General features: G+C 25.3%; 8 protein-coding genes across 17 annotated transcripts in view; 3 read left to right on the top strand and 5 right to left on the bottom strand.

Annotated features, from left to right (window-relative positions):
- Positions 1–7,872, bottom strand: part of LOC126906063 (uncharacterized) — a 12,095-nt gene extending 4,223 nt beyond the window's left edge. For 4 of the 5 annotated variants that reach the window (XM_050686307.1, XM_050686308.1, XM_050686311.1 and 1 more), the window contains exons 1-6: positions 7,740–7,872; positions 7,600–7,666; positions 6,403–6,459; positions 5,199–5,309; positions 5,105–5,134; positions 3,134–3,301 (exon numbers count right to left, since the gene is read on the bottom strand). In XM_050686307.1, coding sequence (XP_050542264.1) covers positions 3,134–3,301; positions 5,105–5,134; positions 5,199–5,309; positions 6,403–6,459; positions 7,600–7,666; positions 7,740–7,742 — 436 coding nt within the window. In that variant the 5' untranslated portion in view covers positions 7,743–7,872. The remainder of the gene's footprint in view (positions 1–3,133; positions 3,302–5,104; positions 5,135–5,198; positions 5,310–6,402; positions 6,460–7,599; positions 7,667–7,739) is intronic. The other variant, XM_050686310.1, reaches the window with a different exon arrangement.
- A 7,423-nt stretch (positions 7,873–15,295) lies between these two features.
- Positions 15,296–34,895, bottom strand: LOC126903798 (amphiphysin). Of its 2 annotated transcripts, XM_050682285.1 has the most exons (9): positions 34,472–34,891; positions 18,722–18,857; positions 18,394–18,584; positions 17,998–18,273; positions 17,781–17,908; positions 17,679–17,713; positions 17,366–17,578; positions 16,916–17,058; positions 15,296–16,851 (listed from the first exon to the last, which is right to left on the bottom strand). In XM_050682285.1, exons 1-9 carry the CDS (start codon positions 34,580–34,582, stop codon positions 16,771–16,773), a joined length of 1,314 nt encoding a protein of 437 aa, XP_050538242.1. In that variant the 5' UTR covers positions 34,583–34,891; the 3' UTR covers positions 15,296–16,770. The 2 variants fall into 2 exon arrangements, with proteins under 2 accessions (XP_050538242.1, XP_050538243.1); XM_050682286.1 differs by lacking the exon at positions 17,366–17,578 and having other exon boundaries at positions 34,472–34,895.
- A 2,514-nt stretch (positions 34,896–37,409) lies between these two features.
- LOC126904595 (homeobox protein Wariai-like) lies at positions 37,410–41,531 on the bottom strand. Its single transcript, XM_050683741.1, has 7 exons — positions 41,242–41,531; positions 40,982–41,188; positions 40,749–40,916; positions 39,732–39,846; positions 39,534–39,674; positions 39,356–39,463; positions 37,410–38,284 (listed from the first exon to the last, which is right to left on the bottom strand). The coding sequence occupies exons 1-7, from the start codon at positions 41,353–41,355 to the stop codon at positions 37,851–37,853; spliced, it is 1,287 nt and encodes a 428-aa protein (XP_050539698.1). The 5' UTR covers positions 41,356–41,531; the 3' UTR covers positions 37,410–37,850.
- A 145-nt stretch (positions 41,532–41,676) lies between these two features.
- LOC126904281 (MICOS complex subunit MIC13 homolog QIL1) lies at positions 41,677–44,159 on the top strand. Of its 3 annotated transcripts, XR_007703704.1 has the most exons (5): positions 41,677–41,833; positions 41,962–42,118; positions 42,456–42,635; positions 42,966–43,036; positions 43,233–44,159. XR_007703704.1 is itself a non-coding variant. In XM_050683191.1 (4 exons), the coding sequence occupies exons 1-3, from the start codon at positions 41,808–41,810 to the stop codon at positions 42,630–42,632; spliced, it is 360 nt and encodes a 119-aa protein (XP_050539148.1). In that variant the 5' UTR covers positions 41,677–41,807; the 3' UTR covers positions 42,633–42,635; positions 42,966–43,131. The 3 variants fall into 3 exon arrangements, 2 of the variants coding, with proteins under 2 accessions (XP_050539148.1, XP_050539147.1); XM_050683191.1 differs by lacking the exon at positions 43,233–44,159 and having other exon boundaries at positions 42,966–43,131; XM_050683190.1 differs by lacking the exons at positions 42,966–43,036; positions 43,233–44,159 and having other exon boundaries at positions 42,456–42,780.
- On the bottom strand, positions 44,105–47,738 carry LOC126904280 (proliferation-associated protein 2G4). The gene is made up of 8 exons (XM_050683189.1): positions 47,506–47,738; positions 46,098–46,226; positions 45,906–46,011; positions 45,685–45,847; positions 45,168–45,466; positions 44,883–45,031; positions 44,681–44,808; positions 44,105–44,523 (listed from the first exon to the last, which is right to left on the bottom strand). Exons 1-8 carry the CDS (start codon positions 47,597–47,599, stop codon positions 44,374–44,376), a joined length of 1,218 nt encoding a protein of 405 aa, XP_050539146.1. The 5' UTR covers positions 47,600–47,738; the 3' UTR covers positions 44,105–44,373.
- Positions 47,739–51,515: 3,777 nt separating this feature from the next.
- Positions 51,516–63,222, top strand: LOC126904381 (E3 ubiquitin-protein ligase RFWD3-like). Of its 2 annotated transcripts, XM_050683381.1 has the most exons (10): positions 51,516–51,766; positions 51,827–51,967; positions 52,707–52,807; positions 53,917–54,067; positions 55,344–55,489; positions 55,622–55,762; positions 58,540–58,776; positions 59,032–59,260; positions 60,347–60,784; positions 62,786–63,222. In XM_050683381.1, exons 2-10 carry the CDS (start codon positions 51,844–51,846, stop codon positions 63,040–63,042), a joined length of 1,824 nt encoding a protein of 607 aa, XP_050539338.1. In that variant the 5' UTR covers positions 51,516–51,766; positions 51,827–51,843; the 3' UTR covers positions 63,043–63,222. The 2 variants fall into 2 exon arrangements, with proteins under 2 accessions (XP_050539338.1, XP_050539339.1); XM_050683382.1 differs by lacking the exon at positions 51,516–51,766 and having other exon boundaries at positions 51,773–51,964.
- An 860-nt stretch (positions 63,223–64,082) lies between these two features.
- On the bottom strand, positions 64,083–67,745 carry LOC126903672 (transmembrane protein 19). 2 transcript variants are annotated; one of them, XM_050682036.1, is made up of 8 exons: positions 67,566–67,745; positions 66,602–66,819; positions 65,854–65,958; positions 65,648–65,785; positions 65,445–65,594; positions 65,241–65,345; positions 64,852–65,067; positions 64,083–64,548 (listed from the first exon to the last, which is right to left on the bottom strand). In XM_050682036.1, the coding sequence occupies exons 2-8, from the start codon at positions 66,756–66,758 to the stop codon at positions 64,391–64,393; spliced, it is 1,029 nt and encodes a 342-aa protein (XP_050537993.1). In that variant the 5' UTR covers positions 66,759–66,819; positions 67,566–67,745; the 3' UTR covers positions 64,083–64,390. The 2 variants fall into 2 exon arrangements, with proteins under 2 accessions (XP_050537993.1, XP_050537994.1); XM_050682037.1 differs by lacking the exon at positions 67,566–67,745 and having other exon boundaries at positions 66,574–66,714.
- A 471-nt stretch (positions 67,746–68,216) lies between these two features.
- Positions 68,217–71,145, top strand: LOC126903671 (integrin-linked protein kinase). Its single transcript, XM_050682035.1, has 9 exons — positions 68,217–68,430; positions 68,515–68,680; positions 68,736–68,928; positions 69,004–69,084; positions 69,234–69,429; positions 69,790–70,033; positions 70,106–70,205; positions 70,609–70,739; positions 70,918–71,145. Exons 1-9 carry the CDS (start codon positions 68,342–68,344, stop codon positions 71,062–71,064), a joined length of 1,347 nt encoding a protein of 448 aa, XP_050537992.1. The 5' UTR covers positions 68,217–68,341; the 3' UTR covers positions 71,065–71,145.
- The last annotated feature ends 944 nt before the right edge of the window (positions 71,146–72,089 follow it).

Below are 72,089 nucleotides of genomic sequence, written 5' to 3'. Positions count from 1 at the left end.
AGAAGCTCTTCAAAGTGTATCTTAAATTTAAGGGGTGACGGGGGGCCCTTATATACTAATAGCCGGCGAAGCTGCATAAAACATAATAGTTATAAAATAATACATAACATTAAAAAATAACGTCGATTTGCCGTGCTGGGTGGGCAAGGGGGTGAGTAAAGCAAAGAGGCTAGAGATCAGCTATCACACTATATAATTTAAACAACGGTGTTTGTGACAACTGGTCCACTAGATCTTTGCTAAAGGCGTCTTTACCAAACACATTGTTTACAAGCGGTGGCATTACGTGTTATTATTGTAAACAAACTTTTACTATTTATCGTTGTCCGTTGTTATTAAAACTTACAGTGATCGAACGTATTAACAAATTTAAGAAAATCATTGTAGTATTTAAGAGCACGTTCAGATGAAAAAATATAATAGTTTATTGCACGAATTTTTAAAGAAAAATAATGCGGGTAATTCGGATAATTCAGTAAGTATTATTGACAGTAATGTTTTAAAAAACACAGCGTTACAATAGCCAACATTAATAAACGCGCGCACACTTATCAAAGCAATTACAACAGTAGTAGTACTGCTAGCTACTTCCTTAGCACATGCGTATAATAATAATAAATATAGTTAAAAAAACTAAAAAAACACGCTTTTAAAGTACATCGAACTAAAAAGTTAAAAATAATTTTTAAAATAATTATGAACAAAAAATACTAGTATTATTGTGATAAAAGCGTCGGGCGCTCAATATACGAAAAATATGGCACAAAGCACCCACGCTTTTATCACAATAATACTAGTATTTTTTGTTCATAATTATTTTAAAAATTATTTTTAACTTTTTAGTTCGATGTACTTTAAAAGCGTGTTTTTTTAGTTTTTTAAACTATATTTATTTTTTACTTTTTAGTTTCATGTTATGATAGTAGTTACTATCAATATCATGGTTGTTACGGGTAACGGGAAATCAGGGTTCGATTCTGGGGAGGGAGTCTGAGAAACGGCTACCACATCCAAGGAAAGCAGCAGGCGCGTAAATTACTCACTCCCGGAACGTGGAGGTAGTGACGAAAAATGACGATACGGAAATCATCCCTCGTAATCGGAATGAATACTTTATATCTCTTAATTAGAATAAATCGTGTTAATATATTAATTTTAATAGTAATTAGAATATATATATTTATACAAATAATGCGACTTAACTACGTAAAAGTATCATGCACTAAGTATAGCTGTGTTTTATGGCCGGGCGGGTCGGACTAACGTTATACCCGAGGTATAAACGGCGGTAGGAATATATATATATATACGTAAGGCGCATTAGACGCGGGCGTTATTGGTCAGTCAAAATAAAAATTTGTTTACATATATATAATATTGATGACAAGCACGCGTGTACGGGTACGATAACTAAAAATAAATTTTTATAGGAATAGTGTACCGTCGTATTGTGAGCGAGGCGTGGGGAGGGGTGAATGCGTATAACAGTCTAGTCTAGACAACGGAATATGCGATAACGCGTGGCGTTTGGAGAGTTACAAACTTACAAACAACAAACAACAAACAACAACAAACATACACGTGAAACTAATAAAAGCGTGTTAAAAAAGAACCAGTAGTGTGCCGAGTATTGCTAGACTCCGATTCATAAAACAATTTTATTACCAAATCAATGGCCCATTATTTGAATTTAAACGTGGATCCATCACTACACTCCCGAATCGAGACAACAGACAGCTGATAAGGACTGAACCAGGCGAAAGTGCTCCGAAGCGGCCAAAAATGCAAAAATCAGCTGGCAAAATTATGCGTCGGTATTTTGAGATGCGCATGGAGTTATATTCATTTATTATCACAAACATGGTAAACAATCAATAGCGATTACTACATTATGATATTGAAGTATTTGAAAGCCAAAATTTCGAAAAAAGACCGCTATGGCGATAAAAAAAATCTTGTTCCACTAAGTCAATACATCGTGTCACAAATCATTAATAACGATGGAAAAATGTATGATTTGGGCTTTAAATTGCTGTCGCGCCAACCGTATAGTCCAAATCTGGCCCCCAGCGACTACTACCTCTTTGCGAATCTCAAGCAGATGCTCGAGGGAAAATGATATGAATGAAGAAGTCATCGCCGAAACTGAGATTTATTTTAAGGGCAGAGATAAAACGTTCTATTCGAAAGGTATAGAAATGTTAGAATGTCGCTGAAATACATGTATTTCTCTAAAAGGAAAGTATGTCGATGAATAAAGTTAAATTTTGCGAAAAAATGTATTTTATTTGTTAATCTCATGTCTCTCCAAAGAACCTGTTATAAGAGTTATAAAAAATTATACTTTAAAACCATTAATTAGGGTGACTTCGCTAGTGAATGTACAGTTAAGAATTTTTCATCTTTTAAAGTTTTTTTATAAATTTTTATTAATTTTGTTGCCATATTCATAAAGGTAACATTATTATCTTAGAATATTTGTTCCCTCAAACATTTTTTATAATAGTAAAACTTAAAAATATTACTATTTAGTAAAAGGGCCTTTAACAAAGACCTAATGGAACAGTTGTCATAAACTCCGTGAAGCACATTATATCCGCGAATCTTTAATATATGTAATATATATATATATATGTATGTATAATATTTTTTATATAATTATAATTTTCGTATCATTCATTGGAAGTGCGGTTGGTCTACTTAGGTGACTCCCATCATCCGCTCATTTTGTGATCGTAAACAGGCTTTAGGCAAAACGGCGATCTAGCGCGATGCAGAATTAGTCGTTCTACGGTTTGGATGCATCGTACGGATCAATTGCATAACTTATAGTATTCATTCACTGATGTATGCTGTTAAAAATAAATTAGAAGTTTTCTTCTAAACCTTTTAGTAACATTATATATTCTAAAATGAATACGCATTACCTATTTATTTATTTAATCTTCCAACAATTACACTAAGAGCTTTTAAAAATTTTAAGTTTTCCTTTATCCAATGATTGAATAATAGATTTATACATAAGAAAAATTATTACACTTATGTACAATCCTATTATTGGACAGAATTGGACTTTTAAATAAAAATCTAGATAAATACAATTATAAGCATATGGTTAATATGAATATATTACGTATTAATTGTTCATTCAGTCCTTTGAATTTCTCTATTGTAGCTCTACAATATGGACAGATAGAAGAATCAACTTCTAACTGGTTTGCACAAAGATTACCAAATTTATGATTACATGGTTTTAACGTTACTGTTGATAATTCATCACGACAGAGTATACATTCTTTATCTACAAAAAAAAAAAAAAATTATTCAATAGTTTATCACAATTAAACTTATTTAATAGTTTAACAGTATCAAAGTGCAGTTATTTTTGTAGGGTAGCTAGAACATCGACTAAAATATAAAAGGTTGCATCAATTATTTCTAGTTTCTCAAGAAGTTTGGCTGGCTAAATATTTCACAGAAAATAGCTTTTTATGTCATTATATTTATCGTCAAGGCCAGAATTGGAGGTTATGGATTCAAAGTCCCACAAGAAGAGAGACTCCATTTAAAAGTTGGTGACTTTATTATAATATTCGATGCGTAGTAAATTATTAATTTGGGATGATGTCTGTTATTTCTGTTTATCAATGAATATTGTTTACTCATTGGACTCCTATCAGCAGTTGGCCCAATGAAATTATCAGTAGAGAAAAATGTAAAGAGTTGCCATTAAATTATGATTTATAATTTAAATATTAAATTGAGCACCCCACTTACATCAAATTATGATTAAAACATATACAACTTAGGTAACATATAATATTACATAACGAACTGATCGCGTCTCTTAGAATTTCGCACTATTACTTTACCGCTTGACAAAAAAAATTATGGCAATCCGTTGATTCTATGTGTTAGGAAAACGACTAGAATCTTGTCCACAAACAAAAACAGTCTATACATTATTTACAAAGAAGTATGAGTGGATAAGTCATATGTATGAAGAAACTCTTTCACTTAAGAGTGGATGGAAAACGAAGTCGAATAACCACTATAGCATATGTAACATAATTTATATGTTTTACTATTTAAGTAGCGCACTTTGTTTGGTGTGAAACTTAACGACAGAAGCGTTTTTTGGCATGTTTACGCCCTCTATAGCAAAGTGTAGAAAGCTTCTTAAAGTAAACTCTGACAACGAGTCAACCTCTATTGAAGCTATGTGAATTTATATAATACTCACAAGCCACAGTTACTAAAACCGCCACCCATCTATCCCTGCACACGTCTCTAACTTCATAGTTCTATGGGAAGATGGCGTGAAAACAACGAGATACCATCTTCGATGAGTACTAGGTCAAACAACATTATTGTTTGAATAACTTAAAGTGATATTAGCATAAGTCGAAACAGTGCTCATGATCACTGTATGCGATGTTAACTGACGATCCATTCGATTAACAACCAATTACGCCAGATAATTTAATTGGGAGTCCATTAACATAATTTCCAGGACCCAACTACACAGAAACTATGGCATGGAAACCGAGATAGTAAATGGTACAAAATATGACGCAACAGTTGTGGCAATAATGGAAATCAAAATATCTACACCAGTAGATATTTTAAACAACAAAATAGACAAAGCCATAAAAAACATCTATGTCTTGGTGAACTGATGCTAATAAAATAAGACAACCAAGCCCCATTTAAATGGAAACTAGAATGCATAGCGGAAGTTTATAGGTGAACTGATGGAAGGATTTGAGTAGCAATAGTTCTAGTCCATCTATCCTTAACACGACTTAGTAGATTGTGAGTTGTTGAAATGCCGTAGAGTTCAACAAAGACGGAATATCGGTGAACATAAAAGCAGGTAGTTCGAACCGGTCGACCTAAGTCCAATGTTCATAATTATTCGATAAACCTTATTTATTTTTAACTTTTCAAAAATAAATCAAATACTTTTTTAAAAATATTTTTGATTACAGGAAAATAAATTATTTTTACTCCCACCTTCATCACTATTGAAGCTTCTGCTGCATTTTAATACTCATAATATCAAGTACGTAGTTGAAAAATGTTTTCTCAATATTACTATTACCTGACAATGAACGTAAAAAAGACAATTCTTCTAATTAAATATAATATAAATATTATTTGAAGCAAATAATATTTTTTTTTAATTTAAACTTTACCTTGGTCATTTTTTTCGTCTTCTCTTTTATCAATATTTTCATCATTTATTTCTTCACTTTTTGGGTCATAAGTTTTTGATCGGAAGCATTGACACGTAAACACGTGTTTACCTTAAAAACCATCATTCATAAGTCTTAATATGATATTTCGGTGAAATATGAATGATTTATTTTTCAACTATTTTTAATTACAATTAAAAAACAACTCAGCTCAGTTATATAAATAGTATTTATCATAAAAAAATTGTATTAATCTATATATTTTTCAAAAAATTATAGCATTTTTTTTCCATAATAAAGTATACTGTATTAGCTTTAATTTAGGATATATATAAAAGTTTCAGACTTTTCGGAACATTTTCAAAACTTAAGTTTATAAAGTTAACTTTTTGTGAAAAAGTTGCTATTTTGATTCCCCTCTTGTGGGCAGGTAAAGAGTCAAATTTTGAAAAATATTATATCAAATAAAAGGAAATACTTAAGGTTTCAACATAAAAAAATTATGTTGATTTGTTCATTTTTAAAAAAGTTATAAAAGTTTTAAGAAAAAAAATTGAAAAATAATGACGAAATTTACTGATTTTAATAATTGTAATTTTTTTTGGAGATTTCCCTCATGTACGGGGAACAAAGGAATTTTTTTCAATTTTTGAGGGTAATGTCTTCGACTAAATACGATTTGTGATATTTTGGCGTATCGTTGAAAGAAATCGGTTCGGTGAAAGCTGAAAAAAAGTGGTAACAGACACAAAAAAAAAACCAAAAAAACACATCATAGTAAAACCAATACCATCTCAGTTCCGCATCGGAACTAATATATACTCAATGAATAAGAAATCTATTTATTTTATCTATATTTCTTGGGTACGCAGCTAGTTTAAACGACATAATATTATGAATTGTAATTAGAACTTCAATTAATTATGTTTAATAATCATTACTTAAAAATGGGCTTGTTTACAAAAAATTATAAATATTAAAATTATTTTAAATTTTAGTAATATCGTAAGACTGAAAAATTAATTAGACTCTCGATACTATATATTTAACAATTTATTTTACATCCTACTGCATTATTACGTATAATTCTATAATGTTTGGCTCACTAATAACAAATAAAAAGTATTTATATTTCATTTTATCATACTGATAATGACTGATAAATAAACTTTTTAAAAATTAAATTAATATGATTTTTACTAACCTTTCTCGATGCTTTTATCAATAACTTTTCGAAAATTATTCTTACGTACGCTATTTACTGATAAAAATATATAAACAGTATAAACGTAATGAAATAAATAATACAACAATTCATGGAAGTTTTAACACTTTCTTATCAAGTATTAAACTTTATTATTTTAATTTTAGGGTTAAATTTTGTTCATTTATTAACTTATAAAAACACAACATTTTCAATTATATTTGTTATTAACTTTAATTATAAAATATTTATTTCACTTGTAATATTATAATTTAATAACTCTAGATCAACTGATATTAATTAATAGTATATACGATTTTTATTGAATTTCTCTTTAAAAAACGAAATAATCAATAATATCGGAATTTCAATTAATCTATACAGAGTGATCAAATTCTGTTAAGACATCTATTTTCTTGGAAACTATTGAAAATTTCAAATTTTTGTAAAGAGAAAAATTATTTGGTTCAAAAAACTACAATAAAATGTGTGAAAACATTTTATTTTCATCCTTTCAGTGTTAAAAAATCATATTTTTAATTTTATTAAACGTAATACCTTATTTATAATTAAAAATTAAAATTATATTAAAAATATTAATTTAAAACTAAAAAATATTAAAATTTATTTCGAAAACAATGTTCCTGAAATACATGTCCACGATTTTTTAGTATTTTTATTTTTGTGACTTTTTAAATTAAATATTTTTTAGTTTAAATCTAGTATTTTTAATATAATATTATTATTAATAATATTAGCCAAAAGTGATCAATTTTTATTGTACCCCTATTTATAGCTTAATAATGCGATAGAAGAAAAAATTACGAACAATATTTTTTTTATCTGATCAATCTTTGTTTCAATTTATTGTTTATCTATTAAAACATGTTAAAATGATTTTAATTCGATATTTTATTTTTATTTCAGTTCTTTTAAATCAGTAATGTTCAATGTCCTATATTGTCATAATAACCATTTTTTATTGACTAAGATATGGCAAATAAGATGACGAAATAAAATATTCTACAGACCTAATATTTTTTCAAAAATTAAAAATTGTTTATAAGTTTTAAGAAAATAAAAGTATCTTACAATAATTTGATCATTCTGTATATCATAATTTATTTCGTTTGACGGTTTTATATTACAACTCTTTTACAAAAAATTATATTTATATTTAGACAAAATTAAAATTACCATTAGTAAAAATTAACAGAATAATCACTACAACAAATGCCGGAGAACACAAAGGTTGAATAGAAATCTATAAATAAACAAAATAATTTTTGTTATATTAAAAATATTTGTATGTATCAATAATTTCATTTACGATTTACCATATTCCTGCAATTATTAGTATTATATTTTACAATTACTAAAAGTAAAAACTAACCAATAATTATAATTAAAAACTCCAAATGTTTAATACGTAAAAGCAAAATGTATTATATAATACATTTTTGAATGGTGTTAATTTCTAATAAAAATAAAAAGAACCAATAATGGTTCGTTCAAACATACAAATGTTTTATTTGCAAATATTTTTCATTTGGTTCTTATACAGGATTATTACTCATAAAAATTACACTAGACGATAAAAATGAGCTATAAAACACATACTTTTAACATAAAATGAATGTAATAAATTATTACTAATAACACATTTATATCTAAAGATTTAAACAGTTATTTTATATTTTTAAATGAGAAGTCTTGAACATAACAATTCTATCTACAAAAAAATTTGCTTAAACTAAACTGTGCTAGCATCTTTGTTATTAAGCAGTCATCGGACAGCTTCCCTGGCCAACAGACACGTCCTTGTGGGGTGTAATCCCTATACATGTTTTTAATAGATAAAATTATAATGTGTGTACCTTTAATAAGCATACATATAATTTATTTTTTCTAAATTATGATAGTAATTATTACTTTCTATATTATACATTTTATTATATTTTATATTATATATTTTTTTAAATAAGATAATATACATCTATAATATATGAGGGATTACAAATACAGGTAGCTAATTGTTTTTTTATGACGTCGCTATTCGCAGATATGCAGCATTTATTGTAAATTATAATTATCAACAGATATACTTAAAGTGTGGTTATATGACATACTATAGTGAATAAACATTTATTATTACACAAACTGGCATTGCAGAAAACATCTGCCAATAAAAACTTAAACATTCTATTAAATTCAAAATATGTTCCCGTTTAAAAAACACAATTGATACTCTTACAAGGCATAAATAATAAACTGAAAAGGTATTACATAGTTCAAAGAATATATATCTTTAGCATATAAGCACTTTATATGCTTGTATATCTGAATATTAAAAAAAATATTAGACTAAAACTATATAGGAGTTTAACTAAAACAACTTTTATGTGAAAATTGTTTTTCTATGATGTATTGTCTATAAAACAAATCAAATTAATAGTTTCAACGGTTAAAAAAAGAATTATTATGTTTAGACTGTGAAAGATAAGATCGACTAACAATAAGTTTTTAGATTATAGATAAATTTACTTATAATATATACTTTTTTGAATTTCGGGTACTGCAGCATTATTAGCATTCCTGCTATACTATTGCATAACTAATGGAAATGTGCAGTACTAAATAACTTTTGACGCTTAAAAAGGTAATTAATATTAACCAGTTTTTTAATTATTTAAAAAATAGATTAAATAATTAAATATACAAGCATACATTTGATTAAAAAACAAATAAAATTCTTAGTAATAAAAAACTACTAAATTTCTTCAAGAGTCATTTTGGATTTACTAGATAAATAATAGTTGTTTATTATTGAAATTTAATAGTTATACTACTGAATCTACTAGTTCACTACTTAGCCTAAATAGTAAAAATATTATAAATGTATAGTAATGCATGTATAATATAAAAATGTATTAGCTGGCTACTATAATTTTCCAGTAAAACAATTAGAATTATATGTAGTAAATTGATGGTAAATCTAAAGAAAATTTTCAGTAGTTCTTAATAAAATTTTATTATTACTAATATTAGAATTAGTAAAAATAGTTATGCATATGACTAATAAAATGACAAAGAAGTTTCACATGAAACTTTCAGAGTTATTCAACTGATATTAAGTTTGGAATAAAATAAAAAAATTAACCAAAAAAATGTATTTTCAATAAAAATTAATTAAATTTATTATTAATTTTCTTATTCTATTGTCATAAAAATTACAATAGGCTCATGATAACTAATATAACTATAATTTGAGTTTTTGATTGGATGTTAATGAAGATATCTTTTAAATTTTGCATCTATTGTTGTTTTTAAAATGTTTTTGTACTCAATCAAATATACTTTAAATTAAATTATATAATGTATTTTAAATAACATTACTTTAATTTTCAAAAATACAGTGCTAAATTATAACAGATAATATAAATATTACGGACTACTATAATACTATGTATTATAATTTATTAATTAAAGTATATATAGATAATATTTATTTTTATTTACACTAATATACATTATTCAGTAATTTTATTATATTATGTTATACATAAATAAATTTAGAAAACATTTATAATTATTATAAATATATTTTTAATTATTCTTAATTATTTTTATAAGTTAATTTATATTATCCATAATTATTTATATAAATTATTCATTTACTTGAAAAAATAATTCAGAATAATTCAAAATAAATATAATTAATACTTTCTGTATTTATATTTTGCATAATATAATAAATTATATTTAATCATAATTTTTATGAATAAGAATAACAATATAATTAATACATATTTTTATAATTCAATTATATTTATTTTATTTAATATCTGTATTAATATAAATATAATTGAACACTATAAAATTATGTATAATTTTTATTTTAATTTATATAATTATTAAAATAAATAGTTGTAATTAAATTGTAATATAAAATATATGTAGCACTTTATTTTTGATAATCACAGTATTGTTGTTTAACTGCATTAATTAATTTAATTTAACATGCATGCATGTTAATAAAACGTACAATTAATTATGCATTTGTCTTTTTTTTTATATATACGCTTTTATTAATCCATTAAGAGCCATAGCAGCCTCCCCAAAAGAGGAGGTTTCTTAACCATAACGCGTATCCAATGAATATATAGTTGAGACCGCACAGGCTTATTAGATTATTCGCGTAAATACACTTGCGCACACAAGTTATGTTTAGGTGTAATCGACACCGCAGTCAAGTCGCGAAAACAATCCAGAGAATATATATATTTAACAAAGGTAAGAACATGCACGTACGCAACAAAACCAAAAAAAAAAAGTACGTCGGAAACGGAACAGAACGCAATCTCGGTAATCCATATTCGGCGGCGGCCTTATCTCAGTGTCAAGGGCGGGGAGACAACCGATTGTCATATTAGTAGCTGGACGGCTGATATCGAGAGAGACGCGGGTGAGCGCCAGCCTAGAGCAAAAGGCGGTGCCGTGTCAACCATTTATACTCCGGGACGGGTGGTTAGTCCGTCGCCGAAGAGTGGGTTGCTGACTCCAATTACAAAATGATCTTTCGTTTGGCAAATGAAGCCGCTCGTGACCGAGTTTCGAACATGAGACAGTGCGCGTCAAGCACAACCTTGACGCATTTTTTTAGAATTTATTTAATTAAATTATTTTAAATAAAAAATGAAGTGCACAACTAGTAAATTAAAACAACAAATTATAAATTTACAGGTATTAATATTAAATTCTTAATATTAAAAAGTAATATATATATATATATATATTAAAATTAATAATCAAGTCGTATGAAACAGTAATTTAAAATATTTATTTATATTATAACAATAAATAAGAAAAAGTGTAAGAAATAGTTATGAACGATCTCCTAATCACAATCAGAAAAATCGCTGATGATGTTGGAATTTAGATTGGCTCATGCTTTAAAATTTTTTCGAATATTTTAGGTATGAAACGCGTGGCAGCAAAATTTGTTCTAAAATTGAAAATTGAAGAACACAGTGTTCTTTGATTTTAATGACATAGTGCATCATGATTTCTTGCTACGAGGTCAATAAGGAATACTACCTACAAGTTCACAGGCGTTTGCGGATTTGTGGTAAAATAATTCATAGCTTTTGTACCACGATAATGCACCTGTTCACACTTCATTGCTTGTTTGTGAATTTTTGGCTTAAAAAAATTCTGTAACGATGTCACAGCCTCCATATTCGCCAGACATGGCTCTGTGTGATTTTTTTATATTTCCAAAAATGAAGAGAACCTTAAAGGGTCGTCGTTTTACAAACATAGATAACATTAAAAGCGCATCGCTAAATGAACTGAAGGCTCTCCTAAATATCGAATATGAGAAGTGTTTTGATGATTAGAAAAATGGTTGGCAAAAGTGCATAATATCTATTGGGACTTCTTTGAAAGCGAACATATTAATGTAGACGAATAAATATTTTTTTCGAAAATTCCCGTTGTTTTCTGAACACGCTTTGTAATCTGTTCGTGTCAGTCGACTGTGATAACTAATTAATTTATGAATAAAGAATAATATTTTATTTTAAATAGTTTTAGTTGTGAATAAAAAATAAAAATTATTCTGAATAATTTAACTTATGAATAAATTGATTATTCTGAATAAATTAGTTAAATAATTTGTGAATAATATCAAATTTTGGTGTAACAAAATTATGATAAAAATATAATATACATAACAAAGCAAATAATTATAACAACAATATCAATAATTTACATAATTTACATAATAGTAACAATAATCGTGATAAAAATAATAATTAATTTTAATTTTAGTTTCTATTTTGTAATTCATAATTTAAATTTGATTTTAATACAACTTTATACTCAAATAAATCATCTGATAACCTATTTGACTTTGGTAAATTTGTCATCGTCGCAAAAGAGAAAAGTCTCTCTACTGGAGCTGAAGACGCCACAGGAGTATTGTACCAAAGAAAAATTTTTTTGATAGTAGGATATGAGTTTAAACATTCAAGACGTTGACGTGGATCCTCAAAATACTTTAACACCTTGAACATACATTTAAAACCATAGTTAAATTAATTATAATTAAAACATTTAATTTCATAAACATACTTCAATCTCAGTAGACGTCGATGTATCTGTTCTGTCGTTTTGTGTTGCTGGACCAAAGTCATAAAAGTCAGAGTGATCGTCTTCAATTTCAAAATTTTCTTCACAAGTTTTTGTTTTAGATTCAGCTGTTACTGCTTTTTTAAATATTGATAAAAGTTTATCACGAGAAGATGACGTATGAATACAATTTAACCACTTATTTTGAACTTGGAGTGAGAAAAAGCTGCAATAGCTGCATTATCAGCTTCGACTGTATTAAAACTTAAAATATTAGAAAATCTTTTTTCGATGCTATCAAGGAGACTTTTTCGAATTAATTTATAATACATCAATTTTTCACTGTCAACAATCATTAATTTTTATTGCAAGCATAATAGTGTAGGAATAACCATACCGTAAAATACACTTTTATCTCCTTGTAATATGTCCAATGCTTGTGATAAAGGCTTAACACAAAACAAAAATTCTTCAATGTAATTATGGTCAGAAGCAGTAAATGAACACTGCTTTAAATTAAGTGCTCTAGTAAATTCACTAGATTTTTCTTTTATTTTTTGAATTTGAGTTAACGAGTCAAATAGTGAATTCCATCTCGTCTCACCGGGTCTTGATAGAGTACGTCCTAAAATTGACTGAATTATCTCTGCTGATTTTGGTCGACTTGCCGCATTCCATAATGTATTACACTTTTGCATGACTTAAGTATGCATTTCATGGAGATGTAGTGATGATTTGATGGATTTCATTAAATCACTGGTAGCACAAAGGCTTAATGTATGAGCACAACATCGAATATGCCTAGAAAGAATAATGTGAGGTTCATTTTCTAAATCTTCACTTTGAAAACTATTAACACTTGAATCGCTATCGCTTTCATCAGTATCATGACTATCGCTCAGTTTTCTAAAATGTGCCATTTTTACACCAAATACATCAAATGCTTTAACCATTCTTCTTCTTCAGTATTCAATCCTGAGATTGGTTTGTAGCAATTCTCCACTCTTCCCTGTTACTTGCTTTCCTCTTTGTCTCTTCGTAAGAAGTACATCCTTGGTCCTCTATTATTTGTTGCATATATTCCATTCGTGGTCTTCCCCTAGCATTTTTTCCTTCCACGCAGCCTTCTATAATCAATCCTAGCAACCCACCATGTCTCAATACATGTCCAATCCATTCATTTCTCCTTTTCTTGATACTGCTCCATAAAGTTCTTCTCTCGGACATTCTTTCTAATACTTCCTCGTTTGTTACCATGCCCGTCCAACTTATTTTGAGCATTCTTCTGAAACACCACATCTCGAAAGCTTCTATTCTTCTTCGCTCTTCTTTGGCAATCGTCCACGTCTCACTGCCATACAGCATTATACTCCATACGTATGTCTTCAGGAGATATATTCTGGTACGTATGCTAATATTTTTTGAAGTAAAAAGTCCTCTCTTTTTGTTAAATGCTATCTTAGCTTGGCATATTCGCTTTACTCATCTTAGGAAATAGTTTGACTCTGGCCCTCCAATAGTTGCACACTTTGAGATGAACTTGACCTGCTTTCATCATTATAAACTAAAATTGTGTCACTGCCACTCGTAATACTCAAATCATCCATAACTGTATTATTTTTACGCACTTATAGAAAAACGAAAATAACTATATAGTTAACTGTCGATACTATACTAAATTAAATTTCAGTACATCTTCAGCTACATCAAGTTATGTCAAACATTGTTTTTAATTAATAATAAAAATGTTATTAAAGCAGTAAAACGCAGGTAAATAACATGTCGATATCTAGTGCTAAACCATTTAGATTAGCCTCATAGAAATTATTTATGATTTTTGGTTTTGACATTTTTTACTGCAGATAATATAACAATAAGAAAGAAATACTAGTTTCAATTTTCAGTTAAGTTGTAATTTTAAATTACCTACGAATCATTTGAGATAAACACGACTATGAAGAATAATGAATAACGAATAATTGAATAATGAATAACCGAATGATGAATAAAAAATGTAGAATAACTGGTTGAATAATGAATAACGAATTATTGTAAAAATTAAAATGATGAATAAAAATAATCTAGAATAATCAAATGAAAAATAAACGAATAAAGAATAATTTTTTATTCAAATAATCAATCGAATAATTTTTTATTCGAATAATGCCCAACTCTGGTTAGGGGTTTGTTTAATAGTTGAACATAGTAATAAATGTTCTTACAGGAGGGACTATTGCCCTCCTCTGAAGCCTATTCTACAGATGTTCAGTAAGTAAGGAAACAGGCCAATTGTTATAAACAATGAGAACAATAGTAGCCCATTTCCTTACTTACTGAACTGCTAATATAAAAATGACCATATTAGTTAAGTAAAAATAAATAAGACAATTATTCAAATTCATAAAATATTCCATTTTTTTATTTGTATAGTTTATTATATAGCACAGCTTATTATGCACTGAAATTTAAATTATACTTATACATTATAAATTACTGTAAAATTGTCAATTAAAATAAAGTAAACTGAAGAATTTTTACATTTACTTTAATATAAAAATATAAGTAAAAATTAAATGCAGTTATACACAAATAAGTTACTGATGATAGCATAAATGTAAGTAAAATTTTGTAGTATAACGAGAAATTTTTTTGAAAAATTTAACTTAGCAATTGATGAAAATTGTATCTTTTAATACAATTAAAGTATAACAAATAGGGGTATTGTATTGGAATTTTTGAAAATTTTCAAGATTTATACCTATTTAAATTTATCATGAAAAACTATACTGCAAAAAAAGAATATAATAGTTACATATTAGGAATAGACAATGTATAGATATTACTTCACTTAACTCATAACTATTGGTTTTAACCATGAAAATAGAAAAATAAATATCTTGCATAAAAACAAGACAAATAATAAATCATAACAGACATTTACTCAAAGTTAAATGTGCAAGCTTTGGAAAATAGTTATCTTATGACTGTGGGGACATTGAAAGTACAACTTAACATTAAATATAAAAATTAATTTAAAGTTATATTTTGTTATACTTGTTAAGTTAAATTAGACAATTTATATCTAATTTCATGACATTGTAGTGATTGTATTTTTAATTTTTGTTCAATATTATTTTTATAGCAACTATAAAAAAAAATACATAATATCATAGGAAATCTAAGGATTTCCAATATCAAACACAAATAACTTATTATAACATTAAATGTAATAAGCTGCTTGTTATTGTGTTAAATTAAGTCTTTAAATTCATTACAAATTATTTGTTAGCTTATTTTGCATCTCAATACTAAGTATGATAACTTGTTAGCTCGTCAACAAAAAATTAAAATAACATTTACAGACCAACCATATTATTAAAATAATTCATAATGTATCATAAAATATTAATTTGTTATAAAATTACACTAAATTTTAACTATAATTATTTACAACATATTACTGACTACAAGAATAAGTATAGGGACGGGTAAATAATACAAGTTAATATTAAAATGATTGATAATCTTTACATACTAATCACTTACTAAATAAAGAAAAACATTTAACACACAAATACAACAACATAACAACACATGAAAAATAAAAGTAGCAAATCTAAAATACGAGTAAAAATTATAGTTGATAAACTTCATAATTAACCTTAAAAGATAAAAATGAATTGTTAGGTGTATTTGTTATTTTAATATTCTATATGTTTTATTATTAACAAAAATAATAAATATAAAAGACATTATTTCAAAAGATAAAAAAATTTAGAAGAATAAAAATACTTAAAGGCACTTGTTACAATAAATTTGTGAGAACATTATACTAGGTTTAATAGCTAAGCAAAAAGTAAATATTAAAAATCAAACCTAATAAATTCGTAACAATATCTCAATCAGTCAAATTAATACTTAGCAACATCAATACAATTTTACATTTTATGCTATTCATATAATATATAATATGACTTAAAATCATAAAAAAATATATATATTTATTATATTCAAAATGAATAGTAATGGTATTGTAAATAATATAAATGTTTTAAATGCCATAAAAGTCATTAGAATTGTTTTTTATACACAGTTCAAAGTGTGTAGGCATTAACTTTTGTTAAAGTTTATAAACAAAAATGTATAGAAATAAAATGAAATTATTATAGACCAAAAACTGAGCTTCATAATATTTGGTATTGCTGCAATCCATTTGAGCCTGAAGTAATGTGATTTTCACAAAGGTCTTGTAAAATTCGCAGGGAATAATTTTTTTTCACCAGTACTCTCTTTAATACCAATCAACCAGCCTTCTTCCTATAAATATAAAATCAATGAAATCATGTTTCAAATAATACCACTAGAAGTTAGAAAATCATACTTGAGTATCTGGATCGTCATATGGTACTACACTAATAATTTCACCTTTTTCAAATGACAATTCATCTGTATCCTCTGCATCATACTTATATGTTGCTACTACTCTGTATAAAACACCAGCTGGTAAATTATCAGTTGTGGCACCTAAAAATAAATTTAACATAGTTAAATCATGATAAATGATATTTACTACCAAAAATTCTATGAAAAAATGTATGACTTTTTTTTAATTAAATTTTGAGTAACTTATATGGTTAGGAATAAAAAACTGAAAGCATATTGTGAACACTATCGCAACAATTTTATTTTAAAAAATATTCAGTTAAAAGAGTTCCTCTGTTTAGATTAAATATTCCTTCGCAATTGCATATTTTGGACTTTGAATGAATGTCTTACCTTTTTTTTTTAAATAAAGATCAATTGATCCAAGGTCAAAAAATTTCAAAAATACCTGGAGGGATTTCTATATCAGCAGTTAAATTTTTAGTACTGCCATTTTCATGTCTAGCAGGAGCAACTCCGTTGGTTTGAGGACTATTGCCATTTACCAACTTTTCTTCATTTACGTTTTTGGATATTACTTCATTGATGCTATCAGGTGTTTTAATCACAGCAGTTTCTGGTGGAGAAGGAGATAAACTTGGGGATTTTGGAGCATCCTCATCTACAGAAAGCATTAGTAATCACACAAAAACATAGATAAGTTAGTAAAACAACATAGTTAGAACAAACAAAACTTATTAAATAACTGAATAAATATTCACCATTTACTGAGTTTGGAGATGCAGGAGACTGTAAACTGTAATAAAAATATAAACAAAATATCATAAACTAAAGAAAAAAATATCAAAAAATTTTTAACTTACGTTGATGATACATTATTAGATATGTTATTGGCTGTTTTGTTGTTTCGTACAAAGTAGTTCAACATTTTTGATTGGTGTTGGTAATCATTTGCTAACTTATCTACAATTGACTCCATTTCTGAAAACACCTGTAAAATTCCCAAATATTATTCCCAAAAATTGAATAGTAGAATTTTATATTTAATTTTTTTAATATTATTTTAATTTATTAACATACTTTTGATGATTCACAGTGAAATAGTTGTTCAGCAGCAAAATATGGTTGTAAGTTAGTTATCAAGAACAATACCCTAGAATTGTAAAGAGCTGGAAGTTCATCATGCAACTCACTATTAATAAGATCAAACTTCCGCTTCACTTCGTCAAACTGTTCTTTAGCTTTTATCATTTTAGCTTCATCTTTTTTCTTACCAGCACCATTGCTGGCCAACTGATTACTATGTCTCTGACTGTCATAATCAACTAGTTTCCTATTACGTTTATCAATCTTTTTCTATATATAATATAAAATAATACTATTTAAAAAAAATCACAACATTTAAATACTTGAAAAAAACCAGCAATCAAATATATGATTATTAATTTGAAAATTGCCAAATTTTAAAAACCTTACTCTTGTTTCAGCGAATTGAGCTTGATACGTGTTTAACGGAATGAGTACTTGATCAGCTAATTTGTGACTATAATCACTCCACAACATGTCCAGACTATTGGACTGAGTACACATATGATCATGACCAACCCATTGACTTTCATACATTTCATTTAATGTTTCCATAAGACTTTTACTGGCTACTTGGGCAGCTAGAGAATACAAATAATATTAATAGCTTAATATCACTTTTTTTTTGTTTGATCTTTGGAAAAATAATAATTAAAAACATCAAGAAATTCTAAAAAAAAAATTAGTGTAAGACATTTAATAACATATAACATCTTACCTCGAATACAACGAATATAGTTGTTAAATTCTTTTTGCAACTTATTAGCTGAATTTTGTTGTTTAGAAAAATTTTGCAAATGTTCATTGAAAATTTCATCTTCTGTCCTATCTACTTTTCCTAGGTTTTGAAGAAACTAAAAAATTATAATATGTTAGTTGACATATATTTATTTAAAAAAAAAAACATTAAAATAATATATGATTCACATATACTTGAAAATGTATTTATTTATGACCTATTATTGTAAGACAAATATTTCAAAATTTCTATATTTTATTAAAAAATTTCATTTTAAAATTCAATACAAAGTAATAATAATAAATTGCAATATAATTTGTACATAATAATAGGGGAGCACGTGAATGGTGCACACCTTAGTATCTCGTAACTAGTAATTTTAGGCTCAGGTTATAAAAAACAAAAATTATCATCTGGTTCTGTTCATTATGTGCGCAAAATTTGATAACAATATTATCATTATATTATTGCTAATAACCAAAAAATTAAAACGGGAGTCAATGATATAAACTTTTAAACTAAATGTTATGATTTAAACATATATTTTTAGACAATTTTGCTATCATTAATTCAAATATAAATTTATGAGTTTTTGATACGGGAAAATTTATGGGACAACATTTTTTTCCAACTGTCATGAGAAATTAATAAACGTGTTCATATCTATTAAAATATAGCTCCACATTTAAAAGAAAAATGTTTGAAAATTTAAAGGAGTAATTTGTAATTTTCCATCATTCAAGGTTGAACGACTTCAAATAAACATCATAACTCAAAAGTTCCTTTGATATTCTATTTCCTCATACAGATTATGATTTTAAATTCGAAAAAAAATAGTGTGCATCATAACTCATTATTGGTAGGGTAATTTCAAGGGTGGAGACCTTTTTTTCTTTTTTATTTATTAATTCTTAAATACATCCCTGCCTAAAATTATAAGAAATTATTAATTTATTATACTAGATTAAGTTATAATAGTAAGTTAAACCAAAGAAGGTTATACTTGAAAGTTCAGCTTCTTTTTGAAAAATGACACTTAAACTCAATTTTAAAGATCCAAAAATTCGATTGAACTTGATGGATAATTTCTAAAATTTACATAAGGCTTATTAAAACTTATGAGACTATTTTAAAATTTTTTTCAAAAATATATATTTTTGGCTTTGATGCGAATTTGAGAAGGTATTAGTTTTGTGATGGTGTGTTTTATGTGTGTCAAGGAAAGTCCTTATCTCTTACAAAATCGATTTTAATGATCAATACGCTAAAAGACACCGGTTTCATTCTAGTTGAAACTATTAAGCCAAAAATTTGAAAAAAAAACCCTCAATTTTGGAAATTTAATAAAATATCTCAAAATTACGTGAAAATTGGTATTTTCAAAAAACTTTTTCTGCATTATAAAAATTATGTAACTTTATTTTAAAACACTGAACCAAATTAAGTATACTAGAAACAATAAAATTTCTTTTGGTACGCTTTTTCTGAAAATCCCATGACAAACCTAAGTACAGGAAGGGATTATAAAAGACCACCCGCACGCATATAACATTTTTGTGTTCCAGAAGGTCTAACAACTTCTAACTTATATCAAATTAAAGATTTTGAAGTGTACTACAATGTTAAAGCGATTCTATTATGTTCTACAATGTAAAATCGTACTTCAAAGCATAAAAATTTGTTGAAAATATCTCGGTTCGTCTGTCTTCTGAAAACCCAAATCAAATATAAGCTTTTCAGCAAATAATTTAATATTCGAGTGAAATTTTAAATCACAGAAATTGAAAAATTAAAAATGTACAAATTATGAAATTTAACAGTTTTTTTTTAATATTTTTATTGTATCGAATTATGTTTTATGATAGTGATTTTAATCATCTATACTTTGTATCATTTAATTACTAATTAATATTTATCTCAAAAACTAGTTGTGATGGAAAAAAATCTGAAGCCAGATTCGAAATCAGCTTTAAAATTCTATATAAAATACATATAAATATTGAACAGAATAAAATTCTTTTTGTTATTTATTGTTTATTATTATTTTTTGAAAATAACAAAAACTATTAAACAAATTTATTTTTGCAAAATAAATATAATTGTTAGAATTTAAATGAAAAGTTACATAAATATAAAGTTATATCAATTAGTTCCCCAAGATAGAATCAATCGATTAATAGAAACATAATATAATTAAATAAACAATGTAAATAAATATCACAATTATGATTGCGTGAGTGGTATTTAAGTCGTGTGATTACCTAATATAAACGACAATTAAATGCGTAAACAGTTTGACACATAGGAGATCCATTGTACTCTAACGGAAAACCATTTTGTCATTGAATGCCAATCGGTCTAATCAGCACGTACATTAGACGGTACCATAGCAAGTAAAACTTAACCACTATAACGATCCATTTGCTTTGTATTGCAATATAATATACTCCAATAAATAAAATTACGAATATTTTGCTGAATAATAGTTTCCTATAGTGAAAATTAAAAATATATAATAATAAACCGTTATAAAAATAGTTCCGTAGAAGATAAATTTTGTTATTTAAGAAGACCTTGTTAATAATATATTGACAATAATTCGAACTGCAATAATACTAGTAATATAATGTATTGGCGATTTGGAGAAAATCAAGGTCAAATTTTACTACGCAACTTCTTTTACGTTCGGCATATATTTTTAACATTTTTATTATAAAAACCACATATTAAAATAGCACGATGGTATATTGATTTTAAATTATTTGTTAACATTAATGACTAGAAGAAAATTTTACGAGAAACCAAAGTATAGCAGAGGAAACAACAGCAGAACATTGGTAAAGTTCTACGATTTGGACTAAATCTTATCAGGTAAACAAAATCATTTAACATGAACACATTACTTGTCGGTAATAATCAAAAACATGTTTTGACAGTGGATGATAGCTATTACTTATTATACTATCCACAAAATCAAAGAAACGGGTCAGATAATACCATGTGTAAAAAAACAAAATAAAACACTGAGGTAACGGTATGTCTTCAACAGCAGTCTACTTTGGGAAGTACTGAACAAATTACAAAACATCGCATTTTATCTGTTATTTTATATTGAGAAAAATACAATTGTCCATTGCAAAAACAGTTAAGGCGTTATATGTAGATTTTGTGCGGCTTGTTTTTCTTTTCAAACGCTCCTACATTATGAAGTTTTTGTTTTCCATTAAACCGACGTGGGTGGGGACACAGTAAGTAAACTGTGTGTGGGATATCTTATGATTGCTTAAATCCCGTTACGTAAATATATAGCAAAAACCTTTCATCAAAATTATGTAAAAAAAGTTATTCAAAGTTCACGAAATATCTTCAATTTTTTTTTTCAAAACTGAAAATTTTACTACTACACGAGTTATAGAAAATATAATGATCTAAAACATATGCAACCCGTCTTATGTGTTCGAGTACACGATTACATATTGTAGAAAAAGCGAATTATTTTGTTTACTTTCTGTTTTTGTTGTAAGCATACATTTTTTTGTGACTATCTGTTATCATATTATCAATAATCGTAAACATTTTGGTAGATAAAAAAGTTCTGAAGAACTGTCTACAAAATATTAATAAAAAGTGTTTATCTTTCAATGAGATAGTAAAAAAAATCATATAGCCCTCAAAATATTGAATAGTCAAACAATTGATATTTATTAGTCGTAGTTGACGTATGATTACTTGTTGTATTAGTTTATTTCCAGCAGGCATATAATGTATAACTAACCATTCAAACAGCTATGAATCAAATTAATAATATTTGTAGCAATAAAGCCAAAGGCAAAACCATAATGTAACCACACATTGCGTTAGTTATTTACAAAGACATAGACAAACAAATCAATACGTATTAACTTTGCTTTGACAAGGCAATACTACAGGGATTAAACTATTGATTTTTATGTTCAATGAAAAATTATTAAAATTATGTAATGTAAAAATTATAACAAGTTCTAATTATGTTCTTCCATTAAAAGTCATAATTTAAATAAAGTATTTTCAAATACAAATGTACTACTATAGTTTTTAATTATCTAAAATCGAAAACGCATACAAATATTTTATAAATAAGGAAACAACAACGTCTCATAATTTATTAATGATTATATTATTGCTTAAAAAAATAAGATTACATAATTGATAGATTTTATTTTTACAATTATTAATTTTAAAACAAAAAGTGTACTAATCAGTTATTAAAAATTATTTATCACAACATAAGAAAAACAATATAAAAAAGAATATTTTATCAAAAGCATATAAATTACTTTAACTTGTATTCCGCGATGAATTATACATTGTAATTGAAAAATAATAATTTTACAACCGTGAAAATATATAAAATTATATTTCAATGTATTTCCATTCGCCATAGTGCAGAAAAAGGGAAAATCGTAGGTGAAGTAGTTGTGCCGATCAAATATCCAAACACGTAGAATTCACATTGAAATTTTAAAACTTTTAATAAATTAAAATCTTCTAAGTTTAAATGAATAAAATTATGATTATAGATACAAATCTGAATCGATAAAGAAACTCAGTACTATAAAAGAAGTATCGCGCAAGTTAGATTGTCGGAACTTGAATATTTTTTAAAATATTCATAAATTGGCTTATACATTATTGTTTACTATGGAGTTAAAAAACAGATGATTATTAATAATTCTAAAAATTAATGTATAATAGTAGGAGTAGGTATTAAAAAAAATGAATCTTAAAAGCAACTGGATCAACCTACGAATGTTGCAAGATTAGAAGACACGATTTAACGACTTCTACTATTACTAAAATAATATTATGTTGTCAATTACAAAATTAAACAACCCTTTCCGTTTGGATATAATCAATTGTCAAATACTACTTGTATTAAAAACCTCTGCGCTAGTAATATTGAATTTAAATAAACATTTCAATGCAAAAATAAAACTATGATTTTTACTAATCTAGATTATGTGTACTAGAAAAATTATTACAAATTTAAATATTTACAATTTTTCATAAAATAGTTGATCTATCAAGTTCAAGTACATGCTGCTGTTTGACTGAGGATCAAAAATAAATTTAAACGTATAGTGTTATTATCCAATGAATTGTTTTATAGTAATAATAACAGTAATGACTTCTGCAACGATGGAATTATTAATTCGAATATATTAGCTGTACTTATTGACGACTAACATGTTCCTATGAGATAATTCTTGTCATATAGTTCACCCACTGCGTACCTAACAGCAATAATATCGTATTACAGTATCGCCTTAGGGATTTTTTATAGTGATAATAGACAGCCACATGGCTGTAGATTAGTAATAACGTGAATACAATAGACACTGGATTATAATGACAAAATTCATGTTCAATATCGTTTTTTAGCGTCTGTGCCACATGGTTATTTAAAAACTAGTGACGATGTTACAATAAGTTTTGGCCGGAGCGTACTATTTATTATAGAATAAATATATATATATATATTTTAAGTTTTTATAGTGACGTGACACTTTTGTCGGTAATACAAAAGTATACGGAACAAGCTAATATTGACAGAGCGTATTCTGCGCACAGAGCTAGACGAGGCGACCAGGGAAAAGTAAATTTAGACTACTGTCCGCTGGACATACCATTCCACCGTTACATCTACACACCCAAAATAACTATTAGTGTATGATGACAACGGTAAAGTGTCCTGCAGTGTGATCTCGTGTACTATAAAAGACTTCACATATAGACACATCGTCTAGCATCACTAGTAATAACTATATTATCTTCTGTAGTCTGGTATGACTCAACGTGACGTTCTTAACGATATTAGTTTTAAAATTACAATGTAAAAAATCAAATAACAATTACCGTTTTCCTATAAAGAGACAAAAATGAACATCATTATTTACTTAAATAACTATATGATCAAGCTCTTAATCAAATACCAACCAATTATTTTTGATAAGACACGATCGATCAAACTTTATTTATATTCAATACATAATCAATAGACTAAATTAGATCGACATACAAATCGTATTAGATAAGTTTAAATTTAGCACCATAAGCGCCACACGAATTTAAGGATTACTAAAATCTTCTTAGCAAAAATAACGATAGCCAGCAATTTTTTGGCTCCTTCGTCTAAAACTGCATTTGTTAATTTTAATTTATAATTTCAAACTACTATACTAGATCAAACCTAGAGTTATTATTTCTGGAAATAAAATGATAACTAAATGTAACAAAAATAGTAAACAATAAATTTTAAGATTATAGTGTTTTTATAGTGTTTTTCGTCTATAAATGATACTTAAAAATTACGTTAAAACTAACAGCACTAGTAGGTTTAACATTTCGAAATAAAACCAAAATGGTTAATATAATTTTTTTTAACGAATCCATAATTAAATTGAGCAGTAAAACAAAGTTTATAATCAAGATTTCTTAAGGGTTATTTAGTCACAAAGATGAAAAGTATTTAGCATATGATTAAGGTAATATCTTCAGAATTCTTATACAACTATCCATATAAATAATATAATAATAATATAAATAATAATATATGTGGTACGAATATCACCTAATAATTCGCAAAATGCAAGCAGGCTCACGTCAGTTAATGCATATAATTTCAAAAATATACAAAACTCAACATAACTTTACTTTAATATATGATATTCTATTTTTATTTTTTCGAAAATTTGTAATTGTCTTCAAGTATTTTTTAGTGCATCAATAAGGGTGATTGTCCGGACGTAACAACTATACTAAAGAAAATAATAACAAATACAAAGACTATCATTCAAAATTCCTAAGAATCAAAAAAATAATATATGTTCTGCAAGAAAATATGTTAAAGAGAATAGTTCAACCTATCTACATCCTTATGTGTGCAACAACTAGGTCTACATAACTATGAGGACCGTGTGATATTAAATCAAATAAATGTTTATGTGTTGCAATCAGTCAAATAAATTTTAACTTAAAACATCATAATGTCAAAAATTATACATATATATATTTTGTACAAAATTTGATAATCTTCATAATAATAATCTTAATTACCGTCTTGTAATTTAAAGTAAACTCAACTGATTTTAAAATTATAAGTCAAATAATTCTTTTAATGGTAAGATTAGACTATTCAAATGTATAATTCTAAGAAATCAACAATTTCATCCATAAAATCATTCCATAATTATACTTAAGTTCTTAATTACATTATCTGTTTGTGTCACTGCAAGATATAAACAGAGACTTCAACATCCGTCGAACACGCCCAAACGCCGGGCGCAAACTCCGAAAGATTTCGCCTCTTTGCCTTTTAAGGAATTAGAAAGAAAATCCTAAAACTGGTTTGAATAGTCATCAAATAGCGTCGAATCGCCCACTTGACGCCTGTCCAGCGGCACTTCCTTCGGTTCTCTCATATTTTCATATTCGGAAAACGACTAATGAGGGTGAATAATTATAATATCTAGGGAATTTTTTTGTTGCGTCAATGGCTTATTTAATACTTAAGTAACCTAATAGACTCGGCATCATAAAATTCGAACGAAATACTAATAATCCGAGTAATTGAAAACAAAATTGTAACTATTAGTGTGTACAATTTGTGTGGGTAATGACGTCCTTGACGCTAAACGCCATGTAGGTAGGCATATCTCTAAGCGAGATGAAGGTGTGTCTTTATGTACATGGAATAGTGTTGTGATAAAATAACATACAATGACCTCACGCGTAAAAAAACGGCAAACGTGCGTTTAAATGCACCATGTCGGACTTTAAAAATCACAAGAGTGAAGACTGAACCCGAAGAATACATATTAATACGATAAATATTTTACATGCATAGCGAATAAAAATTGTACCATACTTATCACAATTCATAAAATAAAAGACAGCTCGGAAAAACATACCACACTTTCAGACAACCAGCATGCCCCGCCTTAGAAAATACACTTATTTTAACGGGTTCAATATGGAAGTTCAGTTTGGGAATAGGGTCACTACAAAAAGTAATTATAATAAGGCTGTGTTGTCCATACGCACAACACTCTTAACTGTTTTACCCAGCACTCGTTTTCCATTGTTTGCGTAAAACCTACAATTAGTTTTAACAGCTGTTATTACATTTTGTTATTAATACACATAACATTATGCATAATTGGCTCATTAAATTGTAAATAAAACCATTCAATTCTGTGATACAATATCACATCCATAAATTTCATCATTATCATTATAATGATATTAAGCTTAAATTTCTTTCAAGTGGCTACTTTGTAGAATCCAGTCAGTTCAAGTTTTCTTATCAAGTACTTTACACGCTCAACTAATCCGACAACAGTGTCCACGCATGGGTCGTTAGGGAAATTGGGATATCACATTGTGTATTTCAATGATTACTATTGCAAGCGGGCGCTGCACACAAAGAGGTCGTTGACAGGATTATATGCCGACCAACATAATATCATATTGTAGGGACGACAGTTGGCGATTAGGCACATAGGTATGTATGTCCGTTACGCTGCAACATTGACAATCACGTCGCGAAGTGGGACGTCAAATATTATTCAATAAGCGTTGCAAATGACACTGGAAGATGTTTCTATGGGAGAAATATCAATAATAGATAAACCAAGTGTTATGTTTGGATATGAAAATATATAAGTGTGAATTCGTTTATTTCAAATTTATCACTCGTTCATGTAGTTAAATTGTTTTCTGTTGTACATTAAAAAAAATTATTTATACGTCACATTTCAATAAGAAGCACTTTCGCTATTAAAAGGTCATATGACCTTATTTCACACGAGTCAAAGTTGGAACAACTAGACTATGACGAAGTTGTAACAAATTTTGTAATTGGCGGAAAGTGTAAGATAACATGACTTATTGCAACAAACACTATCCTATTTGTATCGTATTGTTTCTAAGAATAATTCTACTCATCCGAAATAAGAAAATATTTAAATAATTGTATTGATACTGATAAATGTTGAAACAATTATAACTCCATGAAATAAAAATTTACTATTCAATATAAATACGATGATTCTATACAATATACTATTTTTAACCGAATAAAAAAAAAAATTAATTAAATAATCGTAAAACAGCTCTGGCTTAAAATATGATCATCGCATGTAACAACACAGCGCAGGCCCTAGGATTTACAGGGCCTGGGACAAAAAATAATTTTGTGCCAGGAGGGAAGGGGTTCAAATGGGATACATTCCTTCAGTAAAAATTATTCCATAATAAAGATACTATTTTTTTCGTTTAGAAGGGGAATACAATTTTTTCTTGTACATATCTCCCATAAAAAAACAGAACACTAACTACGCCACTGTTATGTGCGAAGCCCAGAGCATGTCGTGATTTAATCACGACAATCTTTAATATTTTGTGAGTGTAATTTTGAAATAAATTTTTTGATTCTGTAGACAATTACAACTATTTTGATAATAAATATTATCAATAGGCAAAAAATGATCTTATTCGCAATTTATGAGTGATTGGGAGAGATATGACGTACAAATAGTAATTGTTAAGGTTTCTGTGGTTATAGAGGAACCTTAAAAACATAATTAATTATTCTAAAGACATAATTAATAATGTTGAAATTTCTCTATAATTATTATTAAAAAATTTTATCTGAATATTAATAAACTTTTCATTCAAAATTTAAAACGAGATAATAATCAATTTAGAAAACGAACTTGGATCATGCCATCAATTTACACCTATGGTAGTAACTAAGAACTATTATATATTACCAATAAATATATTACTAAAATTGAATAAAAATGAAAGTGTACAAAAAAATTACAATAAATTTAAAAATTATTATTGAAAATTACATTTTATATTACTTTAATTAAAGACGTGATAGTAATTATGCATTATATTTGTCTCTTAATTACATTGACTAATCTTTAAGTATGTATGCGACAAAATAACATAATAGAGTAACATGTAAGCAAAGTTTATTAAGTTTTGAGAATATAATTCGCTATTCCTTACATCAGTTTAATTCGCGAGGACAATCGTTAGTTACGTAACAGTTCGGATTTATTAGTTGTGTGGGCTCTTGTTTTATCTTAAATTTCAACCTGCAGTGTTACCTATTTATTGTTTACAATGGATTAAAAAATATACATAATACACTTATATTAGTATCTCTGTATTATATTTAATGTTAACTATAAAATATTGGCTAACATACTAGATTTGATAATTGCAAATACTAGTTTGTAATCAGCAAACGAGGAATGTAGATGATATTGTAAAAAAAATCTTAAAACTTTAATTAAAATATATAAAAGGAAATAAGAATAATTTATTAAAAATGTTATTTTCACCTAATTGAGAAATTAAGTTTTTGTATTATACATTTCATTTGCTAGTTAATTTTATGAGTCCAACCGCGTAAAAAAAAATCATACAAATTATTTTCTAATAAAAAAATTACATTATTCGCATTTCTTACATTATTACAATAATAAAAAAACTACAATTTTTTATATAATTATAAGAAATTAATCAGTTATGAAAAAATAAAAAAATTTAATAAAGCTACTTATTTTTTTGTGCATACCATAAAATATTAATGAAATATAAACCGACTTTTACCTATTATACAAGAATAGTGGGGTAATGTAATCTTTTTATTGTTTTACTCATCTTTGATATTATTATTTGCTTAAGGAGAATAACCAGTATTTATACTTCCATGTAGAATAAAATAACAAAAAGTAATTCATAGCATATTAACAACATATATTAAATTTATAATAGGCGCAGCAATCCGGAGGGGTCTAGAAAGATTTAGCTCCCCTCCTATTGTTGTCGCAGTTCTCCCTCTAAAATAATTATGAAAATTACGTGCCAATTTATATAAAAATATTTTTAAGGAGGGGATAATTAAGTTAGTCCTCGAAACATTTTGTTCAAATTACGACTATATTCATTATTCAAAAATATCAAAAGCTGATTGAATAATATTTTTTTAACTTATATACACTTAGTCTTTGCCAGTTGTTACCATTAGGTTAGGTCAATGACCATATGAACTTTCACCCACTGACACGAATTCTATACGTGATCAACACAAAATTATTTTGTACATCCCAATTTCAATTGTCCTATCAAACCCGGTCACATATGTTATCAATGTTTTTTTTTTTCAATAATTACCGAAAAATTGACATACCCACACTAATAATGTTTTTAGTTTGGGCATATTACAAACATTAAGAGTGTACCTCTTTCGGCATGTATAATTTAAGAAAAACAGCGCGCTCAAGAATCATAAGGATTCTAACAGGTTCTTCGAGTAATGCATATATTATTACGTTCTCTGCAGTTCGAATATTTTTTAAAATTATAATACTGAAACGGCAACATACGCATCACTATCGGAGATTTAGAAGAAACGGTATAATGACCTTGTACTACAAATGTCACATGGAGTCAATAGTTTCATCAATACAAAACAATTATAAATCCTTAGAACGCCAATAGTACAACCAAACTGTAACTTTGTGCAACAAAAAAGAACTGTATTTTTTTTTGCTACACATTATCACAACATTATTTGACTAAATAATTTGCTAATTCATAAAGAAACTAAAACCATAAATATGCAAATCAACTTAATCCTGAATAGATACCTTTATAAAATTCAGATCAACGACAAACTAAGCCATATGTAGACGTAAATTACGAACCCCTGATTTATGCATATGGTCACCTTCAGAAATATGTGGATGCCACACGATGCGCAGTACATTGATGCTTCAGGAGGTCACTATTGCCAACGAATAAATTCTAAATGCATTTGAAATTTGAGTATTAGACTAAACTATCACTCAAACTAAGAGATCTATATCATTATAAATAGAAAATTTAGTTAGTTGTTACACTACTAAAATATCATTTTGGTATCAACATTTTTAATAAAAAAATAATGATATTAATTTTGAAGAGAAGAGTAACTAAAAACTTTATTAAAAAGAGCTGCGAGATTATAAACAGTATGATTCTTTTTACAGTCTCTCGACCAAATTTCACTTTTTCCGTTTAACTGTAAGTCATTCCTCGGTATCTCAAGTAGATATCTTGTAGTATTACACATACTTTTAAGTATACTATTATAGAGGTTTCGTCTTCGTCGTGAGAGGATAACCCACTTGCGGAGGCAATAGCAACAATTTTCTCGGACGATGCAGCGGTGAATGCCTTATACGAACACAAGCAAACCAAGCTAACTAAAAGTAAACCTGTCTAAAATTTCTCTCCCGCGATCAAAATATATCTTCAAATACACATAAATACATCATGTATTGAGTGGTAAATTAAAAGCAGATTTATGCATTTTAAATAATGTTGACACAATATAAAAACAAGAAAACTTTTAAGCAATACTATGCTTATTGTTACATTAAAAAAAAGAAAAACATTTATCAATTAAGTATAATCTTCCCTAAATACGATATATATATATATATGATATTTAGTTATTTTTGGGATGAAAATATTCTCTATTGAAAAGTTTAAAATGGAATAGGTTATATCAGACCTGACCTATACGAATACATAGAAAAGAAGATGATGGTAATGAAATACCTAAAACTTTAATTACCTGACGTATAGACTTCCTACCGATTTATTTGTTTATACATATCATATATATATATATATATCATACAATATATGATAAAACTTAGTATTGCTTATGTTTTTAAACTACTGTCTTCATTATAAAAATATTACTATTCAGAGAGTAAGTCAAATAGAATGAATAATCACTACAAATATATATAATAAACAAGCATTAGATGACAATAAATATACAATAACAAGGCACAAAGTACTAATGAGCTAATAATACATTTTGTAAATATCTATCCAAACCCATCACAACAATTAAAACAAACGCGTAATATACAAAAGACAAATAAAACAATAGAGACATACAACGTTTATCATAACGTTGTTATCAAATATAATTTAATATTTTTTATAAAGCACGTCTTATCATTGTGACACTTTTTTTCTGTATTAGCTAATTATTTTTATTTTACAGGTCAAAGCAATAATAAATACTACGAAATTCAATTAAACCAATCAACGTTAAAATATTCTAAGATTTCTCGTAAAATTTCTCAACAACACAACATTATAGCTATTTATTATTTATTATTATGTTATTATAACATTAAATTTAACAAAAAAAATTACAACAAAACTACGGTTTGGTGAAGAAATTTAATAATTTATTTCCAAAGTTCTATAAAGTTATCTTATTTAATTTTAGGCAAACAAAATATAAATTGGCACTACAAATATTATCATTGAAGAAAAGATGATCGCGTATAGTTTTTGAAGCTGAATTTATTTTAAACTGAAATATAATAAATATTAATCAGTTGAATAAGCTAACGATGTATTTTAATTATAGTTAACTACCAACAAGAAACATATTCATAATATAGTACTTTTTTTACCGGTTTTAAACGAAAAACACTACGTTGTTTCTTTTAACCTCGTTCCTGTTTAAATTTTTGCCTTAATATTAATTTGCGTACAAAAAATATGTAATTTTATTCATGAGTATCATGATGATTGTCATTTTGGACTAGTACTAATAACACATTATATATATTATTGTAACATTAGTTTTAAAAATTTGATAATAAATGTCTTTAGTAGTCAAAAATTTATTTTATTTTTTTGTAAAAACTAGGTTTTTTAGACTTGGACACTAAGCCTCTGTAATTGTACTTGTGTTGTTCATTATAAATTAGAAAACATACTTCCTTATGTGATTCTTTAACTGATTATTATTTGTTTAATAACAGCTCTAATTTTTAAGATAGAACAGTAGAACAAACACCAAAATGTACAATATGATGTTAGACTAGAAACAAATAAAAAAAATTGTGTTATCATTAAAATTTTTCTCCATATTCTGTTTTAAAAACGATTCTCAGCTTCCTTAGCATCACCATTCAATAAAAACTCGATTTTTAGCAATTTTTACGAAAAAATTATTTAAAACTACAAAGGATTAAATACAATTTTTTTAAACTGTGCTGAGTCAAAAAAAAAAAATTTTACTTAACCTTAATTAGTTAAATTTATAATTTTTTAACTTTTAACTGTTAACCTATATAAATTGTTTCTAATTCATTTAACGTAAATTAATTATTTCCATTAACTTTCCCATCTTTGAAAGCAATTATAACCCTCAAGTCACAAACATTCTTATTTTGTTTTCTTTAACATTTCGAATTGGTATATAAAACCCTAAAAGCAAATGCGAAAATAAATATCAAATGAATCTTTCTCTTTGTTAAGTTAAAGATACAACTGCATTAATTGAAAAATGAACTGCTAATAAATTTAGATAAAGTTATTACAATATGTGGAATTTGATGTATATATTAAATCTTTGTTAACATATTGTTTACATGTTTCTGTCACGCTGGAAACGGTCTTGTACATTAGTCTACCAGTAAACACATTACCACAATAAACAAATTCCGTTTTAATGAGGCGTAATTTTATTATTTAGATTGGGTAAATAAACTTTAAAACATTAATATTTCCTACCGTAGATGATTCAATACTAACCGTAGAATACTAACTTATGCTCCTACCTATTTTTTAATTGTTAATAACGTGAAAAAGCAATTACATATTTTTAAGATAGGAAGATTATAGGTGACAATATAGTGATATTTGCCCATCTTCTGCAGTACATCAGCTACACACGGTTCAGAAATAAATCGTGGGCTAGTAGCCAATTTTTTAGACATAAGAGTGGAATGGTCATTTGACCTGTACCCAAAGAATTTGTCTCTATCCTCGACTAACCGTTTTCCATCTCATAGGATGTTGTCGCATCAGTCACTATAAAATGCCAAATCGGCTTTTAAATGGATGGAAATCTGTCTGTCTACTAAAGAAATCGAAATTTGACAAGATTAAGACTACTATTGTTCTAATTAACGCATACAAAAAAAAAATGTACTTATCTAAAATTAAAAATACAGTATACTCTGATTATTTCACTGAACTTAATAAAAACTATATAAATATATCCACGAAATTATTTTTATCGATTGAATAAGGTGGTGCAGAAAAGAAATAAAAAATCAACAAAACCAAAAATTTATATAATTTTTTCATTAAAATAAAATCAATGAATGTTATCATTGATATTTAATACCTACTAATAAAGATAAGAAATAATTTAAAAAAATTAATAAATTAATTTAGAAAAATTAAATGATTTTCGAGGATATATAAAATTATTTCAATAAAAGTTAAACTATTGATCTCCTACTAGAAATGTTACTTAAAAATTTTAACAATTCTTCAGCTACTACATCACTCGAGTTTACTAAATTACCAGTTAGAGAATATAATTTTGTACCAATTCATATTTATCACTGTCAAAAAAAGCATAACAAATACCTCAAACAAACAATTCATCGAAATAATTTGTTAAAGACAATAAGTGAATTCTACAAATGAATAAATCTAAATAAAAAGCTATATAACCACCTACACAGAAACAATTTAGAATCTTAATTTTGATAAGAAAGTTAAAACTCTTAACATATAATTAATAATAAAATTGCTTTAATACATAATAGAAAAATGTATACTTTAAACAAATCTTACTTTTTCTTTAGCCCTTCCGGCATGTTTAGATACGGACTTGGCAATTAGGGATCCCTTGCTTTCAGCCATAACGTTCTGACTCGGATCACCAATGCACAACAACTGATTCATGTTATAGTCGCTTCCAAACGGCTGTAGTCGTACAGCGTTATCAATGATAAAAACAACTACTTATCTTGCCAGAACTTAGCAACGCGTCTATTTTACGTAGAAACGACTGACAACTTGGAATACCACTATTATTTAAAAATTAACTGTTGTTTCCATAGTTTGGCACACAATATTTTTACTTTTAATTATAACGTTTTTATTAATACTTCACACTAGGTATTTTTAATTAAACTATTGACTTACAATGCGCACAACTCAAACGATTTTCTCATATAGTTCGGCGTTTTTCGTTTGAACTGAAACACTAAAGTAAAAAATCTTTACAGTTGTGAGGTAGTTAAGTCTTTGTGTGATTGGTAGGTACGTCGTTTTTGTATTAAGTAGGTTGCTATTGTTTAAAATACTGAATGAGTGGGATGAATACGTTAGGGAAACATTAAAAGAGAATACCCCACCTTTCTTCAAAATAGTGGAAGGGAAATCCATCTAAACGCATTCTTTCTCTATGTAGCAAATTTTTAGAAGAGACATCTATGTATACTGGAATTGATCAAAAATATATTTTGTTCGGAAACTATCTGTAACTTATTAAAGAAACTGAAGTGACCATTAACGGTAATGGAACGTGCACTTATTTTTTTAATCATCAGCAAGTGTCATGAGAATTATCTTTTATTTATTGAAAATTACCGAGACGTACTTGGAATTATACAGTGGAGTATCCAGGGAAGTTAAGAGGGCTAGCTCCCTTATTGACTATGCATAACAAACATTTTTGTTTAAAATCTTCTATAAAAAGGTCTTCAAAATTTTTGTTTAGTATTAGCCCTTTTTATTTGAGAAATATTGAGTATATTATTTGTACCACATACGTAAAAATGGTACAAAAATTAAACTTTATTTGACATAAATCAGATATAGGATTTTTTAAGGGAATGAATATATTAACAGAGCTGTACTTCAGCCCAGTGGCGTAATTAAGATTTTGTTAGGGGGAGTTCAATGTACATATGAATATTTTCCAATACCCCTCCAAACAAAAACATTATTATATTTTGCCCATTAAAATATATGTTGATATTTAATTAAAATATTTAAACTAAAATTTTTGAGTCGAGTTGAGCGATGATTTTGCTTTGACAGGTCATGTCGGAATCAAAATAGCTAGTAGAAGTGTAGAAAAGATTTTCAGAACTCATATTTTATTTACCACAAAGTTTTAAGTTGACACACATCATAAAAACCAAATTTCCATATTTGTTATACACACATATACTTTTTCTTTTATCAAATATTTTGCTATAGAAATATTAATTTATAGGATAATAAATACATACTTAAAATACTCAAACTTTTTAAAAATTATTAATTTAACTATTTTCTTCTATAAAGTACATTTTAGCTCTCTTCACAAATACTATGAAGTAATAAGAGATACAGTACCATTAAAAATATAAATAATATGCAATTTTTTTAATTTCAATAAGTTAGAACTTTTCAGTATATTTAAATACATTTCACTTCATAAATTATTCAATTATAAATACATGAAATCTTTGTTTTCTTTTTAATGTAATTTTAATGTTGTTTTATGTATTAAATCAACTTAGATAACTATAATAATAATTTTATTACAATAAACATAATTATTTGAATATTTTATAATAAATTTCAATTAAATATAAGTTTCCAATTAACTGTATGTTAATATTTTTTTATAAAAAGAAAATTTAGTATACACTTTATGTTAGGCCTCTAATATAATAAATATGAATTAAAAAAATTATTAAATTTGAAAAATAAGGGATTGGCCTAGCCTAGTGGGTATAAAAGTATGTTTCAATGTAAGGTGTTTTCCGTGTTTAATACCCAGGGTGCAATGAGAGTTTTCTTGTGATTTTCTCGTTGGTGATGTCTGGTCTTGATTGCAAACCGGCCATAATACCTGTCCTATAATTGGTCTAGCCAAAAACCATCTTTAACTCCGTAACATGTGAAAGAGAGCCACTCCCTTTATAGCATGTTAAGTTCAGGAAATAGAGGGATGTAAAACAACTGATCATTAAATTTGAAAAAATTATTTGCAAAAGGATTTTTTTAGATAAATACATACATTTTTATTTTGAACTTTCATTTAATATAATAGCAACACATATAAGGATCAGAATTTTTAACATATAAAATATAAAATCAAAACTGCTAAATATCCTTAAAGAAAAAATGAGTTTATAATTACTCTATTTGTTAACATGTAGCCCACCTCACCTTAATACCCTTTAAATAATAAACTATGTCAGTAAAAACTAGATGTAAAATACTTTTTTTAAATTTGTTGTTACTCAATCATATTTTCTATTATATAGCTACTAAGTAATAACATTGTAAAATCACCAAGAACTCATTGGTAGATGATATATTTGACCTCTCTTTTATTTGTTTTTTTAATCAAGTCGTCCCAAATATTATTTTGGTAAATTTGTTAATGCAGTAAGTTATATTGTTAACAGAATTTTTGATTCCTAATTTTCATTTAAACATTAAATGAACTAAAAATAATAATTAAAATACAAATAAATAATATTATTTAATGATGAATCCAGTGACTTCACAATCAAGTTTATAAAAATAAAATTATTTTTGTACTTTGTTTATTTTCCTGAAAATTCTTATTATATGGTAAGGTTCATATTATGCTACATAGCATATGGTGTTAGAAAAGTTTAGATTAATTATCCACAGACTATGTAAATATATTACTAAATATGGATTCAGAAATCTGCGGCAGTATGTTTAACACACATTTCTATGGTTGAAAATTCACAACAAATGAAAAATAAGTTATAATTTTAATATGGATAATTCAATACAATTATACTAACAATAATAATAAGTTAATATCTATTTGGTAATTTATAAATCATACATTTATTATGAATGAATAATATTGTAAATCTTTTTTATATCTAATATTATAATTATTCAAAATAATTTAACCCAATAAATTTTTTCAAAATCAAGGATGTCTACATTCCAACCTGACTTAGCAAGCGTTTTTTCATTGTGCTGTATTATAGCCCATAGACTATAACCATTAATTATTAATTTAAACAATATATTGCTTATATAGCAAATATATCTTTCACTTAAACAAGAATTCATTTAACTTTGTTTAACATTTTTTTATCAACTCTTTTATAAAGATCTAAGACATAATCTTTTTTTTATAATTGCTTTAATTTCTTAGCATAGCTTTTGCAATATTTTGTCCTTAAATTTCAGAAGTATTTTTACCTAACAATGATATAAATTCTTCAACCCATTTACAATGAGTCTTTACATTTTGATTAATACACATTAGCTGATTACTTTCACTTGGACAAAATTCATCAGTTTTATTTTTTAAAGTAGATGTTAAGTAGTTCATACTATTAGATAAACAATTTGTAACATTATTTTCATCAGATTTTTCATAAAATGTTTTGCTGTTTTTAACTTTATCACTGTCTAATTTGACATCAATTAAGCATCTTATGCCTTTTTCTTTAGAATCATTTGTATTATCTTCTTTTGAATTTTTCAATAAAAGATGCTTGTTATCTTTACTCACTTGCGTTGATGAATCAAGAAATGATTTAACTAGTTGTTCTGGGATTGGTATGTTGACATTATTTTTTGTATATTCCAAAGCAAGAATACCAGCTTCTAGAATAAAAAAAAAATAATGTAAATAACATTTAATTACATTTACAAATTTATTTTTCTCAATTTTAAATTATATATAAATATTTAAGTACCAGTTTTAGTTTGTCAATATAATTCAAATTTTAAATCATTAATTTAAAATAATTTTTTTTTAAGTCACAATTTTAAGTATTCCACATAATTAAATATGATAAACAACACTAATACTTAATTTTCACATACTTTACATGTAACTATATTTTATTAAAATAATAGATTAAATTATAAGAATTTATTACTGCATTGGTGTGCATTCCGTCAAATTTGAGGGTGCTAAAATTATTTATTCTATGGTTATTCATTCCATTACTGTATTGCATAGTAGTCGTAAATTTAACAATATTAAAAATATTTAAAATAATATCTATTGTAATAAATTCATTTTACAAAAAAAAATCAATAGTATTAATAATTAAGTAACAGAAAATAAAATGAACTATTACATATCATGACAAAATAATACTTTTTAAAATGTAGTGTAACTTAAAATAACTGGGAATTCAAAACTTCCCATGGTGTGCCAATGTTAGACACTAATTTATTAAGAAAACAAAATTCTATCCATTTTTAAAAGTATTTGGACAATATTTAAATATAATTATATTAAATATATAGTGTTAGAAAAAAAAAATTATTATTATTATTATTAGAAAAGTTTTAGCTTCGATGCAAAGCTGAGAAGGCATTAATTTTACAATGATGTGTGTTTTTTTTTATGTCTGTTGCCACTTTTTCTCAGCTCTCACTGAACCGATTTCTTTCAACAATACGTCAAAAGATCACAAATCATATCTAGTTGATAACATTACCCTTAAAAATTTTAAAAATTTTCCCTCGTTCCCCGGGAATGGGGGAAATCTCTAAAAAAATTACAAATTTAAAAATTGGTAAATTTTGTCATTTTTTTCACTTTTTTTTTAATATAACTTCAGCTGCTTTCACAATAGATTACTTTTAAATTCCCATATATAAATAGTTCTACTTATTAATTTTAACACTCAAATATACGAAAAAATAATATTTATGTTTTACCTGTAAGCTGAATAACTTTTCCACTATTTAATATAGATGATACAAAAGAAGTTTCATCTATTGGTTCAATAGATTTCTCTAAAAGATTTAAAACTAAATGATCATTATCTACAAAATCAACACAATTTTTTTTTAAATAAAAAATACTATTGAAAAATAATTATTTAATAAACATTACCTTTTAAATTTTCCATGTTTAAAAAAAATGGATTAGATGATTTCTTTACATTTGAATTGGCTAATATTTTGTGAATTTTGGATTCAGTAACATTTTTCTTAAATATTTTTTTATTCAATGTAGGCAATTCATAAAATGCATCTATAAGAAAGGTTTGTTAATTTTTTTTCAAATTAAATAAAAATATTTATTTTATACCAGTTTTTGAACTTTTTCTTTTAGATTTTATTGATGAAGTACTGTCACTTATGTTTGTACATTTGCCAATATTATGAAGAATTGAAATATTTGGTTTTTTCTTCTTTTTTATAAACTATAAAGTCAATTATAATTAAATTACAATTAAAGAATCAGTTTATATTGACAAGTAATTTTGTACAAAAGCACTTGTAAAATTTTATCAAAGATGTTAGAATATTTTTTTTAATATTAGTTTTCATTATTCAATTTGCCAAGCATAAATAGGGAACGACCTTGACCATTTCCCTGTATCTTACAAATTACCAGCTACTGTGTATCTTTACCAGCCTTGTGATTTATAATCTAGCTATATATGTTTGTATAACCCCTATGTAATGTGATATGTTTTATTCTATATAGGAATATATTGAAGACATTTTAAGTGAATTGTATTAAATTTTAATTAAAAGTTAATGTTACAATTTATTTAAACTTATTTAATTGCAATTTTAAATTTTACTTCTTATAAATATCTAAGTGCATTAATTCTCATACTTGATTTCAATAATCAGGATTTGAAAAATTGTTATTTTATAGTATAAAATTATTATGAAAGGTGATATGACAATAAAGCCAAGGAAGGTGTAACTAGCTTTTTTTGCTTCCAACAAATACCTATGTTTCTTAATATATACATATTTTTTTTAGCTATGAGTTTTTTATAATTTACCCATAAAGAGTAAATGTTAATGAATTAAATAAGGTAATAAACTACTTAACAAAATATATTAATAAATTTAATTATTTTATGATAATTATACAAATCAAGTAATTAATTTTTTAATTTATAAAAAAAAAGTTTTTTAATTAGTTACGATTGCTATATAGAGTCATTTAAATTATTTTAATAACCAAAAATTTAAAAAAAAGTTAACATAATTTATTATTATTATTTTTCCTATAAAAAAAGTAAAGTATAGTTTTTATGCTTCTTGTTAATACTATTTTATAAATACAGTACATAATTGAATATACTTCATGTATGTAATGAAAAATATCCAAAGTTGAGTTTTCAGCCAATTGTAAAGGAGTTTTCCCTTGCTTATTTATTAATGTAAAGTCTGCACCAGCTATTAAAAGTAATTCTACTCCTTTTAAACATTTACTTACAACACACCAATGCAAAGGAGTGTTATTGAAATTCTGTAACAAGTATTATTAATTTATGTAAGAATATACTTTGAAAAAAATGTACTAATTTTACACACATTATCTGAAGAATTTAAATCGCAGTTTAATCTGTTCAATAAAGTACTAATACATTCACAAGCACCTTGAGAAGCAGCAATATTTAACGCTGTACGACCAAACTTATTTTTAATGTCATTATGATATATTTTGATGGTTTTAAGTAAATAATTTAAAACATCAAATTGATTATGGAGACAGGCTATATGAACACAATTATTCCCAAACTGAAATTTTAAGTAAAAGTTAAATTAAGAAAAATTAATTTATTACTTATTACTTTATCTTGAGTGTAGGGTGTAACACTATGAAAAATTTCTGCCTTTATTATTTCCAAATTACCCGTAGCACAAGATTGAAAAAATTTTTTTTTTGCAGAATCAATATTATCCATATTAAAAATGTTCGAATTCTATAATCTTATTTAATAAAATAACTAAATTTTAAAGGTTTATAATAATTACTTTTTGCAACAAATATCATATAATGATAATTAATTAAGTAAAAGTATTAATATATTATATAAAATAACAAATGAAAATCTAAATTAAATAGCTTATATTCAATTAGTTGTAGTAAATTTATTTTGTTTTACTATAAAATTAACATAATTAAAGTAGAATACGACACCTGAAATTTAAAAATATAAGTATTTAATTTATTATCATTTCAAAATTTCTACAAGTACGATAAGAACTACATATGATAAAAATTATTTAGATAATAAAAGTTAAAAATTAATATTTTCGTGTTGTATTTTTGTTGTAATGTAGATATTAAGCATAACAGTTTTTATTTTTACGCGTGTAATTTAATCAATTATAAACTATTTAAAATCTAATTAACATGAGTAAATTTTCGAAGTTTTTAAAGTAAGTATTTAACAAAAAAAGCTGTGGAAAGTAGATAATTTATCAAATGTTTTTTCTGATCTTTATTTTTTGAATCATGTCCAACAGTATTTTCTTGAATATTTTATTAATCAAATTTTTTGTTGTAGTTTCACTGTTAGAGGAGCTTTATTTGGGGCAACTCTATATGGTTCATCTGAATTAGGTTTATGGAAAGACCCTGAAACCTCTCGAGAAATAGCTAAGTTAATTATTGCAATATTAACACCTTACACAAAAAAAGTTCAAGAACAGTTGCCTGAACAAGTATATTTATTTTTTATTTTTTTACAGGGTGATTGACAAACTGCTTTAAATGAAATAATGTTTTAATATTTTGGAATGTATTGTGTAAGACATAGTTAATCAATCATTCTGTATTTTACTTTTTTTAATTACTCATGTAATTTTTATTTTTAATTTACTGGTACAAAATTTTTTACAGAGACAAAAATTAACTAAATATGTAATCATTTTTATAATACTTACATAATATAAGGAACAAAATGTATGAATTTATGTTTTTCCAACTATCCTATATATTTTAATATTCTTAAATTTATAATTTAAACTACTCACATTTTGAAACATTTATATTTTTTAGGTGAGTTCATTACCTACTGTAGAAAATTTTAAGTCTACAACTACTTGTTGTTGGAATAAGAGTGTATACAATGCTGGTGAATTTGTGATAGATATACCTAATAAATGCCTTCGTGCTGCTGACAAAGCTTATCAATTAGTTGAGGTGCAGATTAATAAATCTAAAGAAAATGAATAATATGTATGTCACTGTTGAAATACTGTTTGTATTTTTAGCCAGTATATAAGAATGTGAATAATATAGGACTATTTATATGTTCTAATAGTTGTACTATTTTTAATTTTTATTTACCAAAATTAAATTTTGTTTAGACATGTATTACAAATTATATTTTTTTCATTCTATTATATTATTTGATCTGCAAACTTAAAAAATAACTGAGTGACTTTTTTCATATGTTATGTGTAGAAGTATAAAATACTACAAGTTATGCAAAAAAATAATTGATTTAGATTGTAAGATGTAATGAGAAACAATTATAAAAATCTTTAATTGAAATATAATTTTTAGATCATTATCTAATTGAGAAGAAATATGAAAAATTGAGGATAACTTATTTTAAAACAAACATTTCATAAATAGTAAGAAGCTACACTAATGGTTTTGTAATTATTTGATTATTCTTATAAGGATATAGTCATATGTATAAATATTAACAAGAAATATTCTTTTAAAATATGTGTTCTCTTATTTGTTTGTGTACACTTTTGGTTCTATAAATCTTTTTTATTATCCTTATATGGAACTCCCGTGTAATTTTTTTTTTTGCATTTTAAGTTTTTCAGATTGCACTCAAGACTAAATATTCTGGTTTCTTCCTTTGGCTTAATTAATAATTTTATTCATGTCACAATATAGAATGAATATAATAAAAAATGTTAACTAACTTTTTTATCTAAAAGTAGTAAATAGAATCATTACATAAATATTCTCATACTGTTATTTTAATTACCATTCTAAATACATTTTTTGTAATGAATAGGGCTACGAATTATATGAAATTAAAAATTTTGTTTGTGCCACTTTGAAAGTTACACAATTTTGTTTGTAGAGTTATATAATGCCATAGAAATAATTTTTTGTTTTAAGGAGTATAACCCCTACAAATTATAACATCGGTAACAACACATTTCTATGTTTTAAATTTTTATATACTATAGTATATATATTATTATGTCCATTGATTTAACTGTAATATTAAGTGTTACTATAACTAGGAATATTTGCCATTTACACAGAGTTGAAATAGGAACTAAATTAAAAAAAAAAAACAGTTTAAATTTAATTGTAATAAAAAGCAATATATGTACTATGTTTTAAACGACTTACATAATGATTTCATAACATTTAACAACAAAACAATAATAGTAATGAAAATGCACTTTAATTTTCACAAAATGTTAAAAAATTTTTTTGAAAATTAAAGTAAAGTTAAAGTAGAGATTTTAATGTTTTATTTTGCGTAAAGAAAGAAAATGTGAATTGATCAACATATAGATATTTGTAATGAGTTTGTTATAATAGTGAAAAAAGTAAACAAGTATCTAAAATTAATTTGATGATTAGTATGCATGTAAAAAATTAAGTCTATTGTAATAAAGTTATGCATACTACTATGTAAGCATATTAATAAAATTTTTTTACATAAATAACTATTTTAAATCATTAAATAATAGAATAAAGAAATACTAAGAGAAAACATGTCACTTAAATAATAACAATTAATTTTGAAATATTTCAATACAAAAATTCGGTCATTTCCTAAAATCTTAAATATTATTCAGTTTGCCTTCAACTAAAGACGAATTTATTTCAAAATGACTTGAAAAAATTTTGTAGTTAAAATTAGTAGATAAGTATGTAGTTGGACGCTTAAAACATATTTGTACATTTTTCTTATTTAATAAAATATATAATTTCAAGCAGATGCATCCACTTCCATTTTTTCTTCACTCCTTGTTAGTTGATCAACATCCATATCACTTGTGGAGTTCTTCTGTGCTTTCTTTTTCTTCTTTTTAACTGGTTGTAAAACTCCTCTTTGATTTACAGAAGTTTTCAAAAGTGTCTATACATAAAAAAAATGGATTATTAAATTTTAAAATATTCAAGTTAAATCAAGTATTAAAATATAAAGAAAAAAAAATTGAGGGTAACAAAACTCAATAAAATAAACATAAAAAAAAAAAAATAACATTACTATACTTAAGTAATAATGTCATTACCAAAACTTCAGGATCCTTAATAGCTAATGTGGGTACATAAACATCTTCTTCAAATGGCAACCCTGTAATTCTAGCGGGTCCAGTAGGTGTCACCAGCACAGTAAACTTATATTGTACCACAGTTTCACCTTGAATATATAAAAATATAAGAAGAAACATAAAAAATATATAACAAGAATTCATGCCATTTAAATTTTTTTACCAGTCTTTTCAAAAAGCACTTGAAAAGGTTCTATTAGTTTGTGATTCACACATTCCATTACACCCATTTTAGCTTTCTTTTCATCTTCAAAGTTTCTCAAATTAAATGGCATTATACTATTTTTTTGAATTACTTCAGTGTAAAACATTCTACAAAATTAAATAAATTATAAGTTAAAAAGAAAATGTATAAAAACTCTACACGGTCATAATATGATATTATAGAAATTTAAAATTAGTAGGAGTGTAATAAATAATAAGATCTATTATATTTTGGAAAATTTACCTTGAAGCTTTTAGTTTTAAAGGATAAACTTCATCAGTCTTTTTAAAGACAGATACTTTTGCAGTCGTTTCACGGGCAACACCACTTCCAGTACTTACAAGTACATCCAAAGCATAAACTTCATTTACTTCAATAGTTGCTTTTTCATGTTCTTTACGGTGTGATTCACTTGGATTTTGTATAATTGTTTTAGGGCCATCTAATTTAAATTGTTGAAGCTGATGACTAAGCATACCTTCAACAGGTTTGCAATCAAACTCTTTGCAAACTTTTAAAACCATTTCTGTTATTTGATATGTCTACAATATAAATAAAGATTACAACACATGTTAGGTTAATGACAAAATATTAACAGTAATTCTATAAAAACTATTATAAATTACAAGGAAATAAGAAGTTTCAGATTAGTCAATATGTATAACTATAATATAAAGTTTTATTAAAATTGGTTATTCAATTGTTTATTGTACATAGATTTCTGTACTGTTAATCTAATTTAATTGTATTGGAAACTTACATCATTACCAGGCCTCATTAATCGTAATGCAGCTTGAGATGCATGATGTGCAGCTAAGAAACAATTTGCTCTTTTATCAGTTACTTTATTTTCTGAATTGGCACCAACAACAATAGTATGAGCAATCATGGAAATAAAACCATCTAAATGGACTCCTAAATCTCTAAAAAAAAAGAGAATACAATATTTAAAAATATTAAAAAGTAACCAATATATTGTACATTTTCAGAACATCATTTTTGATTATAATATGATCTGGCTCACTCCTGATAGGAGAAAAATGACATATACAGCTATTAGCAGAGATACAGACAGGAAAAGCAATGCCTGAAAAAAATGGAAAGGTGAATGTTATTATTAACCATGTTGTTATAATTGTTATGCTTAAGTTTGTCATCATTATGGTTATTTACCTTTTTTCATTTCTTTTTCTTTTTTGAAAACTTTACTGGTTTCTTCTAAAATTAAATTATCGCCCCATATACATACATCACGCACAGATGCTCCTTCTATACATTTTTCAATTATTTCAACAAGAACACCTGTAAAACAATTAAATAGTACAAGTATAATTAGTAAGTAAAATGTTTAAATTAATATTCACAAAAAACAATGACTTAAGAATTTATTGAAGAAATTTAATAACTTAATAAAAATGTTAAAGTTTTTTGATAATCAAATTTTTTCAAGAGATTACAATTTTATCATATATTTAAACTTATTAACTTGTTTGGTGAAGCCTTGTTCATCAACTCTATTCATTCACATTTGTTTTCAATTTTTTTTAAGTACTCTAAAATTGTTTCTTTTATTCATTATACTGATATTTTTGTTTTTACAATAGCAACCTAATCATAATGTACTAAAACTAAAAGTATCATAATCAAAAGGCAAGAACTCTAATAAAATTACAATTTATTTTAATGAAATACTTTCAAAGAAAAACTTTATTTTGTAATAGAAGAGTCTACTTCAATTGTATATCAACTCTACTTATAAAAGTTTTCTAGGAACAACAAAAAATTAATTTATGTTACACTTAATCGCAGCAAAAAGAGCTTGCCTTTTTTGTCCTAATTCAATAACAAATTATCAGATATATTTGTTCATTGTCCTCTTTGTAAATTAGTTTCTACCATATAAATTTCTCTCAAAAAGGAAATTTCAAAATAAGTAGTTATAAAGCACAAGAAAACGTTGAATTATATCTAATTTTTTATCTTAGAGCCATAAATAAAAAAATTGCTTGTAAAATAGCCTTGCACTAGTTTAAAAATAAGCATTTTTGAAAACACTTAAAAATTTTTTTTAATATATATAACAATTTGTATTAGTAAATGTATAACAAATAACTTATAATTAGGATGCTTTCCTCAATTTAAAGAGCTAGACAATAATGTCTATTATGACTACAATTTTTTTAATCTTGATGATTAATAATGGACATCAGAAAAATTTAAAAAAAAAAAAAAGAAACATCTCTAAGCACTTTAAGACTTGTAGGTAGTCCACAAGGCTCATTATTTCTAGCTTTTCTAGTAACAGTGGACTTAAATGTGATTTATTTCTTATTTATAAAATAGACTAAGCAATTTCAAACGAAAAACAAGTTTTTTTCATTAGAAAACCATACGTGTTATAAGATAACCTTAAAATAATCATTTTATTCAGCTAATAATTAAACTATAACTTATTTTTTTAGACAATCAAAAATTTGGGTTTCGAGAAAGTTAAGTTAGAGTACAATAACATCATAACGGAAAATTTGTAATTGTAACTAACAATATTAACATCAATGTTGCTTATAATACAACCACTTACGGTTAGCGATTTCTCCGGCCGCCTTGTATTTCATAACAACTCCTTCATCAGCAATAGTTGCCTCAACTTCATCCTTTTCTTTATCGGCCATCATAGAGCACTAATAATATCACGTTTTTACAAAATCAATTAAAAGTAACAATGAAATTATTTTATAAATATTTAAAAAAACAACTAAGAGATTACTGTGAAATGTGAATGTGAAAAATTGCGGCGGTAAACAACGACACGTTGACAGACGAACAACACATGAGATATAAAAATTCCCAGTTAGAGCTTTTCATCAATAAGGTGACCAAGTGTCGAGTAGCAAATGTAAGCAATTAGGAGGAAAAACCAAATATATGTATTTTCTGTGGTAACTGTTTTTTTTTGAAGAACTAAATAGTAAAGGGTTAATTTAATGTAAAGCGATCAGGAGTCCAATTTTTAAAATAATGTTAAATTAGAGAGCCTGTAAGATTAGGCTTACAATTTATTGTACAATTTTAAAATATTTGTACAGTTATAAACGATTACGGTAGAAATTAATATTTTTTAAAAAGACGATAAAATACTATAAGATAGTTGAAAAATGCAATTATACGTCAAAAGAACCCGAATAATATTTAGTTGAAAACATTGTTCTTGCTTGAAAAAGACAACCCACATATATCAAAATTTTTCATTTAATTCAATTTTTGAATTTCTGGAATGTCTAACAAATTTTAACTTGTATCAATTTAAAGATTGATTAAAGATTTAAATATTTAAACAAACTTTACAGATTTAAATAAAAATCGTTAGGTTTAAAAATTTTTAATAAATAGTTGTATAAATATTTATTCTGTAGATTTTTTTTGAAATTAGGTCCACTTTAATGGCGTAATAAATATTAAAAGAGTTAGAGAACAAATTCACACAATTTTTTTTTTTCAGAACTGTTTTAATTTAAAATTACTATAACTTTTTAAAAAATTATATAAAAATAGCGTTTTTTATTCATTATATTAAAAGGCATTTTTTTTTAGCTTAAATGAAAAATGAATTTTATCTTCTGAAAAGTATGAAATTGGTTGATATACTTTATTAATCCAAAACGGTAGAACGTGTTATTAATTCAAAAATAATAAGCAATATTGATAAAACATAAATAATGAAAATGAGCGATGGGTGATGGGCTTAGTGAGAACCTGATGTTGTGGTTCTATCGGGGTCGTATGGTTCGAGGGTTTAGAACGACAAAGACAAGTAGATATAAAAATAATAGACGTAGTACCTCTATTCGAGGTGTAATAAACTTTTGTCTGGTTAGTTTCTAATGTCCTAACTAAGAGGCAACGAAACGGCAAAGCCAGTTCACGAATACCTCGGCAACGAGACGGCAGAGCCAGTCCACGAATACCAGAGCCTAATTTATACAGTAGAAATCACGCTAGGTTTCTTAAAACATCTTTAAGGCAACGAAACGGCAGAGCCAGTTCACGAATACCATATAACGTGATTATGTATAACTTCTTTAACCAACCAGTCAAAATTGACACTTTAAGATATTAATTTAATAAATGATCTATTGCTTTGTCATCCTTTACTCAAATTTATTAATTCCAAATAATTGGGATAACATAAAATTACTTACTTCTTTTATTCTTGCAAATTGCTGTAAAATGATTTGATAAATATCTCGATATGTTTTTATATGTTTAAAAGTATTTAATTCGCACTTCTTCAAAAGATAAATAATTAAAACAAGTTCTTTACATATATAAATAAAACGCGTAAAAGTCAGCCGACAACAACACAGGGCTGTGACTGATAATTGTTACTTTTTTTTCTTATTTCAATTCGGAGAAAACGAACTCTCTCGCTCGCTGTCACTCCTTTGAGTCTGAAAGGATTTCAGTGCTTTTTATAGTAAGATGATAGTACCCCCAATCCAGGGATATTGTTGTCAGCGCTTTTAGTGATATTTTTAGTTTATTGTATTTAATTATACATTACATGATAATTATATTGAGATAACATATTTAACAATTAATAAATTGACATATATATAAATAATAAGAAATTGTGATGAACATCGTATTTGTTATGACAGATAAATTATTTGTTTGTTTACAAGTTATTTAAAATACAAATTATACATTTTTCATTTATAATTGTAAGATGCAAAGCATTGAGCATATTACGACAAACGTAACTAAGTGACTATTGGATAAAATAGCCTTTTATCTTACCATTGAATAGTTAGATAGTTAGTAGTTAGATGGTTATATGTAATTGTGGGTTATGTGAGAACTGCTGGTATGTGTATAGATGATAGGGGAATTGTGTTAAATGGAGGATTAAGATACATTTAAAACATTTATAAGAAATTTGGTGGTCAATAATTCATCAATTCTCTATAAAGTTATTTAAAAAAAACCAGCACAGTGGGGTCGCGGCACAGTAGTGACGTGGATAGTTGGATCAAGTATAATGATATCTGACAATGATTAAAATCACTATCATAAAAACGCTTTGATGCAAATCTTTAGTGTTTAATTTAAAAAAATTGGCGGATTGTTCCAAAAGCTACATGATCTGCTATTTCCTTATTAATATCCTGATGAAGATAAAGTATGTCAAATGAAAAAGGGATATAAATATTATTTCTCATAAAAAAATTGTGTTGATCCATACACTTTCAATAAGTTTAGCATTTTAAAGTAAAAGATGTAAAATATAAAATCGAGAATTTTCACACAAAAATAGCATTCGGTAGCAATTTTTATCGTGAAGATAAAATAAAGTCCGAAATTTTTTTTTTGTATAATAAAGTATATTACATTAGCTTTAATTTAAGATATATATAAAAGTGTCAGACTTTCCGGAACACTTTCAAAAGTTAATTTTTTGTGAAAAAGTTGTCATTTTAAATCCCCTCCTGTAGGCATGTAAAGGGTCAGATTTATAAAAAAAATATACCAAATGATAGGTAAAGACTTCAAGCATCAATAAAAAAAAATTATATTGATTTGTTCATTTTCGAAAAAGTTATGGCAGTTTTAAGTAAAAAAATTGAAAAAATTTCGAAAATTAGCGATATTTAAATTTGTAATTTTTTTGGAGGTTTCCCCCATTTATGGGGAACGAGGGAAATTTTTTCAATTTTTGAGGGTAATGTCTTCGACTAGATACGATTTGTGATCTTTTGACGTATCGTTGAAAAAAATCAGTTCGATGAGAGCTGAAAAAAGTGGTAATAGACACAAAAAAAAAAACCACATCATAGTAAAACCAATACCTTCTCAGCATCGCATCGAAGCTAAAAATTATTGAAATACATATTTGATTTTAAGTAGGTTTTTGCAAGAGTGCGCGGTCTGATAATAAGGTTTTATACAAACTTTAAAGAGCTACAACTTTTTAACTATTTTTGATTGACAATTTATTTTTGAATATTCGTATTAGTGTAAAAAAAAACAAATAAATTAAAGTAAAACATCGAAATAATTGTATGAAAAACTTTTTTTTTTTTGTAGATTTTCCTTATTTACGGAGAACATACAATTTTTTTTCAAATTTTGAGGATAATGTCTTCAACTAGATACAATTTATGATATTTTGACATATTATTGAAAAACATCGGTACAGTGATAGCTAAGTTCATACAGACATACAAAAAAAAAAAAAAAAAAAGACATCATAGTAAAATTAATATACCTTCTTGGCTTTTCCTGGAAATTAAAATGAAAAAGTAAAATAACTGTCATTATACAGGGGAGATAATTTATAGACATTACTATAATATTTTTTTTAAATTTCTTCTATTTTTCCAAAAAAAAAAAAAGTTTCCCAATTTTCAACTATTATAAAAAATGTTGAATCTCTATTTGTATATAACGATGGTAAAATGCCATGGTAACATTGGTTATCTTAATTGTTGTCTGATAACATCAGCCATGTGTTTCATATTTACACCTTTTTAAATACTTGTCTTCAGTGATTTTATTGATCATTAAGATTTGTCAAAGTATAAATATTATAATATTAACGATGACAATTTGAGTAATTTTTATCAAATATCCATATAAATTAAAACTAAGTTTTTAAGAAAAATTATTTTTTACTGAATAAATCTGAACTATCAAAAGATTTTTTAGCATCTATGTATTTTAGTAAAATGTCATTTTTCTTATTAATTGTTGCTTTAAATAAATTATTTTATACGTATTATTTATTATAGTATGTCATTAAAATGTTCTATATGTTTTTAAGACACTTAATGAGTGCGAAATAANTATAGTATGTCATTAAAATGTTCTATATGTTTTTAAGACACTTAATGAGTGCGAAATAAATTTTATTAAGACTAAAATGAACGAATACTACGGTGATACTGATCCTGAATTGAGTTATGATTCCGATTATGATCCTATGGAAGTTGATTCTGATGTACTGAATGATGAAGAAGTGTATATGAATTCTGAATCTGAAGGTGGTAAGCCAATTAAAACTTGGTTTATTTTTTAGTTTTTATATCATTTAGGTATATTTAAAATTTTCCTATGTTGCAATAATTGAAATTTGTTATATATATATATATATATATATATATAGATGTGCCACGGCAACTTCTAAAAACAACTTAAATAAAAATTGAAATTGACACTTTTATATGGCATAAGGTATTAACACAAAAAATACTTTATAATTGATAAATTAAGAAAATCATGTAGCTAAAGAAATAAAGAAAAATCTCCATATTATTTTTATTTTTTGATTAATTAAGTGGTTCATGATAAGTAAATAATCTATATAATAAATAAATATTTCTCTATAAGTTAATATTTCAGTTAATTTATTTTTGGTTTAAAATTAATCCAATTAAAAAAAAAAGCCATATAAAATTGAAGTACACATTATTCTTTAAAATTTTAAGTGTTTTTGAATTCTTAAATGTTTCTTTGTATGTTTCTAAATTGCATTATTTAATATTGTAAGATAAAATTTTTTCATATATTTTAACTATCAGAAAAGCACAAGATTTATAATTTTAAATTATAAATCTTATAATTTAATTATAAGCTAATAATTTTAAGAATCTACACCATTAAATAGTCATTTAAACGTTTAGGATGTTATGGATGTTTTCATATTCTTCTATTTTGTACTTACAACATTTTAATAGCCATTTATTAATAGTTATCATTATTAATCTATGTTTTCGATTTTTTTAGATGAAAGTGACATTTATTCAGGAAATACCAATGATAGTACATCAAGGGATTCTAATATACATTCTTTGCCTGTAGATTTAGATAATAGTTCAAATTCGTCTGTAAGTTTTTGATTATTCAGTTAAAAATATTTATTTAAAGATAAACGTATGTCTATTAAAAAAGTTAAAGTTAATATATGCAGCAAAAAAAAATACAAATTTTTCAGGAAATTAAAATGACAAAATTGATTTGCTAAATACATATGCTATATACTATTTTTAAATTTATCTTTAAAATATTTTATGTACTCTGAAATGTAAAATATGTACAAAAATATTTTAGTGAAATTAAAATTTATCATTTAATTAAAAAAGGTTTTTGTAAAAATTATTACATACATTAAAGTTTTTGTAAAGTCTTCAATTTGTTTTAAATCATTTTAAAATACAAGTTATTTGATCATAATTTGATTATCAAAAAGCTCTAAGGAATAACTTAGCTGAGATCTTTCATTTTTATAAATGTAAAAATGACAGGATTGCTGCAGTAACCTGACAATTCCTAATTTCATACAAAATTTATGTTCTTGTAAAATATACAATAATAAGTATCTATGTAGAGGTACAACAAACAGATAGGTCCAATAATTTTTTTTTCTGTGTTTAAATGTAAAACAAATGAGTTTTTTATTTATTCTGAATTTTTTTTAAATTATAGTCATTAGGATATTTCAGCAAACCCCTGAATTATTACATAGAAATTTTTCAAAATGTATTATGAGTATTCTAAAATCTATATGCTTTTCTTAAATTTATCCTAGGTGTTATTAAAATATCATAGATTCAAATAAAACCTACCTATTATATTTTATTAAAATTATAAATACCATTGGATTTTTGAGAAATGAAATTTATTCTAATTATTCCCTCCAATTATTTTTTTCTATTTCTTTTTATGATTTTAATAAAATATTAAGTATAAAACACTAGGAATAGACATGTTTTAAGCTATATAATATAATTTAAATTACCGATTAATATCAAAAAGGTATAAATTATTTATGATTTTGTAATTGAGACGTATATTTAATAAAAAAATATATATATCTTTTGTCTCATAAAATCAAGTGTTTTGGATGAATTAATTTATTTTTCTGACTTTAAAATTTGTATAATTTAATAAATTGTATAGATAATTTAACATTTATGAAAGTGCTATGGATTTCTAGGATTCTCAAGTATCTTCCAATGGATCATCATCTGTAGAACAAAATGTAGATTCCCTTCCTACGGAACAAATTACAAATCCTAGTGTCATAGTTCCTATGACAATATCTTCATCAAAAAATGTTGAAAACAGTGAAGAGAATGCTGATAATGGTAAAATATTATGTTGTTTTTAAGTATATAATTCAAGTGAAATAAATTTGTAGTGTTGTCATTACAAAATTCTGTGTCAAAGTTCAAGTCTTAAAATTTTTTGTAAATTTTATTTATTGTTAACTAATCAAAAATATTTCTCCCCGAAAGTTAATTTAAAAAATCCTAAGTAACAGGTCCTAACTATTTTAATCAATTGGTTTAAATGAGTTGAACATGATTATATTCATTATCAAAAATTTATCTATAAAAAAAAAATTTGAAATTAAATATTTTTTATTAAGCTATAAATTTAAAAAGTTATATAAAATAATTGTTTATTTAGATAGTGATCAAAAATTTGTAAATATAAATTTATGTCAAAAATGATCTAATGAAATTATTTAGTTATATTGATAAAATTATATAAAATAAATAAAAAACTAGCTATAATAATATATTATAATTTCTGAAAATCATCATAACAAGTGTATTAACTATTTTTAATAACTATAATTTAAGGTAGTATTCAACCAATAAACCAAATAATAATAATTAAAATGATATTTTTTTAGAAAAATAAAGATGAAGAGTATATTTTAATATAATTTTTATAAAGTAAGGATCTTAAGAAATGAACAATGGACTCATTCTATTTATTACTTCTTAGTAGAAATAAAATTTTTTTATAAGTAATAATTATTTTTATTCTTAATTTTTTTTTTTTTTTTTATTAAAATAAAGGCTGCAGCCATTGATCATGATTACATTTATATAAAGTATATATCACAACAAAATAGATATTTAAATAATTAGATTAGGTTAACAATGAGAGTGAATAAAAGTTGGTCACTAGCACATAAGTTATACCGATATTATATTAAGTCAATCTTAATTTTATAATGGTATATATTTTAAATTAGTACATAATAGTTTATGATTGGTTTTTATATAATATTCACATTTATGTTTTAGTTTGTCTTTTTATGTGGTTTTATTATTGTTTTTTGTTTTATGATTATAAACTCAGTAGCTTTTTTTTTTTTTAAGTGTTGTTATAATATAATAAAAAATGTATTATACCAACATTTTTTAAAATTCTAATTGAGAATGTAACTCTTTTTTGTTAAAAAAAACTGTTTTTATTACAATCAGATATTAATTTATTATACCTTTAAAATTACTTGTATTACCAAAACATTTTTTAGTGTTTCCTAAAAAAAAATATATTTATTTTATTTGTATAAATATTAAATTAGATTTTTAATGCTTATATTTAAATATTTCTTTTTATTAGTTTCAAGTAATTTTAACATGGGAGAAGAAGATGCATTTTCTTGTCCTATATGTTTAGAAGGATTAACTAATACAGGAGGTCATAAACCTGCCTGTTTAAAATGTGGACATATTTTTGGAGAAAATTGCTTGCAACGATGGATAAAAGTATTTATTTATTTTTGTTATTATATTTGAGCATTTTTTTATTATTAAAATTTACATGTTTTTAATTGTTTTATTAATATATATATATATATATTATTATATTAATAAAATACTTATAATTATTCTTTTTAGACAGGTTGCAACAATGATGCTAGAAGATGTCCAACTTGTAATACAAAAGCCTCTCTTAAAGACATCAGAATTCTATATGCTAAGAAGCTTGTAGCTATTGATACATCTGAATTAACTGCTCTTGAAATTAAACTCGAAAAAGTAAATGTTTTTATGTAATGATGGGAATAATCGAATTTAATAATTAAACTATTAAATTATTTAAAATCATTATTTGTTTCGATTATTCCAAATAATCAGATGATTCAATTATTCAAATAACAGAATGATTTTGATAATTAAAATAATAATTAATGAAAGTTGAAATATAGATACATAGGTATTTATCAAAATCAAATTACTTAATTTAAATAGCGTGGTAAAAATTTATCAAAATGTATAAAACCACTTAACTTTTATTTGAAAAATAATAATCTTCTTTTCGTCCTCATTTTCCTCGTCTTAAACCCAACTACTTGGGGTCAGTCACATTTATAATAAACTTCCACTTAACGCTATCTCCTACATCATATGCTCACATCAGCCATCCTCATATCTATAATTTGGTCTTCTTCTACCTCTTTTTCCTTCAATATTCATTTCTACAACTATTTTTACAGCTTCCGATTCCTCTTTCCTCATAACATGATTAAACCATCTAAGTCTATTTTTTCTCATCTTATGTACAATTGACGCTACACCTATACTCCCTCTATATGTTTGTTCCTTGCCCTATCTTCTTAGTCACTCCACTCATCCACCTAAGCATTCTCATCTTTGCTACACTTAATCTCTGCTCTACTTTCTTGTCAACCACACAACACTCCGAACTATACATCATAGCTGGTCTCACTACAGTTTTATAGAACTTATCTTTCAGCTACATTGGAATTCTCTTATTGCATAACACACCAGATGCATCTCTCCATTTCATCCACACACACTTAATCCTATATCTTACATACTGGTCAATACGACCATTCTTTTGCACAACTGATCCTATATACTTAAAACTTTCCTATCAAAGCCTCGTTTGTTGTCATTGATCTCGTCTTTTAACCTACCTCGTTTTTTCCTTCATTAAACTCTTACTCTATATATTCTGTCTTACGCCTACTTATTTTTAATCTTTTTCCTTTAAGAGCTGATTTCTACACTTCTAAATTTGTTTAATTTCCTCTTTACTGATTCCTATTAACATTGTGTCATCAGTGAACAACATGTATTATAATACCTTTCCTTGTATTTCTATTGTAATTTTTTTCATCACTATAGAAAATAAGTAAAGGCTTAAAGCTTTATCTTGGTAAGCTGAACTCTTACCCTAATATCTTCTGTTACTCTGCCCACACCTTTTACCCTGGTACAAGTGCTATCATACATATCCTCTATTATATTATTGTCTCTATTTGGGACTCCTTTTCTTATTAATGTCCACTTTAAAACCTCTCTTGGTACTCTATTTTACGTTTTCCATATCTATAAATACCATACACAGCTTTTTCTTTTTTTCCCCTATACTTTTCTATTAGTTATCTCATACAGAAAATTGGCTTAATCCCTGACTTTCCAAACAAAAAATCAAACTGGATCTTTATTACTATTTCTCCTCCTATTCTTTTGTCTATTATGTTTTCCCAAATTTTCATACTATGAATCATAAGGTTTATTCCTCTATAATTTCCACACTCCTTTATGTCTCCTATGCCTTTAAATATGTGCACCACAATACTATTCTTCTATTCTTTTGGTATTTTCCCTTCTAATAGAATTTTATTAAAAAGATCCTTCAATCACCTTTTGCCAACACTGTCTAATACTGATACTTCATTTAGTCCTACTAATTTATTTTATTTTTATTGATGCCACAGCCTCTCCTACCTCTTTCTCACTAATTAAATCTACCAGTTTTTTGTTCTATGAGATATACTTTAATATCTCTTTTGGATACTCCTCATTCAGTAATTTTTCAAAATACTCCTTACCCCCTTTTTTCACATCATCATCGTTTGTTAGCATACTATTATCATCACCTTTTACTACAATAATCTGTAGACTGTTTTTCTCTTTTTCAAATCTATAGACCTATTTTCACCTTTCTTTGTTCCTAGCCTATCATACAACTCATTACAACTCTAAAACATCGCCTTACTGCACACTTGGCTTCTTTACACTAACATTCGTACTCCATCCAATCTTACTTCCTTTTGCTCTGGCTATACTTTGAACTGTTTTTTTCTATTTTAATAGCATTAAAGTTTAAATGTGTTATTAAAAATTTATTTGAAAAATTAATTTACATTATAAAAATATAAATTCTTAATTAACCGTGGTTTTTATTTATCTGTATGACTTCCTCTATTAGAATTGACTTTAGAAAAAAGCTCATGCCTAAAAATTTAACTATGACAAAATATTTCAAATGAAAAGTTTTTTTAATTGAACATTTTTGTATTAACAGAGGGAAAACTGAGTTATTTTTTGTAATTTGTCCCTTTTTTTTTGTAAATAGTTATCTAAATTTTTTATTAGTTCTAAGTTATAAAACAATAATTTTTTGATAAATATTCATATTTTTAGGGTCAAAAAATAAAAATAAATTAAACAGTATACTTTAAATAAAAATTTAACAACTTTCCTTACTTCAGATTAGTTGTTAAAATATCCCTATTTTGTAATAAATTATTGTAAAAAGTAATAATGAAATGTGAAGTTGTTTATTTTAAATCATTTAGTGAAAATAGATTATTTTATTTGTATAATTATAAGATTGAGAATGTAATAGTATTACCTAGTGACTAAATATTCAGTATCAAAAATAATTTCATGATCCATAAAATAATAAAAAAAAAAAATTTAACATTGGTAATATATAACCAATAAAATGTTTTGTACATTAATTAACATTACTATCAAATATATACATTTCTTTTTTTTAGGAAATTCGTGAAAAAAATTTAATGAAACAAGAAGTTGAGAAATGGAAGATTAGGAGTGAAAGTTTGAGTAATGATTTGCAAAAACTTAGAGAAACTGTTGAAAAGTCTGGTCATTCTGGTCAAGGATATTCATCTAGTGGAGTAACATCTATAAGACAATGCCTTAAGAAAATTATCATGTGTAAAGATGCTGGAGGTTGTAGGGTCTTAGCATTTGATAAAAAAAGCATGTTATTGGTAATTACTTTTAACACAGTACAGGACTGACCAAATACATTTTTTAAAGGATAGGAAGATGATGTTTTATTTCTTTATATTAATTTTATTTAAATTTTTGTATATAAATAACATACTTATTATTAGTTTTATAAGGACACTAATGTAGCCTTTCTTAAAGTTCTTTTTGTGGATACACTTGGCAATAAATGTAGAATTAATTATTAACATGTAATATCTTAGTAAATAATTAAAATTTTAATGGTAAATTTTTAGGCAGTTACTCAACAATGTGAAACACCTTTGTTTAATAATGCTCATGGAATTAGAAAAGTTAATGCATCCATATTTGAGCTATCTAAAGAATGTGTTTATGCCCATAAAAAAACTATACGCGATATGGCATTTCATCCTGTTGATAACAATTTAATAGCATCTGCCAGTTTAGATAAATGTGTAAAGTTGACTGATTTCAATTCCAATGGAGTTATTGCATCCGTTGAAAGTATGTAATTTCATGTTTTTGTTTTTTTTTATATATAGCCTTTATTTAAAAATATGGCACAAAAATTAATATGAGATACAACAGTAAGTATTACAAATATAAACATTTACAACAAAAGAAGTAACAGGAAAGAAAACAAAAGTATAATAAAATTATTTACAAGAGATGTTTTTGTTATAAATATTAAATATGTGTATTATTATCATTAATTAAAAAGATATACAGGGTATTCAGTAAGTCAGGAAACGGGTATCTATTGTTCTCATTGTTACAAACAATGAGAACAATAGAAACCCATTTCCTGACTTACTGAACACCCTGTATATATGAAACATAGCAGTTACATGTACTTTTGGAATTTAAAAAATTGTATAGAGGGTTTCAAGTATATAGAAATCTGATAAAATTAAATTTTACAAATTGTGTGAAGGATTTAACTTTATTTATTCTCTCCTTAAATTTTTTTTTTATATAATTTAACATTGTAATTTTCATAATTTTTTTTTAGGAAAGATTATGACAGATTTAAGGGATTAAGTAATCTCTGATCTCCCAGATTGTGCTTATTATTATGTGCTTTTATAATATTAGGTTTTTAGTATAATAATTTATTTAATATCATTGATAACTTTATTAATATCAAAGTAGTAGATTATATTTATAAAATATTGGTGACATAATGAAAGTATAGTACAAATATATAATTAGTGTTATCAGATTTCAATGTAAAAAAAATTGTTAATAGTCAATTTAAAAGTAAATTTTTATTTATTATACTTAGAAAAAAAAAGAAAATAGAAACAATAAAATTTAAAATATGTAGTTAATTTTAAAATAAGCAACTCTTATTTGCTGCATCATAGCAGCAAAAAAAAAAGGTTTTGATAAGAGAAATTATGATTATTATTATTATTATTTTTTAATTTTAAAATAAACTAATTTTAAGTTAAAACAATATATTACATTCTTATTTAAATAAAAGTCATCTAAAAAATAAGTATTAGGTAGATACACTTTTACTTAAAATTATTCAGATATTACTACATTATATTAATGATGATAATAAAATAATGATTTTTTTAATAGCACCAGAGCCATTATGGTCATGCTGTTGGGCTGGAGATAATAGTAATATATTAGTAGCAGGTAGCCAAATGGGTTCTTTATTCTACATAGATCGTAGGTTTATGAAATTAGTAGAATCTGACATCAAAAGAGCACCAGCATGTGTTTCATTAGTTCCATTACCACCTTCAAACAACAGAAAATTTATTTGTGGTGGATTTCTTAGATCTAGGATGGATCTGTTATCTATATTTGAACAAGATACAAATGCTATTATTTATAAAGAAACTGCTTTATCTTTAAAAGGTCTATGGAGTAGTACTACTTATGATGATACATCTAATCTACTTTTGACTTCTGCTAAACCATGTGGAGCTAATAAATCAGTAAGACATATTGTTTCAAAAATAGCCAGTTTTGATGAACAGATGGAAATTCAACCAGTTGTTACATTTTATGGTTAGTAAATTTAAATATTTTTAAATTTTTAAATCTTTAAAAAATTTCCAGGTTTTACTGTATATATTTGAATATAAATTTTATGTAATTATTTTTAGTTTAAAGTTGATATAAATGTAATGCAATGGGATTGACTCTTTAAAGTTATTTTACCTAAATTTATTTTTTGTTAAATTTAGATATAAATTTAATTTTTGGATACTATAATTTACAGTGTTGGTGAATTACTTTCTTTTGGTATTTAATTAAATTATCAATAGATTAGAAATTAAACTACTTAAAAATTATTCAATGTAATAAAAAATAAAGTTACATTACTTTTATGATAAAAAAAGTAACTTAATTACATTGAAAGTTATTTTATTTTATTTGTATATAAAGTATGAAATTTATTTAAATTAAATCACTTATACCAGTAATAATTCTAATGATATTTCACTGAAGGGTGTATTTAGAAATAATTCATAATTGGAGAAGAGAGGAACACAGTAAACTTTTTATCTTCCGAGCTATCATGAAAACTTTTTGCAACTATTTTTTACTCATTATAAGCAAAAATGTCACCAAACATTTTTATATAAGCATAACACAGTAAATGGAAGGATATATGCTATTAAATACGCTATATAATACGCTGATTTCACTAGATTCATTTAATTAAATTAATAAAAAATATTAGAGTGAATTTAATATAAAATATATTATGATAAATAAATAAAATTAAATTAAATAGTATTATTTGAGCCTTGATTATTATTATTAGGCGTATTGATGGGGAAATAGTTGGAAAAATACCTTACTAAGGAGGAAGGACTTAAATAATTAAATTTTGACACAATGAGGAGGAGTCAAGAATATTCTTTTTATGTTAAACTTCTGGTATACTATAAAATTCTTGATTCACCACTAAATGACAGTGCAAACTATTGAAATATATTACTCAAAATAATGTATTAAAGTAATTTTGAAAAATTACCTTGAAATTTAAATAAAATAATGTTTTATTCAAATAATTAAATTACACTAAAATTACATTATAACTAGTTTCATTGCTGTTAATATATAATTTAGTTAAATTACTACCCAGCACTGATAATTTATTAAGTTTCAATTTTTGTATTTGTATTTTATAAATAATTATAAATACAATTACTTAATATTTTATTGTTTCTTCTAGTAATCAAATAAATTATGACATAGAAATTCTAAAAAATTAAAACAATTAGGGTGTTTCCTAATTTTTATTTCTCTGCACAGAATTAAACTAAAATGATTTAAAAAAGTAATTTATTGCTCACTGAATTGAAAATAATTTCTGTTTTCAACTACTTAAATATGTCTCTGTATAGTTTTAAGGATGGTACAAAATGTCATTTATTTTCGCTAGTGTTAATTTAATTTGCCAACATCTCAAGCCATTTAAGAATTTGTAACACAACAAACATTTTTTCTTTTATAAAGTTTCTATAAAAAAATTATTTATTCTATATAGGATGTTTAATTTATGTCAAAATTAATCAAGAAGTTGTTATTTAAATGTTAAAGTTTGACATCATATTACCATTTTGTTTATTTAAATTTATTATTTATTTAAAATATGCCATGAAGATCAAAGTAGTATACTACTTAACTTAAATATAATGTAAAAATTGTTTTGTTTTCTTTGTTTTATTAAAAAAATATAAAGGGTAAGGTATAAGGTTGAACTTTTTAGAAGGTCTAAGTTCCACTGAAGACATTTTTTATTTACTTATTTTTGTTAAATTAATAATTAGGGATTATGGATAGCTTCACCTCTTACAACTTGTAAATATTTAATTTGTTTTCAATATTTAATTAGAAAAAATGTAGGTGTAAATTGTTATATTTGATATACATATTTCTAGTTGAGTAGATATTAGATTTATTATTATGTATTTTATTTTAAACCATAATAATTTTGTTTTAATAAAGTAAGAAAAATATTTTTTGTGTGTAAATTAATGAATTTTTTAATTTTAGGTGGTGACAAAGCTACTCAAATATCCCGATCATGTATAATACCTCAAAGCCGATCAGATGAAGATACACTAGTGTGTGCTTATGACGAAAAATCAAATCATATAAAATTATATAGTGTCAATTCAGGAAAAAACATTCATAATTTTCAAGTTCGAGACACATTTTTAGACTTATGCCACTTAAGTGGAGTAGTCATTAATGAAAGACGAATTTTAGCAGCATTATCTGAAAAATCATTGAGTATTTTTTCAGTATAAAGTTTATTTTAAATTATATTTGTAGTTAAATACTAATTTTTAAATACATTTTATTCCATAATTATATAAGTTAAATAATAATATTTCTCCCTTGTAAATATTTTGTGTTCACTGTATTATACATGTTAATAAGTTAAGTGATGCCAATCTGACAATATATTTTTAAAATTTGTTGATGTATATTCATATTTATTTAAATCTCCTTTTAATTTAAAAAGTACTTAGCTGGTGTATATTTACTTACTAAAAATTTTAATTATTATTTAATACATTTCACTCCTATACTAGGCTAAACAAAGGAGACACATAAAAAAACCCTGTAGACAAAATATTGTTTTATCTGATAGATGATGTATTTTTTCTTAAAATTTTTTCAAATAATTGAAATTGACAACAATAATATTTTTCAAATGAAATTATACAAATTTATTTTAAAAGGTGTTTTTAGAGCAAATTGACGACATTGTGATGACATCAATGGTTACTCACTATCTCTGCATTAAATTTCATTTATCATAAACTTTTTGCACTATTTCTACAAACTGCTAAAAATACAAACTCTTTAAAAATAATAAGTAATAAAAGAATTATTGAGCCATAATAATAATTAATAAATATAAAAAAAATGTTAAAAAACTTCATTAACAATTAGATGACTCAAATAAGGTTAACATCTTTTACAAATTTTAATCAAACACATGTCTAGGTTTTGGTATAGATAGAATTTTCCAAATAATTGTTCATAAATAGAAGTCAATAGGCAATTTTTTAAAATTATTAAAATTAAACTAAGTTAGAAAATATTTATGCCCATTTCAGTTTTTTTTATAATCTGAATGATTCATATCTTTTATATTAAAGCTCATTAAATAACATTCCTTAAAATAAATTTTATTGTTCGATATTGATCACCTAGTTAGAATTTTCAAACCTGTATAATACAATTGTTAATAAGGAACTACTTTTTTGACACTTTAAAACTTTATAGGTAAAATAACATAAAAAATCAATTAATAGGCATTCAATTGCAACAATTTATTTTGTAAATTTGATATGTGGTTTTACCATGTTTTGAGTAGAAATAAAGAAACAAAAATTAATTAAAACATAAATTAACAAAATATTAAGTAAAAAAATATAAATTAACAATTTAAAAAACTATATAGAACTTATTGTAAACATTATATAATTTAACATGCTTTTCAATATGTACAATAAAAAAATGTCAGTCTAAATTTTACTAAAAAAAAAAAATAATTAAGTTGGGCATGGTTTCTTAGAAATAGACTTGCCATAAAAAATATAATTTTCAAGTCATTAAATAAAATATTTTAGGACAAATATTTGTCTAAGGCCAAACTAAGTATGCAATTTTTGGAGTCAATATACCCATTATTACACTTGAAATTAAGTTGACACTATGATTATCTAATATTCTTCTTCCTGAAATATGAACAATATTTTTTCCAGGATGTTCTACAATTGTTCCAGTATCACGATTAAAACCTTAAATAAGAGGAACAAATAATTGATTACAGCTTAAAATATAATTAAAATAAAATTATTTTTTGAAAGTTGCATGTAAAAAAGGGGTTAAGTTAAAATATAATAACTAAATAATATAATAAATATTTATCGCGACTTTTACCATTACATACTATGTAGTATTAGGCTATAAAATCATGTTAGAAATATCTCTTTTGAACCCAAAATCAGACAATTGAAATGTTTATTATAATTAGAACATAACTCATGTTGGGGATAAATTGACTTATCCCTTTTTTCATGCAAAATGCAATTTATAATTACCACTATACTGCATTGTAGCACCAAGTACAGAATCAACAACACTTCCTATAAGTCCAGCAAATGCACCAATTATTATGATTGGCCATTGTGGAGGACTCTGTGCAAGTAAATCTGAGTCAACAGTGTAAATGAGCATCAAATAATTTGCAACACCTATTACAAGGCCTCCTAATAAACTAAGAAGTAATCCAATAGGTGTAACAGCACCATTAGTACCTAGAATGGATTTTTATTAACTATCTGAGCTAATATTATGCTATAAAATATTTCTTAAAAGAGTATTGAATAATTTAGATTAATTTAAACACTTGAAATTTATATTTTTATGGAATCTTTGAGTGTTACTTTGGTTATTTATAATAATTTATTGTTTAAGTAATCAATTATACCTTTTGGTACCGTTTTTCCAGTTGTAATTAAAATTGGAAGACCACTATCTAATACTGTTGCTAATTCTGATGCCCATGTATCACCATTACAACTGGAAAATGCCCCTAAATAAATATAAGAGGTACAACTAAATTATAACAAATTTTTTTAACTTATTACTTTATAACATTAAACATTGTGGCAAGTTCCACATTTTATATTACCTAATATACCAATTGCCAACCATGATGGTCTATATTTAAGATTGAAATCAATTGGTAATTCTCCACATCCTACGTCTAGAATGTATAATAGTGCTAATTGAGTAGCCATGCCACCATTGCATAAAACTTGAATCCAATTTCTTTGACCACCTAATAAAGATATATAAAATTAAGAATATGAATAAAATTAAACATTTTTTTACCTTCTTTAAAATCATCTTCTAGTTTCTTTTTAGCTTTACTACGAAATTTAGTTGCTCTTGATGATGTGACAAAAAACGTTAATAAACATGCTAAAAATGTATAGCTACTCAATGTTAACACAAAACCAACAAAAATACCTACATTAAAGAGTAAATATTTAGTTGAAAGCTTTAATAAATATTAAGTTTTAATTTTTTGAACTTACCTAATAAAGCACCACTTAGGTTCAAACTTTTTTTTAAATAACCAAAAACAGCAATGAATAATGGAATAAATGTGGACATAAACCATCTAAATGGTGGTAAACTTTCTGAAATATCAAAATAAAAATAAAATATTAAAAACTATAAATTTATATTAATAAAAAATTTTTAAAAATGATGGTATACAGAAGTGAATATAGCATATAATTATAGAAGGCAGGTAATATAGAATACATTTTATTATTATTATTATTTTTTTTATAATTATTTATTTAATCTAATATCTTCTTTAAAAGCTAATGCTTGTGCCAGAGAGAATGAAAAAGACTACATAGTTAAGCACAATGAAAATCGAACTTAAGCATTTTTACTGAGGCAAGAAACATTACAGGGTGAAAAACTAATTTATGGAAAGAATGTCTGTTCTTATAGCTCCTATCTGGATACACACTTGTAGTAAACCATTATTTTTAATTATAATTATATGTTTTTAAATTGATGTTTATTAAAATGTTGATAAAATTTAAATAGGTAGGTTGAAATTTTGTGATACACATAATTATTTGTAGGAAACTTCTTTACCTATATTCTTTTTAGTATTCCTACTTAAACTGATCAGTAATGATCAATAAAATAAGTTAATTTGTAGTATAATGTAAGTACCACTATCATTATTAGTGGAATGCGTAAATAGTCAAAAAGAAAAACTTTTAACAACATACCTATCTAATTTTTCACAATAACACCTACCATCTGTCTCACTTAAATGATCACCATATATTTTTTTAAAAAACAAGTTGCTTATCCATAAGACCATTGATAAAGGTATAGATATCATTGTCAAAGCAACAGATATTGCTGGTTTTGACATTTTAATGTCATTGAAATTATTGTTAGTGTTTTTCATGGTAACAATTCAATTGTAACAGAAAACAGTATTTACAAGGCTGAATTATTTGTGTTATGTCCTGAAAACATTTACGTAATTAAAATTTAATTCAAAACATTTTTTTTAACATTTATTATATTTTAACCTTTTCTTACGAAAAAATTTGAATAGGTCGATAACAATTTTAGGACAAATATTCATTGAGTTACAAGTATTTTATATTAATACATAAAATGAGTATGTAGTGAGAATGAGTGCAATTCATACTGTTGTATGTATATTCTACTCTCATTTCATACACTCTCTATGTATTAAAATACTTGGTAATTAATAAATACTTATCCTAAAATTGTTATCAATATATTAAAATTATTTGTAAGAAAAGGGCTAATTAAAGACCATTATGAAATTATAAAAAAATAAAAGTACGCTCTTAAAATTTGCTTTCTTAAATTGAGAAAGCAATCATTATTTTTTAAAATAATTTCAATAAAACGATAATTGTATCAAAAGTTATAAGAATTGCTAGATAGATCTGAGACACTTATACATAAGTATATTCATATATTCACATATTGAATATTATTAATAAAGCTTTAGAGAGTTTATAAGTTTTAAATTATATAAGATATGTTATTATATTATACAAGTGTATATAAAATTCAATTTTCATTTCTAAATTATTTCAATAAATAAATTTTTATTAACTATCTAAAAGTTATAAAAATTAACAAATGATATTTTTAAAATAATTCAATTAATATTTAACGATCTAAAGAATAACATTAAAAATTTATTTATATATAAAATAACGATAAAACTTGCCTGAAAATATTAGCAAAGAAAGTTGAATGAAAATAGAATACACTATTTTGTTGTGCCGGATTATAGGCACAGAATAGATAAGATATTATTTTTATTCTAATCTGTGGTATACGAAATGTGAATAATATATTATTTAATAATAAGTTGTCATTTGTTATCATAAAATAAAATAAAAAACTATAATAATATTAAAACAATAAATATTACATTATTTCAATAATACCACCATACTTCTATCTTAATATATCTAAGTTTTAAAATGAAGCATACAAAAATTGAGTTTTGACCAACCAAGGCGGTTGAGTAATTCTCGAAAAGCCACTCGACAAATAGCAATCCGACAAAAAGTCACTTGATAACATAAAATAATATTATCTCACATCCTTCGTTCATTAAACTTATTCAAATATTGGAATTTTATGTAGTACAATAATAATAATAGGCTATTTAAAAAAATGTATATAATTATTTGGGAGTTTTGTGTATTTAAATATTCACAAATCAACAATTTTTTTTTATATATTAAATTAATAATTAATTGTCGAGTTCCTAAGTGGAACTACCTTATTTCACTATTATTCAATTTTATCAAAATAATAACGACTATCATAGTATTTAAACAGCTGATTTGAAAGATTATTGATAAATTTGTTTATTTAAGTATGACCAAATTTGGAGTGTTTTGAGTACAGTATTTAGATGTGTGGGATATGCTGTATCCGTTTGATCTAGGGCAATTTTTCTTTTATTAATTCTTATTTATATTAATTTTTATTATGGAAGATATATTTCAATGGTGCCGCGAAGGCAATACGATGCAAGTTCGAGTTTGGCTTGATGACACAGAACATGATATGAACCAAGGGTGAATATTTACTTTTTAAGGAAAAATTAAAAGATTTAATTAATTATTGGTAGTTTTCTTAAATTATTTTTCGTATCTAAATAGGGATGATCATGGATTTAGTCCTCTTCATTGGGCTTCTAAAGAGGGTCATTTAAAGATTGTTGAAATGCTTATTCAAAGAGGTGCAAGAATTAATTCTACAAATCGGGGTGATGATACACCTTTGCATTTAGCTGCAGCTCATGGTCATCATGAAATTGTGCATATGGTTAGTTTAGAATTTGTTTAAATAATGTATTATATGTTAATGTAAATTTTGTTAGTTGTTAAAAAACCGTGCAGACATCAATTTTACTAATGAACATGGAAATACTCCTTTACATTATGCTTGCTTTTGGGGGTTTGAACCTATTGCAGAAGAACTAATTGAAAATGGTGCATTAGCAGCTTTGGCTAATAAGGATGGTGATACACCTCTTGACAAAGCTAAAGGACTTATTGTAAAACATTTAAAAGGTAACTTTAAAAAATATATATACTTTTTTGTTTTCTTCAAATAAATTTTTTTAATAAATTATAATGTTCTTTTAGATTTAGCATTACAATCTGGACAAGATTTAACTAAAATCAATTTTAAGGATCAAAGTTGGCTAGGTTTAAAAACAAGAAGCCGTTAGTATCTTTTTTATTTTATAATAAAAATTGTTTTTTTCTTATATTATTTAAGTTTTTTTTTTTTCATAAAAAATATAACTCTTATAATAAATTCTATAAATTACTTAAATTATTGGTTATCTTATGGTAAAGTTTAATAATTTTAGGGGATGCTACATTGTCACGACATAGAGGAATTAATTTGAGTGATCTTTATTTACATACAAAAATGGCTACTTCATCTAGCGGAGAAACCTGGCGTGGTCATTGGCAGAAAAATGATATTGTTGCTAAAGTGTTAGCTGTACGACAATGTACTCCCCGTATATCAAGAGATTTTAATGAAGAATTTCCAAAGTTAAGGTAATGAATATTTCCTTTGGATAAAAAATATAAATATTATTTCTGTTATTAATACTTATAAATAAGAGGACAGTGTAGCTGAGTCATTAACATGGCAGTGCTTGACATACACTGCTTCGGGTTCAAAACTCGATCATGGGTGGCTTTATTTACCTAACGAGAGATAAGTTCAGTAATTGGGGTTGCCATTCCTCTCTCCGGTAACGGACTTACCACCCATTTCGGAGTATCAATGGTTAAGAAACCTCCCACTTGTAAGAAGCACTTAATGGGCTTAAAAAGCATTAAAAATATTTATATATTTATAAATTAATTAATTTTATTATAAACATTACTTTAAATATTTTACTAATTTTCTAGAATTTTTTCACATCCAAATGTTTTGCCTGTTATTGGTTGTTGTAATTCTCCTCCAAATTTAGTAGTCATTAGTCAATATATGCCTTGGGGTTCTCTTTATTCATTATTGCATGAAGGAGCAAGAGTTACTGTAGATACTGCATTAGCCCTTAGGCTTGCAGTAGATGTAGCTAGAGCAATGGCATTTTTGCATAGCCTTGAAAGAATAATACCACAGTTCTTTTTGAATAGTCATCATGTAATGGTATGTTTTAATTAATTAATTTTTTTAAATTATCTTTTATTATAAATAGATATTAACTTACAAAATTTCTAGATTGATGAAGATCTGACTGCTAGAATTAATATGGCTGATGCAAAGTTTTCTTTCCAAGAAAAAGCAAGAATCTATTATCCAGGATGGATGTCTCCAGAAGGTAAAAATGTATAATTTTTATCTATTCAAATTAATTTTTTTTAAATTCAAAAACAATATACAAATAAAACAATTTGCTTAATAATTTTATTAGTCTGTATTTTAAAATTGTCATAACAAGTATTAGTTGACTCCTATTATAGACTCCTCATTTTCTTAATTTAATTTAAATTTAAACTTAAATCAATTTTCTTATTGTATAAGCTATTGAAACCTCAATAATTTATAAGGGCTGATTCTAAAAAGTAATTAATAACTTTATGAAACTTTATAATTGCTTAAGTCCTGAGTCTTGGATATAACTAATATTTGTTATTAAACAATACTAGACTTAATTTTTAAAAATTTTATAAAAAGTTTTACTGAATTGTTAAAATTTATCTATTTATTTTATGTGATTTCAGCATTGCAGAAAAAACGCAGTGACACTAATTTTGAAGCTTGTGATATGTGGAGTTTTGCAATTCTTTTATGGGAATTAGCTACAAGAGAAGTTCCATTTTCCCACCTATCTCCTATGGAAATTGGAATGAAAGTAAGACTATTATTAAATTTAAACTTAAGATGAATGTGTTAAAGCTTTCATGTTAAACTTAAGATAATATATATTTCTAGTTTTTGTAAATCTACTAATTATTTATTTAATGATGAGTAATACTTAACTTTATACAGAAATAAAAATAGCTATATTAAATTTTTTTAAATATGTTTAGGTGGCATTAGAAGGTTTAAGAGTGTCCATTCCATCAGACATTTCACCACATTTGACAAAATTGATAAAAATATGCATGAATGAGGATCCAGGAAAAAGACCAACTTTCGATATGGTGTTACCAATTTTAGATAAAATGAAAAGATAATATAACCTATGTTTAATTTTTATTTAACTAAAAGGTTTAAATTTATCAAGTTATTTTATATTTAGTTATAAAAATTAACTTAAATAGTAAAAAAATGTCACTAACTTATTTATTTTCATTTTATTAATAATTATTTTTAGATTAATTTTTTCATTTTATAAATATTTAAGTTTGAACTAATGTGTTCATTGTATTTTTAACTGAATTTATTTATTATCATTTTTAATTAATGTTGACTTCGTGTATTCCAACTGAAGTATTATTATGTTTACTAATCACTTATAAATAATTAATTTTTAACTTAATTAACATTGCTTGTATTATTGCAGTAATCTCACATTAAAAGACAAAAATGTGCTATTTTTATTATTTGTTATATAGACATTATATTTGATGTTTGAATTTTATGCAGTTATATAATAAATTTAATTTTTATATTATTATAAAATTATTTTGAAAATGTGTTGAAGTATAAAACTCGAGATTTCATTGGTTGAAAAGATAGCTAAAATGATGATTGAATTGCCATATTAAATGGTGCAAGTTTTTTCTCCTTCAAATGAAACATTGTTAATAATATTGCAATTTTTTCAGTGTAGCTTGCACTTGCTTGATATACTCCACTTCTATATTTGCTAAACATACCCACTTTAAATAATAAAATTCTTATTAAAATTTTGTATAAATAAAAAGCTAAACATGGCTATTTCGAAGTCTTGAAAAGAGAATTATTTTTATAATTAAATACAAATAAAAAAAATGATTTTATTAATGTAGTCTAAGAATGCAATAATTGTTAAAAAAATAACAGTGATATGATAAAAAGTGGATAAAAAATTATAAGCATTGTCTGTTAAATCTCAAACTATGTATAGAGTGATTGATTAAAAGTAAGAGACACTTATTTTCTTAGAAACTATTGAATTTTGTTATGGATAATAATATTTGTTTCAAGAAACTATAATAATATTTAGTTAAATTACTTTTTTGTCATCCCATTAAGGATAAAAAGGATTAACTAATTT

This window comes from Daktulosphaira vitifoliae, unplaced genomic scaffold (genome assembly GCF_025091365.1).
Source record: "Daktulosphaira vitifoliae isolate Bord-2020 unplaced genomic scaffold, ASM2509136v1 Scaffold_4, whole genome shotgun sequence".
Classification (NCBI taxonomy): Eukaryota; Metazoa; Arthropoda; class Insecta; order Hemiptera; family Phylloxeridae; genus Daktulosphaira; species Daktulosphaira vitifoliae.
Note: the sequence above shows the minus strand (reverse complement) of the source record. Positions and strands in the feature narration are given on the sequence as shown.

Excerpts from the sequence above, each read along its gene's own strand:
- LOC126903798 (XM_050682285.1), bottom strand. The coding sequence starts at position 34,582 with ATGAATCAGTTGTTGTGCATTGGTGATCCGAGTCAGAACGTTATGGCT. Across the intron at positions 18,585-18,721 it reads CTATATTCGTTGTATTCGAG|CTGCCCAAGTAGCCAGTAAA; the intron begins GTAAGATGTTAT and ends TGTATTCTCTAG. Across the intron at positions 17,909-17,997 it reads TTCACTGTGAATCATCAAAA|GTGTTTTCAGAAATGGAGTC; the intron begins GTATGTTAATAA and ends GGAATTTTACAG.
- LOC126904595 (XM_050683741.1), bottom strand. The coding sequence starts at position 41,355 with ATGGATAATATTGATTCTGCAAAAAAAAAATTTTTTCAATCTTGTGCT. Across the intron at positions 40,917-40,981 it reads ATTTAAATTCTTCAGATAAT|AATTTCAATAACACTCCTTT; the intron begins GTGTGTAAAATT and ends TACTTGTTACAG. Across the intron at positions 38,285-39,355 it reads AAAAGTTATTCAGCTTACAG|AAGCTGGTATTCTTGCTTTG; the intron begins GTAAAACATAAA and ends TTTTTATTCTAG.
- LOC126904281 (XM_050683191.1), top strand. The coding sequence starts at position 41,808 with ATGAGTAAATTTTCGAAGTTTTTAAA. Across the intron at positions 41,834-41,961 it reads AAATTTTCGAAGTTTTTAAA|TTTCACTGTTAGAGGAGCTT; the intron begins GTAAGTATTTAA and ends TTTTTGTTGTAG. Across the intron at positions 42,119-42,455 it reads AAGAACAGTTGCCTGAACAA|GTGAGTTCATTACCTACTGT; the intron begins GTATATTTATTT and ends TATATTTTTTAG.
- LOC126904280 (XM_050683189.1), bottom strand. The coding sequence starts at position 47,599 with ATGATGGCCGATAAAGAAAAGGATGAAGTTGAGGCAACTATTGCTGAT. Across the intron at positions 46,012-46,097 it reads AGAAAAAGAAATGAAAAAAG|GCATTGCTTTTCCTGTCTGT; the intron begins GTAAATAACCAT and ends CATTTTTTTCAG. Across the intron at positions 44,809-44,882 it reads AGTGCTTTTTGAAAAGACTG|GTGAAACTGTGGTACAATAT; the intron begins GTAAAAAAATTT and ends TATATATTCAAG.
- LOC126904381 (XM_050683381.1), top strand. The coding sequence starts at position 51,844 with ATGAACGAATACTACGGTGATACTGATCCTGAATTGAGTTATGATTCC. Across the intron at positions 54,068-55,343 it reads TGAAGAGAATGCTGATAATG|TTTCAAGTAATTTTAACATG; the intron begins GTAAAATATTAT and ends TCTTTTTATTAG. Across the intron at positions 55,490-55,621 it reads GCTTGCAACGATGGATAAAA|ACAGGTTGCAACAATGATGC; the intron begins GTATTTATTTAT and ends TATTCTTTTTAG.
- LOC126903672 (XM_050682036.1), bottom strand. The coding sequence starts at position 66,758 with ATGAAAAACACTAACAATAATTTCAATGACATTAAAATGTCAAAACCA. Across the intron at positions 65,346-65,444 it reads GTTGGCAATTGGTATATTAG|GGGCATTTTCCAGTTGTAAT; the intron begins GTAATATAAAAT and ends ATATTTATTTAG. Across the intron at positions 65,068-65,240 it reads TGGAAAAACGGTACCAAAAG|GTACTAATGGTGCTGTTACA; the intron begins GTATAATTGATT and ends AATCCATTCTAG.
- LOC126903671 (XM_050682035.1), top strand. The coding sequence starts at position 68,342 with ATGGAAGATATATTTCAATGGTGCCGCGAAGGCAATACGATGCAAGTT. Across the intron at positions 68,681-68,735 it reads ATCATGAAATTGTGCATATG|TTGTTAAAAAACCGTGCAGA; the intron begins GTTAGTTTAGAA and ends AAATTTTGTTAG. Across the intron at positions 69,085-69,233 it reads AGGTTTAAAAACAAGAAGCC|GGGATGCTACATTGTCACGA; the intron begins GTTAGTATCTTT and ends TAATAATTTTAG.